The sequence below is a fragment of the Podarcis tiliguerta genome, assembly GCF_965153285.1.
Source record: "Podarcis tiliguerta genome assembly, chromosome: 1".
Classification (NCBI taxonomy): domain Eukaryota; kingdom Metazoa; phylum Chordata; class Lepidosauria; order Squamata; family Lacertidae; genus Podarcis; species Podarcis tiliguerta.
In genome coordinates, this window is record NC_139534.1 from 107792967 (window position 1) to 107865055 (window position 72089).

General features: G+C 43.5%; 1 protein-coding gene and 2 long non-coding RNA genes across 3 annotated transcripts; 1 reads left to right on the forward strand and 2 right to left on the reverse strand.

The window, feature by feature from the left end:
- Positions 1-11440: 11440 nt before the first annotated feature.
- DIO2 (iodothyronine deiodinase 2) lies at positions 11441-34574 on the reverse strand. The gene is made up of 2 exons (XM_083448806.1): positions 33017-34574; positions 11441-18004 (listed from the first exon to the last, which is right to left on the reverse strand). The coding sequence occupies exons 1-2, from the start codon at positions 33236-33238 to the stop codon at positions 17432-17434; spliced, it is 795 nt and encodes a 264-aa protein (XP_083304932.1). The 5' UTR covers positions 33239-34574; the 3' UTR covers positions 11441-17431.
- A 7404-nt stretch (positions 34575-41978) lies between these two features.
- Positions 41979-45387, reverse strand: LOC310681496. Its single transcript, XR_014513356.1, has 3 exons — positions 45316-45387; positions 43228-43347; positions 41979-42332 (listed from the first exon to the last, which is right to left on the reverse strand). It is a non-coding gene; the product is annotated as an uncharacterized lncRNA (long non-coding RNA).
- A 20714-nt stretch (positions 45388-66101) lies between these two features.
- Positions 66102-69001, forward strand: LOC310681520. Its single transcript, XR_014513372.1, has 2 exons — positions 66102-66162; positions 68567-69001. It is a non-coding gene; the product is annotated as an uncharacterized lncRNA (long non-coding RNA).
- The last annotated feature ends 3088 nt before the right edge of the window (positions 69002-72089 follow it).

Consider the following 72089-nt stretch of genomic DNA (forward strand, 5'->3'; position numbering starts at 1 on the left):
ATTCAGTGGCTGCTGGCCATGATGGTATGTTATTCCTTCAGCAGAGGAGGACTCTGAATACCACTTGCTGGGAATCACACATGGAGAGCAGTGCTCTTGCACTCGGCTCATGCACAAAGGCTTCTGATAAGCATCTGGCTGGCCACTGTGAGAACAGCATGCTGGACAAGGTGGGCCAGCAGGGATCATCTTACATTGTTATGATTCAACTTCTGGTTGGCTTGCACCTTAAGGTAAAGGTAAAGGTACCCCTGCCCGTACGGGCCAGTCTTGACAGACTCTAGGGTTGTGCGCCCATCTCACTCAAAGAGGCCTAGGGCCAGCGCTGTCCGAAGACACTTCCGGGTCACGTGGCCAGCGTGACATCACTGCTCTGGCGAGCCAGAGCCGCACACGGAAACGCCGTTTACCTTCCCGCTAGTAAGCGGTCCCTATTTATCTACTTGCACCTGGGAGTGCTTTTGAACTGCTACGTTGGCAGGCGCTGGGACCGAACAGCGGGAGCGCACCCCGCCGCGGGGATTCGAACCGCCGACCTTTCGATCGGCAAGCCCTAGGCACTGAGGCTTTAACCCACAGCGCCACCCGCATCCCCGGCTTGCACCTTATATGGTGGTGAAAAATAAAAACTGGTGGTTTGTTTGTTTTTTGTGAATGGGTGCCCTAATGTTGCTAAAATGACCAAGGATGCAAATAATAATTATTTTGGGGAGTGTGGCCAAGCATCTTCATCTTCTCAGCATGATTCACTCGTACAAATATGTTTGTATTCTGAGAAAACCCATAGAAGACCCTCTCTTTTTGCCTCTTCTAGGCAGTATGAAAATGTGTTTAAAGGTAACAGTGTGTTATTTTTTTCAAGCCTCTAACACTGCTGATATTACTCCCTGCTCTCCACTATTTACTTCATCTCAGTTAAATGTAAAGTTTGAGCACAGCATTTCACTGGAACCACAGCCTGAAAGGGACAGTATATATGCCAACAGACAATAAATAACCAAAACAGGTAGCTGTAAAAATCTACATTATTATAGCATGCTATATTTAAGGTTTGCTGTTTTACGGGGGGGGGGGGGGAATGTTGCCCACAAATCCTTCAACAACATTAATCACAGAGCAAACCTTTCTCTCTTTTTTGTGAAAGTATAAGGTGCCCTAAAAGAGGTATTGGTTCTGATATTGTACGGTGACTCATGAACAACTGGTTACAGGAAATATTAAGGAAAATTGAGTAGGGAAGTCTTGCATGACTTATGACCGAGTCTTCGAAACAGGTGCCCTCAGGAAATCCAGTATATATATGTCATCAGAATATTTAGTTTAAACAGCTCTTAATTGCAACAGTTTCACAGCAGTGAAATACTATCAGCATAATCCATAAATACTTGTACTGGCACATCTGCTTAGGATGCTGTTATGACACCCCAGCAGAAGGGTATAGCATGTTCTCCACTGGCATGATTTTTTCATTCACAGAAGTGTTTGTGAATGGTGAAGCAAATGTTAAACTACAAAGACACCTTGATTTCCCCACAATAAATTGCAATCCACAGCTGTCCTGCTAAGATTAATACCACAATATTTCCAGATAGTATCTCTCTTATCCTCATATTAGACCCAACAAGAATTTAGTATTCTGCTGACGCATCTTTCCTGGAAAATCCATGTGGATTTTCAGTTCCAGTGTAATATTTCCCACATACATTGCTTCTTGGGAATAATTCCAGTCACAATATAGTGGTGGAAACTTTGCATTGGGACAGATATATAACTAACCAGAAGCATTTGTGGTTAATTCAACAAAATCCTGTGGAAATCAGCTTCATTCTATGGATGAGCTTGCAGCTGAATATGATGGTAAGCAGGGGGGGGAATCCTTCACCCCCCTTACTCCAAGTTATGACCATGTCACAAGTACTCAGATGTGCCAAAACGTTCATAAAATGAATGTACAGTGGTTACATACACTTCAGGTTACATACGCTTCAGGTTACAGACTCCGCTAACCCAGAAATAGTGCTTCAGGTTAAGAACTTTGCTTCAGGATGAGAACAGAAGCAGCAGCAGTCAGAGGCCCCATTAGCTAAAGTGGTGCTTCAGGTTAAGAACAGTTTCAGGTTAAGTATGGACCTCCAGAACGAATTAAGTACTTAACCCGAGGTACCACTGTAACACAGTATTGTCTATAGTATATTTACTGGATTTCTCTCCAGGGTTTCAGACAAAAAATACTCCCAGCACTACCTAGAAATGCTGGGGATTTAACCTGACACCTTCAGCATGGAAAGCTCTTCCACTTAGTTGCACGCCTTCCCCAGGAAGCAGGAGGAGTTTTTTGAGAGGACATAAGTCTCCTGGACTCTTATGGGTCTTTGCAGAGGAAACAGCTCCCCATCAGGCTCTCATAGGCAGCTCTAACTTGCCCTAGATCCAGCACAGAGCTCAAGCTCACACCAGCTCCAAGGTACTCTTGCTTCAGTCCTGTTTTACCCTGCTCTGAGGTATGGGCAACGGACAATGGCCATAGGGCAGAGAAGCACCCCTCAAGGAGAGCTTGGCTGCTGCCACTGATCTTAACCCACCAATGGGGAGGTGAACCACCAATGGATGCGTTCGAAGTCACATGCTCAGGTCATGTGGGGCAATGGAGGGGTCCAAAGGGGACATTTCCCAGATGCGCTGGAGTTCCATTGCAGATGCTCAGCAATTCCTTGGAATAAAAGTAAAAAGTAAAAGAGCATTCCCTGAAAGTTTGCAAACTAACAGGACAGGGCAGCCTTAGTAGAAGTCCTACAGCTGTAGGAATTGTGGATTTCACTGGAAAATGTGTTACGTTACCATTGTGACTTGGTAGCTGCCACCAGAAGCTCCTGTTTCCTTCCTGACAGCAGATATGAAGACATAACAGTCTAACTATTCATCAGTTATATTGGGTATACTGCCATTGATATTTCTGCTCTCATACACATCCTTCCTCCTCCACTGCCTCCCATGCCAGCTCCCCCTCCCCAGCTTGGTAGTGTCCCTGGCCATTGATAAGACACGATTCTTTAGAATACATTTAATTAAAGTTCTATTGTGTATTAAATAGATCATGACTGACACCTGATGGTAGCAGAAACAATTAAAAAATTGTTACCTGACTTCCCACGTATCTGTCAAGTGAACTGATTTATCCTCTGCCCATAAGGGAAGATCAGAAGCAATTTAATGGCAGTTTAATAGGAGGAAGCTTGATAAAATACCAGCAGATGGTATTCTGGGTAATGATCCAGCCCATAATGATTTCAGTAATGGCTTGTCTTATCTATTTACCTGGCCTGGAACAAAGCACACCAACAAAGGAGAGCTCAAATAGTTCAGTCGGATTAGGTTGTCCCAGAGATATAAACGTTTAAATCACTGAAGCAGCCCATTCGCTTCTGTTGCAGGAGAAAAATGTGAAATAGATTAAAACAGTTGAAACTCAGAACCTGAGAAAGGCCAGCCCTCAGCTTCTGCAGCCTGGGAAGCAGCAGAGTCTTTCTGATCTTCCATTATGGGCTGCACATGTTTAACCAGGGGCGTAGTATGGGGGGCCAGGGGAGCCATGGCCCCCCCCCCACAAAATTATGAGGGGGTGCAACCAGGCACCCCCATGCAGGTGCCGGCTTCAATGGGGATCCCTGCCCCACCCTGGCAAAGTATCTCTGACCTGTGGTGAGCACGCATGGATGGAGGGAGGTAGGCAAGGGGCAACCCCAGCGCAGCCCGGCCTGGGCATTGGGGGATTCACCCACCAAGGGCCATGTTGGCCAGCTGGACACCCCCCTGTGCAGGCATGCAGGTGGCGCAGTGTTGCCCTGATGGGCTCGGGTGGGTTGCTGGCACTCCAGTGATGTCAGCAGCTTGTTCGGTCTGAGTGCCAGCAACCCACGTTACGCCACTGTGTTCAACTGTCATTGTATGATCTCTATGAAATTGTGAGCAGGACCGATAATATTTTATCGGCAAATTCAGGCTGCCCAGTTAACACTGATCTGGCATTCTTGCGCAGCAAATCCATTCCCCAAGTTGGACTTTTTACAATAAGGAAAATGTTAGGAAAATGCACTGGAAAGTGGCAGGCCCCAAATCAATTTGGGAGTGGGAATAATAGAATCATGGAATAGTAGAGCTGGGTCATCCAGCCCAAGCCCCTGCAATGCAGTAATACTGACCACAGCTGTTCCTCGGTGGGCTTGAACCACCAACCTTCTGGTTAACAGCCAGATGCATTGACGCATTGCAACACGGGGAGCAGCCCTGATTAGAGTTTAAATAGGATGTCTAATTTGGCCACAGTGACACATGCCTTTGTTTTGCATCCTGTTTGGATTATTGTAATGTACTGTACGTGGGTCTGCCTTTGAAAAGGGCTCAGAAATTTCAACTGGCTCAAAGAGTTGCAGCCAGATTACTGACCAGGGCTGGTTATAGGGAGCATACGACTCCCTTACTAGAACAGCTTCACTGGCTTCTGGTCTGTTTCCAGGTGCAAGTCAAAGTGCTAGTTGTCACCTATAAAGCCCTATTCGGCTTAGGTCCAGAAAGAACACATTCTCTCATACAAACCTGCCCAGGTTTTGAGATCTTCGGGGGAAGCCCTTCTCTGAGTCCTGTCAGCCTCGCAGGCATGCTTGGTGGGGATGCAGGAGAGGGCCTTTTTGATGGGTGCTCCCAGACTCTGGAACTCCCTCCCTAGAGTAGCTCGACTGGCTCCCTCCTTGTTCTCCTTCCACTAGCAGGCGAATACCTTCTTGTTCTAACCGGCTTTTGGAAATGAAACTGACTGTTTTTAATGAAAAGTCTGGTGTTATGCTGTTTTTATGATAATTATTTATATGTTCTAAACAGATTTTATATGTGTATACAGTGTTACTTTGGGTTAAGTACTTAATTCGTTCTGGAGGTCTGTACTTAACCTGAAACTGTTCTTAACCTGAAGCACCACTTTAGCTAATGGGGCCTCCTGCTGCCGCCACACTGCCGGAGCACGATTTCTGTTCTCATCCTGAAGCAAAGTTCTTAATTCGAGGTACTATTTCTGGGTTAGTGGAGTCTGTAACCTGAAGCATATGTAACCTGAAGCGTATGTAACCCGAGGTACCACTGTAGTTGTTGTTATTGTTATTATGTCTGAGAAAGGTTCATCTCCCATGGCCTAGCCAATTCTACCACTAGGGCTGGAGTCACTCCCACCAAGTCCCCCAGCCTTTCGCTTGGTGTGGCTAAGACAATTACACAAGAGCAATGCAGGTGGATCTCAAATACACAACGATCAGCCCCCTATTCCCTGGGAGCAAGGAAGAGCTACAAAGATAAAGGGAAGGACATTAAGAACTCTGGGTCGGATTGCATTTCAAAGTGGCTTTCACTATCTCATGTTGGGGCGAGTCCCCTGACCCTGGAATCCTCCTAGTTTTCTAGTCACCCTGAAGGCAGCTAAGAAATACTCCTCTGTTTGCTGCTTTCTGCTCCGTCTCACTCTCTTGATGGGCTTCTTTTGGCTCTCCATGACGGCAGCTATATAAACAGTGCAGGAGCTTGCTGTCAATCATCCCTCATAGGCACATAGGAAGCTGCCCTATGCACACAGTTAGACCAGTGGTTCCCTAGCTCAATTCTCTCCACAATGACTGGCAGCTGCTCTCCAATATCTCAGGCAGGTGTTTCTCTCCAGCCAGCGTCAGACCACTGGTGCATCTGTTGCAGTTCTGCCCACACTGATTGGCAATGGTTCTCCAGGGTTTCAGACAGGAATTGTCTCTCAGACCTACTTGGAAATGCTGGGACTTGAACAGGGGACCTTCTGCTTTATTGCTGAGCCAAAGCCCTTTCTCTACCATGTCTCCTAAGCCTCCCATCATCAGGGAGAGGCCCACATCTGCTATCTTTTCTCCATGCATGGCCTTTCTCTTGCTTTATGGAGAATCTATTTGTGTCCAGCCTTGTTTTCATGCTGTGGACATCCTTCTTGATTCCAGGAAAACACTGGGACAATTAAATCGCCCCAGTCCCCTGAATTCCATTACGCATTCATTTGGCCACTTCATTTCGTGTCCTGAGGCTAAGAAACTTTCCATTTAAACATGTTGGCAACCGATGCAGTCATAAGCTGCATTAACAGAAGCATGGTGTGCTGGTCACGAAAAGTTGTTAGCTCCATTCAGGCACTGTAACCCTTCATCCTGCACTGATGGCTTGTTGGATCCTCACTGCAGACATTTGCCTGTCACTCAGGTTACAAGGATGGAGACAGGATGGTGGAGCAAGGAATCTCCCTCACGTTATTCTACTCACACTGAGTAGTTCCACTCTAGGCATGGATAAAGCCAGTTCTGGGTCTGGGTCTGGATCCCACATTTTAAGAAAGACGAGAACCCCTGAAAACAAGTCCTATGAGGAATGGTTTAAAGGAGCCTGTACCTTCTCAGCAGAAGAATGGAATGAGGCTTTGTTGAATCTAGTAGCAATAAGAACTCCAGGTTGTATTCAACGTAGTGCTAAGATCATTCCATTTCTGCTCCCCTCTTCCCCCCTTGCACACTGTTCTTGGGGTCCTTCTGACCCTCTGGAGCAGATTTCGGGAGGGTTGCAGGGATGGGTGCAGAAGGAGAAGGGGAAAGTCCCATTGCACAAGCAGGAATCATTGTGCTCATTTCCACTAGCACAACTGTTCAGGTCTTGTCCGCACTATATGTTTAAAGCAGTATTGTACTGCTTTGATTGTATCGTGCAGGTGAGGACTTAGTTGAATATGGCTGCTGAGTTGTCTTTGGTTGCTGACATGGTAGGGGAAAGTATGTGGGCAGTTGGTTTCCATTCCTAGACCTTTATAGCAATTAGCTTGTAGCAATGATGCTTCTGCCATGCTGACTCAGCACCCAGGCACTAAACTGGAAGGTGTGTGGAGATCATACTGTAGAAAACAGGAATCAATTCAAGGTGAGACATAAGTACTGTAGAGTTGCTGTTTTGCACTGCATAAGTCATGGTGATCCAGCTGAAACACCTGTCATTGGGCTTCCAGCTATCACAGGGAAGGTCACCCACCCACCATGGCTTGTGTGTGCATAGCACACAGAATCAGTTGCCCAGAAACATTTTGTGAGGAAGTGTCATGGGCAACACAGTGGAAGGGAAGAAGAAGAGAAGAGTTTGGATTTGATATCCCGCCTTTCACTCCCTTTAAGGAGTCTCAAAGCGGCTAACAATCTCCTTTCCCTTCCTCCCCCTACAACAAACACTCTGTGAGGTGAGTGAGGCTGAGAGACTTCAGAGAAGTGCGACTAGCCCAAGGTCACCCAGCAGCTGCATGTGGAGGAGCGGGGACACGAACCCGGTTCACCAGATTACGAGTCCACCTCTCTTAACCACTACACCACACTGGCTCCCAGGGAATAGAAAGAAGCAAACTTTTATTTTGAGTTCCCAAAAATTTTCACGCAATTAATTTATTTTTCTTCTTGAATGCATTAATGAAACATGAATTCACAGAGGGGCGGGGGTTCTTCCCTTTTGAGCTCAAGGATAGTACCATCTGGTTTCCTAAAAAGCCCTGAAGATGTTTCTTAAAGCTCTACTGTGACAGAACAATGAATCACAGAACTTTGGCACATCATAAAGCCATCAACAGAGCAACAATGTCTGCTGCACTTCCTTACACATCCATACACATGGATGGGTTGTTTAGAAAGTGGTTATTACAGAGGCTGGCTAAGACACTTTGGTATTTGCTGTTGGTAGTATTCTTTAGGCAAAAACCTACCACCATGAAACATATTCCACAAAACTGTGATTGGCTTGGATTGATTTCTTGAAAATCTTAGAACTAGCCTTGAAGACAACATCTCCAGCAACTTCTGGCCTAGATGCTTCCAGGGGTGGGCTCCTCTTAGCCAAACTGCAATGAAATATACTTCTGCTTATGAGCAAAAACAAATCCAAACCTGATGCCCTCCAGATTTTGTTAGTCAACAAGTTCCCGCATCCTTACCCATTGACCATGCTGGCTGGGGTGATGGGAACTGTTATCCAAAGCATCTGCAGGGTACAGGGTTTGGGTAGGCTGTTACAGCTTGGCTATACTTGGCTATGTCCCTCACTTTAATATGCCTCTAGGAAAATTCATTAGAGTTCTCCCTCTCTCTGTACAGTCACAGCTCACAGTTCGTAGGTGGCAGGGTCTAGCATCCAAACAGTTGTTCTGGTGGCATGGCCACTCCAATATTCAAAAGTGTTGGGTATCATAGATTTAAGAGAGGAGAAAAAAATAATGTTTCGGCAAATCTGATGCAAGTTGGTTTGGCATATGTGGGGCATAGAAAATAACAGCTTTATATGGACCATTTAGCAATGGAAAGATGCATGTATCAAATGAGGGTTGGCAGAGCTCAAGCCAAACGGAGGCAATTTCTTTACAGTACAGTGCCTATTTCTGGAGGCGGAAGCTAAAAACTGGAGAAACATAGTGCAATTTTGCTGTACTAGTAAATACTATGCAAAATATGTTTATCATTAGCAATGATTTATCTGTTAGATTTTTTTTTAAAAAAAAGTAATTATTTTGTTAAAATACAAAATTCTAAAAGGGGAGAGGGGAACTACCTTAAATTCTTACCAGTTAGATCAAAGAAAAGAATGTTTATACCTCTTCCATGCTTCATCTTGCACAAAGCCTCCTTTCTCATTGCATGCTAGACTCTAGTTTACAAAAAAAAAGTCGCTTGCGAATGGCTCCCCGTTGAAGAAAATATCTAGGTGCTAACAAAACACAGAGGAAGATACAGTTGATAGGAACAATGGTGTTTTGTGATGGCCCCTTTCCCCATTTTAGTTCTGCTTCAGGGTCTAACCCATTGGTCTAGAAACTACATTATGGTCATTAAAGTTATTGCACAAATGCTTACAGTGCGTACGAGTGGGGGTGGGGTGGGAGGGGGAAATCTTCTTTAATTCAAACTAAATGTTATATTACAACCACCCCCAGTTGGCGTTTGAGGACCAAGAGTTTGACACAAACAGTTGGCATTCCCAGAATGTCTCATGCCACATTAGTCTCTTTAAAACATATGTATGCCAGTGGGTTCATTAACGCGACTGGCAATTTAGAGGAAGGCAGGCAGGCGGGCAAAATGTAGTGAGTCAATTAATGCGGTGAACCATAGACAAGATACTGACTTTAGCTAAAATTGATCACTTGTCTGTGATCAAGGTCTTTAGCCAGCAATTAGGGCTTTTGTTGAAAGGTTATACTTGGGGAAAGGTTAATGATGTCTTAAGAATGTTGCTCTTTTTTGTTAACAGAGTGGCTATGCATGTGTGTGTGTTTTCCTGTCATTGCATAAACCTGGGTATTGAAATTTGCTATTTTGCTTCCATTAGAGATGGACATGATTTCTCTCCCACACCTCACCATTCTTTATTTGGTATTTTTGTCATTTATTTATCTGTGGAACACTTTGTTTTATTGATTTTTTTGGTAACCAATTACACAAAACACACAACACAGGACTCCCGCTCCCTCCCTACAAATAATTAAAAAAAATAAGTACACTTGCAATTACATTTAGCTTCTTTCTCCTCCTTATTGCTCACATTTATTTTAGTTCACTCGGCATACAGTGGAAACAGAAAGCAATTCATTCAAACATTTCGTTTTGTACTCATTTGGCTCATTTGAGATACTCCCATTTCCAAATATGTGATTATTGGCCACTGGTCTTTCGTAAAATGATCAGATTTCCACCTCCCATTTTGAGCCCTAATTTATGGTGATAGATAGAGATAGATACCAATCCTTTTCTGTAGGTGATTTGGTAAATTTCCGTTTCTATGCTATCACTAATTGGTCAGCCATTAACGAATGATGAATTTATTTCTTATAGAAGTGTTTTAATGACTGGTGTCATTCATGTCTGGGAAGTAGGAAACTGCCTTATATTGAACCAGGCCATCGTCTGTACTGATTGGCAGTGGAGTCCCAGTGTTGCAGACTTTCTGAGCCCTACCTGGAGATGTGGAGGATTAAACATAGGAGCTTCAGCATTCAAAACACACACTTGTCATTTTGTTGATGTTGTGTGAATCTTAAGAACGTAAGTAAATCCCTGCTGGATCAGGCCAACGCCCCATCTAGTTACCAGACCCTCCAAGTGTCCCCATTTTCCAGCGACAGTCCCAGATTGAGAGAAGTCATCCTAGTTTCTGATTTGATCCCAGCATGTCCCACTTTTCCTAAGGGAAAAGTCCCTACTTTCATTGGAGAACCCTTGGAGGATATGGAGTTATGTGACCCCTGAGCCAAGGAGATAAGTAACTATACAATCTTTAGAAGACACCTGAAGGCAGCCCTGTATAATGTTTATTGTTTTATTATGTTTTTATATATGTTGGAAGCCGCCCAGAGTCAGGTGGGTGGAGTATTATTATTATTTAATAGGCCATCCCTATTTTCATCAGAGAAGTGTTGGGAGGTATCCTGTTTTCTCAGTGGCCAGCCAGATAGATGTCTGTGGGAAACCCGCAAGCAGGACCTGAATGCAACAGCTCTCAAATATTCCACTCTTGTGGAATCAGGTTCAAAAGTCATTTTGTTTGTACAATGTTGCAATAGGCTATATTTATCTATTTTAAGCATTTATAGCCCAGCTTTGTACCTGGTAACTGACTTCCCAGAAAACTGGCTGACAATAAGCAAACATGAATATAAAGTTAAACATAAGATTTCATTTAAAGGCAGTTGTGGTGACTCCCTTAAGGGCTCTGAGGCAGAGATGGGTAACTCCAGATGTTGCTGAACTCCTTCAGCCACAATCAGCATGGCCAACAGTCAGGGGTGATGGGGATTGAAGCCCAACATCTGGAGGGTCGCAGGTTCCCCAATCCTGCTCAAGAGTTTAATAGCGTAAAATGTCAACTCCCCGGGCTTAAGTGCTCTGGCTGCTTTGCACATTCCAGTTCCTGCTCAAAAGACCTATGGTGACCCCAGATTCATGCTATTTCACAACCAGGGCCAGATGTTTTAGTTGCTAGTGGGTGATGCATCTTCTCACCCAAGCATCTGGACAGCCAGACATGATGGCGACAGCAGAAGCTAGAAGTCATTGCCACTTCAGTATAATGGCAAGGACACTCTTCCTCCATTTAATTCATTCCATTTTGTCTTGAAGAAGACCAAAACTCCCAAGTCCCCCCCCCCCCCCGAATCCTGGAGTTTAACTTTGGGTCGACTGTGCCTCATCCAATTATTTTGCTTACTCTTTCATTCACAGATTGAATGTATTACTTTCATAGTTCTCCTAAATCACTGGTGATCAAGCCTTTCCAAAGGCAGTTTAAAATGGCCTTTCACCACTTCAGGGTCCGGAAGTTCTACGAGAACCTGTGTCATGTACCCACGACAGAAAAAAAGGAGTCGTTTTCTTCTTTCACTTTTATTAAAATACAAGGTGGAAAACACAGTTCTATAAAGTACATGGTCCACGCAGCACCAATATTGTAACATGTTTTTGCTGATTCTTCTACAGAGTGTATTTGTGACATCTAAACAAGGATACATGCATACACACAAACAAGTGATTTCCTCACTATGTTGACTCAGGACTCATATTAAATGGATATCAAATACATCCCTACTTCTGAAGGCAGAAACAGAGAGGCAAAGAGAAATGCAAGTGCCAAAGCATCCAAACACCAACTGAGTGAGACACTCTTTTGTCAGTGATCTTCATGGAGACACCAACATCTCTGCTTCACCCTCTTCTCCCATCCTTGCAAACCAAGTCTTAGGTCCAGCCAAAGTTTGGTCAATATGAGTCCTGAACTGACATGGTGTGGAGTTGAATATAACTGGCCAGTATTCCCTGCCTGATACATCTTTTATTGCTTTGGTTATATTATTGAATGCAGGTTGTAAAGATCTAAATCCAACATCCAGCAACACGAAAGGCCACACAAAGAATACCAATTATGATCTCAACCGAATACTCAGCCTTAGTCCCCTCATTTAAGTGAGCTCACCTTAAGCTTTCTCAATCACCCTAGAGTATATATTGCAAAAACAGCACTGGGTTTGATTCACTGACATGTGATTTGCATCTGTAAAAGAGAAGCATGAGACTGCTTTTATTATGTGATGGTCGTGTGAGGCCCTTTTTCTTCACAAGTCCACACATAAACCCAAGATGTGAGGCATAAAGGGATTGGCTTCCCATGCTGCAAGTTAGATCTAACACTATGTACTTCCTTTTGCGAATTTTAGGACTAGTTAACCACACTGGCTTGTTTACGTTGATCCAGCTCAGTGTATTCTGTGGTAGGGTTCCATCTGTTATCTTATTCCTTAATATGTCAACTCACTGCTTCTGCCTAATTCCCCATCTGGAACATGGCTGTGCAAACTACTATCAGAGACAAACATGATTTATAATACATACTCAGGAATTACATCCTACTGGTGGTACAGAGTGGCACATAGACCTTTTGGTGGGTTCTTATAACTTGGGAGCATCATGAATTGAAAAGTGACAAATCCATCTATATACCAGTATCCTGCTTCCAACAAAAGCCAGTATTGTATTGTATTTGGGCAATTAATATCAGAACATATACTTTTAGAAACATTTTCATTATTATACCTGAAGCCTAATAGTCTAATTTTATGTTTTTAAGTCCTGCTGATTGAAGAGTCGGTGCTGGTATTTTCAGTGGGTGGCCTAACATCTACAATATTTTGAATGGTGAGAGGCTGCTCACAAAATCTAAAACCTTAAATCTATTTTTTTTTTTTCCTTTTAAGAACAATAGCAAAATCATATCCCTAACAAGACTGAAGTCACAAAAGTCTTCTCCTTGTTTTTTGGGGGAAAAATGTATTTTCCTCTGGGCTTTTGGTCTGCTGTTTTCTGGTGGAGTTTTTTTTTAAGAAGGTAACACTGTCATGATTATTGTGTTGAGCTGATGGGCATAATTAAGTTTATGAACAGAGTCAGAAATCTGTGTTGTTTGGAAAGAAAGAAAGCTGGTGGATTTTCCTTTGACATATGTCCGTTTCCTAATCCTCACACTGTGTGAGGAACAGACATCTATGAATAACAAGCATTTCACACATAAGAAGAAATCTCAGAATAATGGAAAACCAAAAGGAAGAAAATAGCCATGCAAAATAGAAGTGACTTTAGATATGTAAATGTATTATAGTTTAGTCACTCACAATCCCTATTCTGAGTTTAAGGTATGTTCCAACTGTCAAGAAAACACTTTGGTTGGTCTTTCTATCCAAGGCATATAAATGAAAAGGAATTAGAATTTTTGACAATTTTTTTTAAATCTTAAAAAAAAAGCCTGAAGAATGAATATAAAGAGCATAAACATGCAAACTAACTTCTGTCACCATCCAGAATAGTGACTTGTGTGTTATGTTCACCAACATGAAAATAGAGCATTTGCCAAAAAAACAAAATAGGATAAAAATGATCAAAAACATAGAGGGACTTAAAAAATAAAATAAAGCAACAAGGTTGTGGTTGTGTAAGGAAACAATAATGGAACCAAATGCCTCATTTTCCTTAATACTGTGAGAGAAAGGAACATTCTGTGAAATGACAGGACAGCAAATTTGAATGTGATCAAATAAATTATTTGGAATTGTATAGCCCACTAAATTAACTTCTTGAATTCATAAGTCATTGATTATATCCAGAGGTGCAGCTGCAAGCCTATGCGCATTGACTTGTGAGGCCCATTGAACACATTTGATCTTACTTTGGCATTACCATGTGTAGGCTTGGGCGATTCAGGCCCTTCGAACCTATTGGTTTTCACTTCCAGGCAAACCTGTTTAGCACAGCACCTCTTTAACTCAGTGCTTAAAGTGCTTAACTGTGTCTCCATTGTGGTTTTAAAAGATAAGCGTTAACAGTCACTGCTAAATTGTTCTGGAAAAAGCCATAAATTGGATTTTTGAATTTGCCTCTATAATAAAACCTGACAACTATTTGAAACAGGATACTGAATAAAATGAATTAGGTGGCAATCCCACATGCAGTCACTGGACAGTAAGTCAATTGAAATCAGTAGGACTTACTTCTGATTAAATATAGTTGAGAACACACAGTTAATCTGATAATTGCTTCCATTCTTCACAAGGGTAAAATCAGGCTTTGTACTAATATTTAGTTCTTTGTTGTTGTTTTTAAAAAGAATCAGCTAAGAAATGGGGGAGCATCCATACTTCCTCTTGTACCGCTGCTTTCCCCTGGGGAAAACTGCTCTTTAGTGCTCAATCAGAGCAAATGGCAAATTGGGTTTTCTCTGGATTGATGTTTGCATCGATTTAGCACTAAAGACAGATTTTCCCCTGGAAAAAGGAATGCGTTGAGCAGAACACCACTCGGACATGTCATTTTGGGCATGAGACATGCAGAAGTGTGGACAAACCCACTGTCTCATGTACCTGCCAATAGGCTGGGGAAGACCTGCATTCCTTCCATATTGACCATTGTTCCTGTGTCTATCTCCCTCCCCCTTCTTTGCAGTAGTATCTTCTTCACCCCGAGATAAAGAAGCCCACCTTCCCTAACACTATCCCTCTTTACTTCCCTCCTCAAGCCCTTACACCTGTGCAATACCCTCGACCCCAAGAGCACACCCCTTCCCTACGTCTTCCAACTGCCAGCTTTCCACACTTCGTTCATCCTGTCAGTTTCTCCAAAACCCTCTCTTGGTATTTGTGTGGCCAAGTGCTGTGCGTCTGTATAAGGGAGGATAGGAATGAAAGAGGACATGGGGAGGGGAGGGGGAAATAGCATTCATACCACACTGCCAAGTTTGCATACCTGCAGTGGAGAGAAGCACGTTCTAAAAATGCCATGTGCATGAGCTGGACTGGCCAACATCAAAACATAAAGATAGGCTGAATCTACAAATAAGGAGGCAACATAAATGAAGAGGTGGGGAAAGAACACTTCTGGGTATTGGTGAATGGTTTCCACCACTGATGTAAATTGCTTTACTTCCCCTGGTTTTTGTGTGTGTGTGTTTTTTAAGGTAGCTTGTGCTCAGTGTCACTTTCAAAACCACTCCTGCAAAGCTCATACCAACTATTGTATTTCTATTCTTCATCATGCTTGAAATGGTGGCGGAGGGGAAGGGGAAGGAAAGTAGTACCTAGGAGGCTGACATGAATTTTCCAAGGAAGCTCCTTAGAAAATGAAGCTGGGCAAAGGCAGCTGGCCCTCTGCAGCTCTGCAATTCATCAGCCCTGAGGGTGAAACCTCTTTCATGCTGAACTAACTTCACCGAACTAATCTGATTAAAAACTAATTGCAAACTTCTAGAACAGAAGGGAGGGCAATATCGACGCAACCACATTTAACTAATGGACAAAGTTTCAATACCAATGAGGTAAAGTGGTGTGTATCTCCCTCCCTATCCCCTTTCCTTTTCACCCGCACACAAAAATACACCATCTGCATCATGGCTTCTAAATGCAATAAATTATTTTGTAAAAGAGCACCTACTAAACACACAGTAACTTCTAATCCTAACTGTACTGTTGTTGTTGCAGCTGCACCCATGGCTGCTGTTTCTTTTCAGAAAAGCAAGCAAGTACACTGATTAATAAATTGTTTCAGTTCCATGCACCCAAAGCTAGTGTTAAACCAAGGTTGCTTCTAGGATGTGGCCTTACGAGGTTGTGAACACACGTACACCCAGTCCAAGAAAGCCCAGGTGAAGGAATTCACAAATGGTCCCAATGTCTGAAATGTTGTAATGGCTCTCCCACAACGAAGTTCCTGGCCTGTGTTTTCTTTCTTTCCTTACTCCTGCCTTACTTTTCTTCCCTCACTCTCTTTCTAAAGATTACGACACACACAATATTTTTCCTACATGGAGGTAATCTGACAGCACAGAGCACATGAGCTTCTCCCTGTTCAGAGATTATCTGAGTGCAGGCATAATGTTAAGCACATAGCAATCCTAAGGGCACATTTATGTGGCTCTTTATGATGAGATCAGACACACAGTATCAGCACATGCTGTCCCTGATAGTGTTCTTTTGCCTGTGCTGGTCCACAAAGCTGAATCGTCTGGTGCAGACTCAGCAGAGGCTGCAGAATTTTCATCGGTGGGATCCCAGAGGGCAACATTTTCTGATCTCCCAACTGGGTGTGGTCAAGTGGAACTGCATATTAAAAAATGCTGCTATGTGACTGTTCCCTAAATTCTTCATCTGATGAGAATACAAGATCTATGCTGACATGGTAAGAACACTTTGTCTTTGATGATCTGAGACCCAAGTGAGTTATCTTAGCAGATTTTTCTCACACAAGATGACATGAGTCAGCTATCTTGGATGCATTCAAGCTCAGGCATGGTAGGACTATCACCTTATCTTACACAATGTACATTTTCATTATGTAAGTTGGCTTTGGCAAGGCAAAATAACCCAGGGGTGAATCCAAACTAACATGTCGTCCCCCCACCCCGTTGCTGCCTCTAAGTGGTGGGAATCCAGTGGAACTGGGTTGTCTGAAGTGATCCGGAGCAAAGTGGACTGCTCTGCCACAACATTATCACGAAGTTAGATTTTGAGATATAGCCTATGATCTTAAAATAGACATATGTGTTTTTCATGCTGGGTGGTGCTGTGAAATCTTTAAGTCTCCTTAAGATTTGAAGACCACAGTGCAGGGCTTATGCATGAATGTATAAGCTGAATCTCTTTGTTTCAAAAGCATGGAAACCAGCTAGCATCAAATCATCTGTTTAGATTAAAAGCTTTCTGAATTGCAGCTGTACAATACTGCACAGAGAGATTTCTAGTTGTGAACACCAATACTTTCAGCAAAAAAAAGAAAAAAGAGGTCAACTGACTAGCCAGTTTGTTGGAGATGCTGGAACTCGCAGTATCTATAAAGCCGTACCCTCTCTATCAAAAAGGAATAGTTCTATTTCATGGTACTTGCAAGCTTCAAATTTCTAATTTTGCTACATTTGAATTCAGCAGGACAAACACGGGAGGGCAAAGAGATACCCCTTCAAATGATGGTATAGCCTTTTCAACGAACTGTTCTAGAAGCGATGCTTTTGGTTCCTTCTGCACCAAACACCTCAACACAAAGGTCACCTGCTCACAGCACAGGAATCTCATCTCACCAGTCTTTCTGTCCCAAATAGAACGCTTCTCTCGGCTCCCTTTTGGGAAGATGACGGGGAATTCGGGTTTCGTTTTGCTTTTATGGTCTGTTGTGTTCATCTGGCCATATGACTTGGCCTGCTGTTCAGTAACAGGCCAAAAAAAAAAAAAAAAAAGCCTATCCAAAACAGGGTGCAATTTCTTTCCCTTTTGCATTGCTTTAAAGGGGCACTATGTGCAACGTATTTTCCTCTAGTAAGTCTGGACACTTCATCTTTTCCTGAAGTTCTGCTCCAACCAAAGTCGAACTTCTTGGAGGTTGTAGAAAAAGGGGCCCTTGCCCCCTAGGTAGGCAATTTTTTGTCTTTGTACAATACACACACGCTCAAAGGAGACCCCGTAGGCCACGTTTGCATTGTTGTCCATGCAGTCTGCCACTATCTGACACTGAGGCGGCAAGGAGAAACGCTTCAAAAGCTTTTGAGCAGCTGCACACCTGTCTTCTTGGTTCCTATGTTTCTTGACGTCGAATGAGGAGGAGATACCAGGAGCAGCCCAGCCGTCTGATGGGTGAGCCTCATCAATGTAGACCAACAGGAAGTCAGCCACACTGGAGAACTCTTCCACCAGCTTGCCAAAGGCTGACAGCTGGTTTGTGAAGGGGGGTCAGGTGGCCGAGCCGAAGTTGACCACCAGCGGGCGCTCCGATTTGGCAAAGTCTAATAGGTGGCACTCAGTGCCGTACTTCCCACCAGAGCTTTTCCATCTGCTGCTGCTGCTGTCACTGGTACCATTGGGTATGTGAATCACGTTGGAGTTAGGTGCTTCTCCACCCAGTTTCACCTAGTATTGAAAACAAAGAAAGAGGTAGTGAGTTACTATTGTTTGCTGCCATTTGCTTTTTGTGTTCACTGTTGCTCAACCAATAGCAGCCAACTGCTCAAATAAGATAATGTTTGTCACAAAACGCTACTGGAAACCCTGTTTGCTTTCACCAAATGATTGATGGTGATGAATTTTATCTCCCGCCCTCCCCAAGGAATCCAGAGCAACTAACAACAAGCAATAATTTTCGTAGACATCTGAAGGCAGCCCTGCTTCTGGAAGCTTTTAATGTTTGATGCTGTATTTTTGTTGGAAGCTGCCCAGAGTGGCTGGGGGAACCCAGTCAGATGGGTGGTTTATAAGAAATAAAGAAGAAGAAGAAGAAGAAGAAGAAGAAGAAGAAGAAGAAGAAGAAGAAGAAGAAGAAGAAGAAACAACAGATACAGCCCTTGACTAATATTTGATGAGAGGCAATTCCAAAGGTTCAGCTCCACAACACTAAAGGCCCAATTCCTATATTGCGTGGAATGGTCCTCCTGATATAATAACTCTCCTGTTATTCCCCCCCCCTTTTGATTTTGAATTATTGTATATATACTTGCTCTATTGCTGTAGTGATAATTTAACAGTTCTGTGGCAGAAAAACTACCAGGCAATAACACGCCTACAATATTACATTGTGTAGATAGATAGATGATAGATGATAGATAGATAGATAGATGATAGATAGATAGATGATGATAATAATAATAATAATAATAATAATAATAATAATAATAATTTATTATTTGTACCCCGCCCATCTGGCTGGGAATCTTTTAATTTGTTACATGAGATTTATTTCAAGACCCAGACATAGCTGTTATGACTAAAGCGGCAATTCTAAGGGAGCAAGCTCCACTGAATTTAGTACGAGTTACTTCTGAGTAGGTATAAGAACATAAGTTTGGGTTTGCTGGATGAAAGGCCCATCTAATTTTAACCTCATATTTTTACAGTGGCCAACCAGAAGCCCCTGGGAAGCTTGGCTAGGATTGTGCTGTAAGGCAATAAATGTTTGCATACAAAGCCTGAAATAAAATCCCCCTTTGATGGCATGATCACTGTACACGTTCCTCAAGATTCATGAAGCAAAGCCTTGCAATTTAGTCAACCAATTGTGACAAAGTAAAATATGGAATTTCAAAGAGAATTTCTGAAGTGTGAAGACATACATCCCATCAAATCACTGGAATAAACATATATAGATATAAAAGAGAATGGATGGATGGCTGGATTCAATGAATGGCTAGAACAGAATATTTGCCTAACAGCCCAATCTTATGCATGTTTGTTCAGAAGCAAGTCCCACTAACATCAAGCAATTGCAGCCCATAATACGTGTACATTTGCTGCCCCATACATGATGCACTTTTTGTCGGTTGCTCCAATGCAGGAAAAAAACCAAGCTTCTCCTGCAGCTGTAATGTGAACAGGGGCTGGGGGGGGGTGATGTTTGCTTTATCCAAAGAGTAAAAAGGAAAGCAATAGTGTCTTAATTTTGAATCCTCCACTCTTCATGCTATTCTTAAAATGAATAGATCCTTGAAACCTGGGAAGGGGAGGGCGGGGAGGGGGAGGTAGAAGGACCTAGTTCTGTAGGGCGTTGTTATCATTTGGTCTTTCAAGCACCAAAACCGCTTTGCTGCCAAGGGCATTGGTTTAATTATGTCCCAACAAAGGAAGGGTGCTCTCTGTGCCTCCCTCCCAGCCGCAGTAACTTACAAACGAAAGGGATGAAGGTTGACTTTGGAAGCAAAATAATAGCTGGTTTCACGTCATCACATATCTGGAAAGTACCCAAGCAACCCTCTGGTGTGGCTAGCATCACTGCATTTCCCACAGCAACAAAGGAACTCTCTCGGCCACAGGTTACCTATCGTGTTAATGTTTTCCCCCCTACCAGGAGTCCTTGCGTCTGTTTGGAGATTTTGGTCCTTAATGAGAAAGTCTTGCCAAGCAGACATTCACAAGGCCTCCTCTGCTCTAGCGGAGGAGTAATTAGGTCGGTGCCTTGTTCCGTGCTAGCGTTAAGCCACTCCGAACCCCCCCTCCCCAACCCTGCCCAGTAGTTAATGCTCAGACACAACCAGCAGCATGTCCTGCTAATTGGTCCTGATGAAGCTCTTACATTCCCAAAGGGCCTCTTTATTCCAGCAGGCTCAGGAATGGGATTGACATCCTCACTGATCACCCGCTTCGTGGGGCTCCTTTGTTTCTTTGTTGTTGTTATTCGTTATTGAGAGGGGGGTGCGCGGAATTAGCTCTTGGAAAGATACCCACACCACACCACAATGAAATGTCATCCAAAATAAAATAAAAACGGGGGGGAAATAAAAATTATTGCTCTGCCAAACCTCTTTTGAAATTACAGACAAAGGCAGGCAAGGGAGCCGTTCTGAGGAACCGACCCAGAGAATTTTACTCACACGCAATAGCTCAGGCTCCAGAGTTCCTATAATCATGGACTTCTGTCAGCTACACCAGCCAGCTACTCTGTGTGCCTCACTGGTGGATGATGCGGAAACTGGGCTATGGTTCTCTGCTTCATCTACTTCTCCTCCACAGGGAAGCTTGGAAGTTGATCTATCTCAAGGCATTTAATCTTCTGACCTCAAAAGTAGCAAGTGAAATGATTCTCCCCTCCCTCCCTCTCTCTCTCTCTCACAGGATTGTCCAACAAAATTGACGGACTGTTGGCTCAAGTTGCATAAAAGGGCATGTAATACACTGTTATGCAATTCATTGCTGCAACGTGAGACAATGCTTCAAATGGCTTCTAGAAAGATTAGACATATTTTAATAATACCTTTATTGTCAATATACAACCTGTGTACAATGAAAATAACCGAGCCTCCCCTCCCAACACTCAATCGCACAACACACCAACCCCGAAAGTCAGTTGCACTATATTATATTCATTCCATATAGTTAAAGCTATGGTTTTCCCAGTAGTGATGTATGGAAGTGAGAGCTGGACCATCAAGAAGGCTGATCGCCAAAGAATTGATGCTTTTGAATTATGGTGCTGGAGGAGATTCTTGAGAGTCCCATGGACTGCAAGAAGATCAAACCTATCCATTCTGAAGGAAATCAGCCCTGAGTGCTCACTGAAAGGACAGATCTTGAAGATGAGGCTACAATACTTTGGCCACCTCATGAGAAGAGAAGACTTCCTGGAAAAGACCCTGATGTTGGGAAAGATGGAGGGCACAAGGAGAAGGGGACGACAGATGGTTGGACAGTGTTCTCGAAGCTACCAGCATGAGTTTGACCAAACTGCGGGAGGCAGTGGAAGACAGGAGTGCCTGCCGTGCTCTGGTCCATGGGGTCACGAAGAGTCAGACACGACTAAACAACAACAACAAATTCATTCATGTCACAGAATTGCTGTGTTGGAAGGGACCCTGAGAATCGTCTAGTCCAACCCCCTGCAATGCTGGAATAGGCAGCTGTCCCATACTGGGATCAAACCTGCAACCTCGGCATTATCAGTACCATGCTTTAACCAACTGAGCTATCCAGGCCCATTGCATTATGTCAATAGCTGTAGGGGTTGTATAAGCTAAAATGAAGCCTCCACATTTAGCAGCACTATAGGAACACTGAAAACTGCCTTCTATGAAGTCAGGCCATTGGCCCATCTAACTCAACACTCTCAACATGGACTGGCAGTGTAGGGTTTAGCATTTTTCCCCAGCCCTCCCTGGAGTTGCTGGGAATTCAATCTCAGGCCTTCTACATACAAAGCATTGTATTGAGCCATGGCCTTTCCCACAAAGTATTTTATGGGTTGTCAGACAATACGAGCACAACCTTGCCTATATGACCACGATGTCCTGCTTCTGAGCACCCGCAGACCAGAAGTAGCAGGCTGGCTACTTCTGCAGAAAGAAAATACTGGACAAGATGAACGTCTGTTTGTGCATAAGGTTCAATCTGCATTTTTAGCTAACTGCCCAGACTCAAGGGATCTCACTTTAAAGCTGCACCGAGTAGCAAGGGCATGATTAATGTTGCTCTTGCATGCAGATTGAAAAATGAGGTGGAAGAGGTAGGGGAAAAAGAGGCCCTTTCATAAGCCGCTAACCAGAAATAGAACTTACCACTGTAGTAACATTGTTCATTTAACGCCCCATGGACAAAGCATCAGAACATTTAGACACTTTTTCGCACTTATTTTCAGGGGATAATATAATAAGGCTTTTCAGAATCTGTACACTAATGTTTTTAAAGCACAGCATTAAAGACTTCTGAGTTCTGAGCTAAGTTAAGTCCTTACAGAAGATAGACATTGTTGGATAATTAGCAGGCTGTGGTGCTGGCTGTTCAAACATAGACATGATGTATTAGGGCTATGGAGAGAATCCCCTTGAGCTCTCAAATACTTTTGAAGACCTTCTCTTTGATTTTGTTCCATTCACAGGCATCCAAGCCCTTAGGAACCTGTCATTTTATAGTGTGATTCATCCAAACTGTCATCAGCCACTGGAAAGAGGACAGTTCCAAAGCTACTATTGTTTTTTCCTCTACAGAATCCAAAGTTATGGTAAGTTGCTCAGAGGCCATGCAAGATGCATATGTGTAAAATCATACCCATTAAAAAATAGCAACCGTAAGTAGCCAGGGAAAATCTTCCCCCACTCACCCAAGTGCAGACCCTCCAAGTATCCCTATTTTCCAGGGACATCCCTGATTTAGAGAAGCCGTCTCGGTTTCTGATTTGATCCCAGAATGTCCCGCTTTGCCTTCGGACGTCCCTATTTTCATTGGAGAAATATTGGAGGGTATGGCAGGATGTCCCTATTTTTACTGGAGAAATGTTGGAAGTTATGGAATTATGCAACCCCTGAGCCATCTGAAGGCAATCCTTTATAGGGAAGTTTTTAAAAAAAAATGCTTAATGCTTTATTATGTTTTTATATATGTTGGAAGCCACGCTAAGTGGCTGTGACAACCCAGTAATATGTATGGGGTATAAATAGTAGTATTATCATTATGGAATGGGATGTCTCTATTTCTATCGGATAAATGTTGGAGGGTATACAAGTGCCACCTGCTTACTAGTTGCCAACTATCATCTTTCCTCATCACCCCACTATCAGAGTCCTGAATCATCTATTTTCCTAATATTTTCCTGTTTCACCTGAATGAGCAAAATACCGTATTTTTCGCTCTATAAGACGCACCAGACCACAAGACGCACCTAGTTTTTGGAGGAGGAAAACAAGAAAAAAAATATTCTGAATCTCAGAAGCCAGAACAGCAAGAGGGATCGCTGCGCAGCGAAAGCAGCGATCCCTCTTGCTGTTCTGGCTTCTGGGATACCTGTGCAGCCTGAATTCGCTCCATAAGATGCACACACATTCCCCCTTACTTTTTAGGAGGGGAAAAGTGAGTCTTATAGAGCAAAAAATACGGTATTTCTTAAAGGAGAACAATGGGCCTGGATATATCTGCTGGCTTCTTAGCAGAGTTTTTTTAAAAAAACAACAGCAACACATACACACAAAGAAACCACCTGATTGTAACAAAACCTCTAAGAGGTTTACAAGAAATGTTAAAAATATGAATAAAAACTAGTTAAAACAAGAATTAAAACATTTTAAAAACAATTGAACAACGCAGAAAACTAAAAGGAGATTAAAACATGTCAACATGTATGTCTCTGGAAACCTGTCTAAACAAAAAGGTTTTAAGCAGGCGTTGAAAAGAATAGTGAAGGAGCCTGCCTGATGTCAATAGGCAGAGTTCTGAAAGTGTAGGTGCTGCAATATGAAAAGAAAAAATTCTTACAAGTGTGGACCAAGTAATGCGTGGCACCTGTGATAGGGCCAGTTCTGCAGACTTAAGCGGTTGAGTGGACACCTATGAGGTAAGGCAAGAAAACTGGCTCCAAGCCATTAAGGGCATTATATACCAATAGTAAAAAATTGGCAACCACTGCAAATCTCTGATCAAAGGCGTCTCTGATCAAAGGGTCTCACAACCATGTTGCAGCATTCTGCAGTAGCTGCACTTTCTCGATCGAGTGCAAGAGAAGCCCTACCTAGAGTGCATTGCAGTAATCCAATCTTGGAAGTCACCAGTGGTCAAGCTCTCCTGGTCCAGGAATTGCCTTAGCTGTCTCACTAATCACAGCTGGTTAAAGATGCTTCTAGCCACTGAGGCTATCTGAGCCTCCGGTAACAGAGCTGTGTCCAGAAGCACCTCACTTTGTATACTTGTCCCTTTGAGAGAGTGTGCAATCCCATCCAGGCAACTGAGCAATTCCTCTGACACTAACCCACAGTGCCTCCATCTTGCCAGGATTCAAGTTCAGCTTATTTGCCCTCATCTCACCACTACATCCAGCCACCAGTCCAGGTCCTGCACATCCTCTCCTGATTCAGACTTTATGGTGAAATGATGCTGAGCGCCATCACTGCACTTACGGCACCTTGCCCTCAAACTAATGACTGAAGCTTCATGTAGATATTAAATAGAACTGGGAATAAAATAGTATCCTGAAGCAGTCCACAGTGGAACTGCCAGGTGCCCAAAGCACTCTCCCATTGCTGCTTTCTGGACTCGGTCCCATATGTGCTGGGATCACTGTAGCATAGTGCCCCCCATTCCCATTTCACAAAGCTGGTCCAGGAGGACACCATGGTCAATGGTATTGAAATCTGCAGAGACGTCAAGTAGCAGGAGTAAGATTGCACTCCCCTTGCCCCACTCTCAGTGAAGGTTGTCTGCCAAGGTGACCAAAGCCAACTAGGTCCCGTGGCCAGGTCTGAACTCAGCTTGGAACTAATCCAAATAATCTGAGTCGTTCAAGAATGCTTACAGTAGCACCATCACAACTCACTTCACCACTTTCCCCAAGAAGCAGACATTTGCAACTGGGAAATACTTATTCCAATCCATTCCATTTTGTCTTTCAAGGGAGTATCCTCTAACATGGGGAAGGATTACCTCCTGAACCCAAACAGTCAAACCCACTCTGCTGCATGTGGTCAAAATGTGAGGCCAGTTGGTCACAGCAGGTCTTCAAATGCTCCATAGGTCCCTCCACCACAGTGGGAGTAAGTTACCTTTGGCCCATCCAAAATAACACTGCCAGCCAGCTACTAGAAGATACAATGCTAACTGAAAAGCAAACCTTCCTCACAGCCTGCATTGCCACACGGGCACGAAATCCGTGTTGGATCAGCTTTGGAGCAAGGCTTGCACCACTTGCACTCTAGTCTTTGTCCCAACTTGCTCCATAGCCCAAAGCTCCCCAGAATACCAAGGAAACACTTGGGTTCCACTAACCCAGAGAGGATGCTTGGGAGCACTTGTGTCAACTGCTCGTTTCATCTTGCAGCTGAAGTAGGCCTTGATGCGTAGACTTCAATGAGGAAAGAATCAGAGCAGGCACTGCCAAGGACTTCCCTAACAATCTTGGGGAACAATGCTACATTTGTCAGGAACAATATCAAAGAAGCTCAAGATATTGTGAAAGACCTTGGGTCATGTACATATATCCTCAACAGGAAAAGAACTCGTTCCCTCAAGTGCATGATGTTATCCTTTCCTTTCTACTTCTGTGGATTTGGGGGCAGTCACAGGAATGAACACATTCCCAGGCCTAAACCTAGAGTTAGGAAGTTCATCCTTCCCTAAGTACATAGGAAACAATTTGTGGTCTTGCTTTTTAAAAAATAGTTTGTAAATGTTTGCGCCTGAATAATCTACTGAGATCAATTATCTGCCTTCTAGGCTGCTATAAGCAGAGCACTCTTAATGTCAGCTTGGGAGAAAACTACTCACTATTTCTTAATAAACATCCAGTAAGACTATTTTAGACCTAGAACTATTGGACAATGTTTTTTTAATAGAGAGCTTCTTTCATAAGATACTCTCACTGCTATGAAATACAAAGAAAAGCACTTCCTTGAACTCCAGGCCAAAGTAAACAAAGATGATGAAAGCAGATGGGCTTAGGCTAAGAGGCCTTGTTCCACTGCCCTAAAAGCCTGCCAAAATAGTTTACTCTCCCACTGGTGTGTCAAATAGACAAAAGTCAGAAAGAAGCCTATCCGTTATTCCACACACTGATTTGTCTGCCTTTGTAAATATATTGTCTCTGCCGTGATGCTACACAACACTGTTGCTCATATTAATAGAAGTCATATTGGGATTACATTCTGGGAAGGTTTGTAGCTGCTTCATTCTAGGAACAATAGTGCAACCAAGGAGTTGTTCTTATGCACAAACTGGGGTCCTGATATTAATTCTCCCAGATCAAAGGCAAAGAACAGAACAGAACCTTGAGACAGACAGATAGCTGGACAGATAGATATCAGTTGAAAGACTAAAGGAAATGCTTGGATAGATTAGGATGGAAGAAAATGGCTGGCTTGACTCCTGGTAGACCTTAACCAAAACCTTTCGATCAGGGATGGCTAACCTGTTGTTATTGGACTACTGCTCCCATCATTGCTGACTATTGGTCACACTGGCTGGGGCTGATGGGAGTTGGTGTTCAGCAGCATCCAGAAGTCCACAAGTTCCCCATCACTGCTTTGCACAAGAAAATTAGCCCATGACAACACTGTCCATAGCCAGGTCTTGTTGAATGCTAATGTCAAAGTCCATTCTGCTTTGAGGGCGCAAACACATGGGAAAAGTGCAGCAGCTGCCACTTAACCTGGATACACGTGGGCTAAATAAACAAGTTGCAGTGACACAGAGCTCGTCCCCACCTTGTTTGCCCTGCCATTTCCCCACAGGAAAACCCATGGTTTATTGCTGAGTTGGATTGCAGATCGAGAGGTAGTTGTACATAAACCCTTGAGTTTTCTGTAGCATAGCAATCCAAGTAAGCAACATGGCTGGGTTGGTTAGGACTGTGGCCTAGGGAGACTCCTGAGGGCCAGAAAGAGAGGCCTCAAGGCCTTCATTTGGCCCCCAGGCCTGAAATTCCCCATTCCTGCTTTAGACAATACTGAGCTAGATGAACCAGTGGTCCAACTTGGGATGAGGCAGCATCCTAAATTCCTATGAATCTGAATTACCAACTGTAGAGGAACAGCAGCAGGAGAGACCTGATATTCTCATGTCTTGCTTGTGGGCTTAACAGAGGTGGCTGGCTGGCCACTGTGGGAAACAGGATGCTGGCCTTTGATCTTGTTTTCTTATGGTTCCACCCTAACTTCAGTCTTGGAGACTCTTATCAACATTTCCAAAAAACATAGCAAGCTGGAACAAAGAGAGCTGTCTGTAGGACTTCATGCAGCCCATTCCCCTGCATTGGTCTGGAGATGGCAATGAAACTAAAGCCCACTGTGTCCTCCATGTGTCTCTGGGCTCCTTGCACAGTAACAGAGATTAAAAACAGAGTAAACACCCTGGAGAGACTGGGTTTCTGGGTTTCCACTGGAGTCTAATATATCTGGGACACGGGTGGCGCTGTGGGGATGCGGGTGGCACTGTGGTCTAAAACACAGAGCCTAGGGCTTGCCAATCAGAAGGTCACTGGTTCGAATCCCCGCAACAGGGTGAGCTCCTGTTGTTCAGTCCCTGCTTCTGCCAACCTAGCAGTTCGAAAGCACTTCAAAGTGCAAGTAGATAAATAGGAACCGCTCTGGCGGGAAGGTAAATGGCATTTCCTTGTGCTGCTCTGGTTCCCCAGAAGCGGCTTAGTCATGCTGGCCACATGACCTGGAAGCTGTACACCGGCTCCCTCGGCCAGTAAAGTGAGATGAGCGCTGCAACCCCAGAGTCATCCGCAACTGGACCTAATGGTCAGAGGTCCCTTTGCATTTACCTATCTATCTATCTAGTGCCACAAACTTCAGATGCTTATATTTGAGCTGCTTCTTGAGCTGTGATGTAATGTAATGTGGAGGTTGGTACTGTTCCACCAATTTCAGGCTGCCCTTAGCCAACCTGGACTTCTCACTTGCAATCAGTTCAGGGGGTGTCATTGCCTGTCAGTTTCCACCTCTGCACAGAACTCAGCAAGGAGAAGAACCTCTACAACAGCTCGGTTGGTTAGAGCGTGGAGCTGATCATGGCAAGGTTACGGGTTTGATCCCTGTATGGGTGCATATTCCTGCATTGCAAGGGGCTGAGCCAGAAGATCCACGGTGACCCTTCCAACTCTTTGATTCTAGGATTCTGAAACTTGACTTAGTTGGCTTTGTCCCTCTCCGGGTCTCTCTGCCTACCACCCTACCAGTCTCAATGGGCACCAGCCTCCACAGCTTAGGCCGCTTGAAAATTATTTTGCTGTTGGTTATTTCCTTCTTCCTTTTTTCTGGGTTTCATAAAAACAGGTTCCACACAGTGCTGAAGCATGACCTGTTCTACAGGGAAAGATTTTGTTTCCCCCCTGTGACTGGTGGGTTGCCTGCGTTACTTATAAACATATGCGTTATTGTGTATAGATCAAACATGGTGGCATCGCCTGCCACAAAGTCTATATTGGCACTCATCCGGATGACCTATATAGCGTAGGAATATTGTGCATATCCTGCACGTATACAATCAGGGGTTTTCATCATCCTGTTTTCCCAGCAGTCACATCACTCTCTAAATATGTGATGGAATACAGATGCCTTTTTCATCCTAGCAGCATCCAGCAACATTACAGAACCCTTTTTGAGTTGAAAGCACAAGGTATTCTCAAAAACAAGCCCTGTCTTTGAACTCTTCCTCTAAAATGTAAAGATACCCAGCCTTAAACACTGGCTCCATTAACCCTCATTATGATAATTAACCTTGTTATAAAGAACCTCTCTGTGCAATGCAGGGTGTGCTTGCCTCCTGGGGGCTGCAATTCAAACGATAAGGAGGGAACAGTACGGCAAAAAGAAGGGGGGAAATCCATGCTGAATCTGGCAGGTGTTCAAATCGGAAAGCAAAGTTCACCAAGTATGTAGAAACCTACTAAAAGCTGGGTAAAAAATATACAAAAGAGGGGGGAAATGAGCAAACATTAGAGAATCATCAAAATCTCTCTCTCTAATGAAACAGAATCTGCCCATGCCAGCTTTAGCAACAAATTACCCATATATCGAATAAGCCCATTAAATAATGCTTTTCAACATCCAGCTTTACATTTAGCATTGTTGCTAATGGTTATTGCCCTAAAAGCCAGCTTCCTAACAACACAGTTGTACTGAGGTGTCTGTTTCTGCCGCCAGCAGTGGTACATTACAAAAGGGGGGGAAGACAAATGCGCAAATTACATCTCACATCTGGAAGTTGTACTAGTTAATGTGATGTTAATTGAAAGCAAGCTTAGCAAAAGGAGGGGAGGGCTTTTTTTTCTCCCGCAACACCCTATTGTCTGGCCTTCCACACAGTTTCTTTTCCTCATGCCACCCTGTGACCCTACATCACATTCTGGCCTTCCGCAAACTCCTCTGCAAAATGTGTTGTTGCTGTTGTTGTTGTTGCATTCTACATTACAGTATATGGTGGGGCAGTGTGGTGGTGCTCAGACATCTTAGCAGTGCAGTGTGTGGAACCTGGAAACACTATTCATGGAAATGAGATCCAAGCCTCTTTTCTACGTATTGCTCAAGGCTACAGGGAAGAGATAGCAGCTGACTTAATCAACTGTTCTGGAATATGCTCTTTTTATACTCTCTCTTTCTGTGGGAGTTATAACCTTGCACACTTCCTCTCTCATTCTTTGTGGTGGAGACCTTAGCATTCTGCTCTCCCCTAAAGAATCTTACAGAATCTTGCATGACCTTCAACATTCAAAGGACCATTCACAACCACTGCCTCTGAACTCTTATGAGAGTTATATTCTCCAGGTCTGCTTTAGATACGCTCTTGCTGTGAAAGGATACAAAGCAGGGGAAAGGAGCAGTGGCCTAACTTTTTATTGATCCGGGAGTATTTACATTTTCAAGATGGAATGCACAGAGCATCTGCATGCTGTCCCTGCATATCAAAGTCAGTTATGTGTGAGAAGTATGTTTCTGGAGTGTTTTACAGGGAGGGTTTTACAGTTCTTGGCCACTGCAGGTGAGCAGATCCTCTTCACAAGAGGTGCTGGCTGAGACTGACAGGAGTCGCAGTCCAAAATATCTGGAAGGCATCAGGTTGGGGAAGGCTGCACTAACTTACAGGTGCTTAACAGTGTATAACAGCAAGAACACCTGGTGGACAGAGAGGACTCTGAGGAACACCTGCTCTCTCACTGCCATCATTATCTCTGAAGGATTGCCGTGGCAGCTGGGCACCTGCTCATTTGAGGAAGCCCTGCTCCACAGGGGGACTGAAAATTTAGGGAAGCTAATGAGGAGGACCATAGCTCTGTGCCACAGCATCTGCTTTGCAGCAGGCAGTCCACAGTTCAATCCTTTGCATCTCCAGGTAGGGTGAGAAAGGTCCCGTCTGAAACCCTGGAAACCTGCTACTAATATTGGCCTGACTCAGTATAAGACAGCTCCCTATGCTCTTCCTAGCCAGTCAGGGAGTAGACTCTGGGTTGGAGTCTGTTTCCTCTGTGACCACTGCTGTGAACATGGCGAGGCATTAACCCCAGCGATAAGGCTGGATAGGACTATGTATGTTCATCACTGTTCCAGTGCCCTCCCCCTGGAGCTACTGAGACCCTTTTCCCACAGTGTCAGCAAGAACACTTGGCGGACTGGGGAAAGGACACCGGAGAATGTATGCCCCCTTTCTGCCACTGCCTTAAGGTAAACTCAGCCAAGAGCCATACCATACCATCTGTTGATATAATAAGCGTCACCAGAGATTTCCTCCAGATGTTGTTGGACTCCACCAGCCCAAGCCAGCATGGGCAACGGTCAGAAATAATGGGAGCTGCAGGTTTCCCACCCCTGTGTTAAAGCCATTGTGTTACTTTGGTCCGCTTTCAAATCTTTACACCTGTTTTCACCTTTGCAGGGCTGCAACCTGGCAGACAAAGTGCTGCTCCAGCACACACCAGAGTAGATAGTCACAATTTAAACTACGCCAAAGAGGTTTTGTGGGATGCAGTTTAATAAATAATAATTTCAAAAATTTTAGTCTGTGGTGCTCAGACTTCAAGGTATCACTTAAATTCTAAGCAGGAGTGTATTTTGAAAGCATTGGGTCAACTATAAGCATATTCTCTAGATGCAATTAGAAGTGTTTCCGGAGGACGCTGGGATATCTGCAGAGTGTCCCGTGAACTCTTCTATTCAAGAATCATGAGGGATATATTGAATGTGAATATTATTGTCCCTGGGTGCCTAACCCGCCACATTACTCCTGATTTAACCATGGGAGCTCTCCATGGTGCAAAGCATCACTCAGAAATATGCACACGCCATAAGAATGGCTAGATTGCAATATTACCCTGAATAACCAATTAGGAACATAGGAAGCAGGCTTATACTGAGTTAGATCATTGGTCCGCATAGCTCCATATTGTCTACACTGACTAGCAGCAACTCTCCAGCCTTCTGGGCAATGATTCTTTCCCAGCCCCTATCTAGAAATGTCAGGAGCTGAACTTAGGACCTTTTCCATGCAAAGCAGATGCTCTAATACTGAGCTACAACCCTTCAATTTCCTGGTAGCTGTCACAAGATAGTGCCCTTTCCTAGGGAAGATGCCGTCACTGTCCTTGACATGAATGGAAATCAAGCATATTCTTACATACTGTAATGAAAAGGGACGGACTTCCAAGATTTATAGTGTAAGCTCCTTTGTTATACAATGCAGTAGATAATTCAGTTTAGCTTATGAAAGATGGGCATATTTGCATGTTATTTGTTTATTAATGTCCAGAATGTAAAGAGAGGGACTTCTGTTTTCATTAGTTTTCATTCTGTTTTCATTGAGAGCTTAGCTTAATGCTTCTCTTTTGCTACTTGCACCAATAAAAGCACAACATTTCCCAGTACCATAACTAGTGGTAATCCTATAAATGATAACTGGGGAATTACCAGGCTGTTAAATGAAAACCTGGTGAGTAAGTAAAGCAGCACGATTTTCATTTCTATTATGTTGCTCAGTCTATTGACCTAGTTGTCACATGCCCCAACAAGAGGTTGCTGAAGTCAACACAGGGAGTTCCTGCTGAGGAAGCTCTTTGTGGATCACCCAGTAAGTTTACTACCCATGTATTACTGAAGGCCTCCTACTCACTAACTGTTCTGCAAATCTGTGCCATATCCCTTTGCTGAATGTAGGGTCCTTATCACGTGGGAGTTTGCATGGCAGCTCTGTGGCTGACATTATTACCCTTGCCCACCTCACTTTTCCCATCTGCAAAATGGCAAACATAGAAACCTGTCTTGTTTTGGCATGCAGAATGATATGTTTAGTTTCAATTCTGCCTAGACACTGGAAATCAACAGGACATGCCAAGCATAAGGTTGGTGGCCTGGCTAATTTTGATAGCTGTGAAAGTGGGATATAGTGATTATATGCTTGCTTATTCAGTCTACAGTCCTGCACATATTTACACCCACACAGATTCTATTATTACACTCAAAGAAGAGACATGTAGGAATTCACCATTTATTGCATGTATATATTTAACGTGATGAAGAGTCTTTCTGTGCTTCGGTGAAAAATGAACCAACAACACGTTATCATTAGCAGTTAAAACTCTTAAAAGAGTTAATACAATGCTGGTCCAGAAGTGGGCATCGCAGATGCACTTCCTATTATACAAGTTCATACACTGTAATGAAACCCATATAGTTTGAATGGAGTGGATCTCCCTGCCTAAAACTTACCCCTGTCCTTTGCTCCCACCCGAAAAAGTCTTCATGGAACCACGCATTTGAATAAGTTAAGCTGCAAACCAGGAGGCAGGATTCGAATCAGAGTTCAAATCCTGACTCTGTTACTTTCTGTGATAAATGGCTCAGACCATGTGCCTCAAATCTTCCTTGCGCTCTTGCGGTAAACTTTATCCCAAGCTGCCTTTCTATCCGCAGTGGAGGCAAATGTCCCCACCAGAAAATTTTGCCTTCCACTCAGTGTCCGCCAACTCACCTGTTTGTAGGCATCTAGCAGGAAGCTGTTCCAGACGCAGCGCAGCCCCTCCGACGTGAGCATCCTTCGCCACTCGCAACGTGCAGCCTTGGAGCGGCTCAGAAGAAGCACCATGTGCTTTAGGAGGACCACCGAGTCATAGAGTGCAAGGAAGAGGCAGTTGGAGAAAAATACCGGCAGGATTTGAAGGGTGATCAACAGGTCCACACTTAAGAGACCCATCTTGCTTGCTGCTGCTCTTCAGAGGCTTCCCTTGAGTTCCCTCGTCATGCCCTGTGCTCTCATTAACAATAATAATTAAAACAAAAAAACAAAGTGCTCCTTAAAAACTCATGGTGCCCTGTCTCTTCTCGTAGAGTTGCCTCAGTGCAGCAGAGCACGGACTTAATGAAAGGAAAGAAGGAAGAAAAACATTAACTCAGAACGCCAGTATGAAAATCTTTTCCACCCTGAGCTGCTTTTAATTTTTCAGAAACTCCTAAGTCAAACTTTGTGTTGTTGTTTCTCCTTAGCCAGTAGCCCCTTTTCAGTCCGCTACAGGGAGAGAGACAGCTGCGCTGCCAATTGCTTGCAGTTCTAAAACTGAAGCTGAGCAAACTGCTAACTTTCCTCTAACTCTGAGGTATTGAAAAGCGCTGAGCAGCTCTAGCACTCTCGCTCCCTCATTCCTTTTATCACCAAAGCTCTCAGGTGAAACAATACTTTTTTTCGTTTGGTGGAAGAGGGGTGGGTGGGAAGAAATCTTTGTACACAAACTTTCTGCTCTCTCTCTCTCTCTCTCTCTGTGCTGCCTCCGTCTCTCTCTCTCTCTCTCTCTCTCTCTCTCTCTCTCTCTCTCCTGCCACACTCTTCTTTCTCTCTCCCTCTCACTATCTGCCTGTGGTACAAAGTGCTTTCCCTCTGGAGTTCTAGCCGGCTTCCCTCAAGCCTTTTATACATTCCCTGGCTAATTGCTGCAATAGAGAAATGAAACCCTAATCTTAGTAAAGATCTTGACGTCAATGTAAAAAGAGGGCTTTACTTTGGCCAGAACTGCAGTGAATAGAAAAGTGAAATTTTCTAAACTCTTTTTTCCCTCTCTCTCTTTTAAGGAAAGAGAAGGGAGTAGGGAGGGAAGAACTTTGCTTTGTTGGGTTTTTGTTTTTTTATATATAAAGGAGAGGGGGAAATCTCTAGATACTTGTGGTGCTTTTTTCTTTTACAAATGCTTTCAAACTTTGGAAAAATATTTTCATATGACGTGGAAAGTGACACCATAACAAGGTCTTCTATTGTTTAGAAGGGTGCCCCCCTTTCTTAGTGGTTTTTTTTATAAAAAAAAATAAATATTATTATACCCTTTTGTATTTTCCAGGAAGGTGTAAAAGCTGATGCATCTTAGAAAAGGGCATGTTTTGGTATGTTTCCCTCCCACAACCATCAAGGACAAAAGCCTGTGCAATTTTAAATATCTTTTGTCTTCTTCTTGGTATTTAAGGAAACACAAGGAACACCCAGGTCTGACTTCATCTGCTGATGTGGAAGAGAATTAAAAGAGGTGGGGAGGTGGGGGGGGGGAGAATAAGGCTTTATGTAAAACTGAAGTTCATCAATGAAAATTTGGAGTGAATTTGGAGCTGATTTAAAGTAGAGTGCCTCATACATTCCAATTATAAAGTTACATGGGATTGCATTTGTTCATAGGGATCTATTTCACACATTAAAAAGAATGCAGTGCTTTTCTTCAAAGGGAGAACCATTTCCTCTGAAAGATTGAGATAGCCTCCTATTTTCATATAAGAAAGGTGTAGGCACAGAAAATGTATCTGACTCTAATGAATGGCACTGATAGTTACAGCTGTGCCAGCAATCTAGGCTGATGGCAAACTGCCCCAGGAAGACAGATCACTGTTCCCCAGAACCAAGGAATCTGAGACATGAAGAACTGGAGTGCATGCCCTATCAGATCAAACTGGGCCCCTACCTGCATGCTAAATGTTTTCTGGTGTTGAGTTCTTTTCTTCTGTTTGGGATAGTTAGCAAAATTATTAATGCTTTTGGTATGAGGTTTCTTTCTTCCATCAACATGAATCTCAACATGTTCAAGGAAGGCAATCATAGCCAACGTGGTGCCCTCTAACCAGCACAGTCAATGGCTAGGGATGCTGAAAGTACTTAATCTTCAGTACTTACAGTTTTCCTTGTGCAACAATGTTCTGCCAGTGCAACAAGTATACCAATAGGTAACTTAGCACTACATTGGGTAGAAACGATGGAATCACAGAGTTGGGAATCTACTGTTTCCCCTTGCTCAGTGCAAAACGTAACTACCACCTCCTTGAGCCTATGTTGAAATACCTCCAGCAATACCTCCTCGTTGTTCCCTCTGGAGCAACCTAGAATTGGCACATGCAAGAAACAACTAACAAGAGTGCATGCAGCAATACCGGGGAGAGGGCACAACTGAAGTGTAAGTGTAAGTGTCAGATACAGGGTTTGACTTCAGTTTAATGATGCCTCTAACTGAAGCCCAAATCTTCCCGACTACCCCATCTTTACTTGAAATAATGGGTTTCCCACTTCCCCTGAAGTCTTGGCAATTGCAGCCCTTTGACTTTGTCCTACATGGGAGGGTGGGGGTTAGCAGTGAGAAGCAAGCATCTTCTGTTCTGCAGTGCCCCACCCCAAATTCATATGGCAGTATATGACATATAAAGACCGAGCTGGGACAATGGCATCATTGTAATAGGCTGAATGTGTGTGTGGAGAGACCCATGCATTTCAGGGACCCACAGAAGTGAATGCCAGCCATTTGCTTACATAGGACTACAAAAGGGTGCACTATGGGGGAGACTGCTAGGGGAGGGAATAAACTTGATCACCTCCTTTCCATTATGCCCCAGTTTGCCAGCCATTTATAGTGACCCACAACGTTTAGCTCGCCATCAATGGCACAGCTTCACCCCTTCCTTTGCTTTTGCAAAGGGTTGTGGGGTTTTCCCCACCCCCAGAGAGGAATGCAACTAAGAGCTGGAATTCGGGAACTGTCTGAAACATATTATTTGTATAGTCTTTCCTTACAACATTCCTATCAAATGTATCACTATAGTTCCTATTTTTAAGACAAGAGACCAGAAGACACTGACATGGCAGACTTAGTTGCCAACCATGCGTTGTGGTTTCCAAGTGTGGGCACGCCCACCAATTTATCTGCACACAGACCGTCATGTGTGATGACTGTACATAACTACAGCAAGTTATGCGCATGCATGGTGTAAATGACGGGGCCTCGCCCTGCAAAAGTCCCCCCAGCCAGAGAAGGACCAGCACTGCATCTGTTGCTTTGAGATGGTGCCACTCATTGTCGTCTACCACACAAACACCTCTCAGAGGTGGATGAGAAGTGGTACTTTTGAACTGGAACTTTGATCATGTGCACCGTCTAGATTAAGCTAACCAAAATTCCGGGCCCTGGCCCATACAGCTATGTAATCAGTAAATGTCACAGATTGATGGGCTGGGGCACTACCTTTTGAGTGACCTAAAATGGTGGGCAGCCATGTGGATGAGAGCTGCTGAAGAGCATCTTGGGACCCAGCAGTAAATGCAGTGAATGGTGAGGAGCCCTCCAAAACCTCTGGGGCCCTTGACTAGTGTCTGCCCAGGCTGAGTGCTGATGCTAGGTCTATGCAGGGCCATCACACATGATAATCTACACGTGTACAACACATAAAAGCCTTTTGTGAAGGGGAAAAGGCCCTCAGCAAGTCCAAAACCTGTGAGATATCTGAGATACTTGAGAGATCAAGATCTCTGAAATAGTGTCTAGTCCATTTAGAGAGACACAATGACTCTCCCCCCCCCCCACCTCTGGGAGAGGCAGCAAACCAACTGAGGAAGAGATATGTTGTACAAGCTGTTCCTTCAGCCAGGTACACCATGTTCTCTTAAGTGTTGTTCTGCAAAGTTTTAATACAGAATTGAGAAATACAGAGTACCCATGTTCAGTTCTGGGAAAAGTGTAGGGTGCAGTTTGCTGAAGGAAAGAATGATTCCTGCCATTGTGGCATATGCCTTAAGCTCGTCAAGTGAGGGGGGTCCCTGCATTGTATGTCAGTGCTGTTAAGAGGTTTGGCAGGTGCCAGTCAGTGGGGTTGTTGAGAGTTTGGGGCAAAAGTCCAGCAACCCACCCAGCAAGAGGGTCCCAAAGAGAGCAAGGCTGTCTTACCACATTTTGGAGCATTTCCATCTAAAGATGAGTTCCCCATAAGACTATTAAGTCCAGAGTCTAAAACGATCTAACTGCTCCACTGGCAGTGATGAGATACTGAGCATTTTTCCTAGGTGTATCCTTCCTCTAAGAGCTTTTCCTGTGGAAGCCCATCTGACTTTGTTGATCATGTCCTTTAGAAGGCAACTTTATTATTATTATTATTATTTAAATAACCTTTCTGGAAGGAGCTTGGATCAATGGGGAGTTCTAACCAATTCTTTCTCCTGGACTATTTGTTTTATATTAGAATTGTATCATTTGCAAAACAACAACAGCAACAACAACAACAACCACACTGCTTTGAGAGCTCATGGGGCTTATTATATGGCATATATATATATATATATATATATCCTGGTGGGGTTTTCTTTTTTAAAGGAAACTTTTCTCTTAGGAACAGAGTTGATCCCAACAGAAATCACATTAATCTTACACCTCCCAACCAATTTCTACAAAATATTTCTTAAGGACATTCTCTCTGCCTCCCTTGTGGTGGGCCTCAGTTGCCTGCTTGTCATATAGTGCTTACGTATTCCTCCTACTGGCCTCTGCAACATTTGGGTGACTTTGCATCAGAACTCTGTTCAGAAGGGCAGCCGCAGATGGGACAACTGGCAAGCACCATCAGCACCCTGGAAGCTCCAAGGCCAACAATGACATGCTCCCTCCAGTAGAGGTCAGACGTGACACTGAAAGCGGGTGTGAATAGGAGGCCAGCAGAGAGGATTATTCATGTGCCTTTGGGAAAGGGACTTGCTCACCCTGTGATAATCTCAGGAAGGAACAACCAAGAGGCTTTGGGGCCCTTCTTATTATTACATCGCTCCTATCTTCTTCTTGCTGAACAAGACCTTGCAGTTGTGCTCCGAGGCCTTTGCAAAACCAGTTCATTCAACATGAAGATTGTCTGGCTTATCTTATTGGCCCCAGGGAGCCCCTGCAACAATGTCACCAGTTTCACTTGTATGCCATATCTTGGTTGAACTTGCATATGCCTGTGAACAGCCTGACAGATATGCACAACACTCTTAGAATCAGACACTTAGGTGAACTGAATTGTTCTGAGTCCATGGATAAACTGACTACATGGAGAGGGTATAAGCTTGCCATTTTTTGTGTGCATGTCAGCCCAGCTCCTGTGCATTTAACAACAGTATGGCACAGTGATAAAATAAATAAAATAAAATTAGCAATTGAAGGTTCCCTACCAAATTTCTAGGTGACAGGCTGATGTTAAAAGCGGAGCAGCAGGGATAGCTATTAAAAAGAAAGCAACTAGCGACAATAGCAGAGCAGGGTGGACTTCATCATCTAGTTATTTCAGATAAATGAGAGAAACGCTAATGCAGGGTGGGGGGGTGCAGTCATGGCAATCCTAACCTGGCTGAGTGGATCACGAAGAGCACATTACATCATGTTACTTGGGTTTAATTAGGATATAGCTTTTATGTATAAAACCCTAAATGATTGGACACTAGTGTTGCCATTTCCCTCCACCTCCACTGCCTTTTACCTCTATTTGGGACATGCAAAAATGCAGTGCCAGTTTTTCCCCAGCAAGGAGATACAGTAATGGGGAGCAATGGTTGAATTTCTGCCTATTTGGAGGAAATGTTTCAGGAGATGAAAAATCCACCTTGAGTTTGACAAACCTTGAAGCCAACCTTCTCCTCCCTTACATCCATCCTCAAATCTTTAAACTCAGCCAAGGTCTTATTGGCCAATGTGTCAAACAAATTGTGAAAGTATCAAGAGGTGTCCTCAGCAGTTGGCTGTCCTACAGTTGAAGAACTCTGTTTCCCAGAAGACATTTTCTGGAAGCATGGTCATGTTTGGACGATCTTTTAATAGCAAGGGTTAAGTAGATATGCAACCATTTCAAATCAATTTAGTGCTTCAGTCTCTCTCGTGGGAATTTTATTCACTGGTTTTGGAGCAATGTTGTTTGAGCGTTGCTACCCAACCAGAGACTTCAGGATGGTGCAGGTTAAAAACTCAAATAAACAAGTGAACACACAGGAGTCTAAGATACTGCTGGAGTTCAAATATACAGGTGCCTATGGTATTGTCAAAGATCATGTAATGGAATTTGTTCATCTGTGTTTCCTTGATACCTTTGGCGAGGAACAGAGAATTGCAAATAGGCTGCCTAATGCCAATCATTAGCATACCGCTGATGTTTCTTGGGATCGACCCAGACAATTACTCACCTCAAGCATTTGGCATAATTTTCCCTTAAGGAAACATCGATCAACTCTGCTGCAATTCACATACATGTGCCGAAACAACACTCAGCTGGAGCAACTCTCAACACATGCTGGAGACTGTTGATGTCTTCTTAGCGCTTAGGCAAAAGCCTGCCAGTATCCATTAAGAACACACACCTATAGCGTGGACTGCAAAGCCGCACTCCTGCACCAGCTCTGTAGGGTAAAAGGTAAAGGTAAAGGGACTCCTGACCGTTAGGTCCAGTCGCGGACGACTCTGGGGTTGCGGCGCTCATCTCGCTTTACTGGCCGAGGGAGCTGGCGTATAGCTTCCAGGTCATGTGGCCAGCATGACTGAGCCACTTCTGGCAAACCAGAGCAGTGCACGGAAACAGCATTTACCTTCCCGCTGGAGTGGTACCTATTTATCTACTTGCACTTTGACGTGCTTTCGAACTGCTAGTTGGCAGGAGCAGGGACTCAGCAATGGGAGCTCACCCCATTGTGGGGATTCAAACTGCCAACCTTCTGATCGGCAAGCCCTAGGCTCTGTGGTTTAGGCCACAGCGCTACCCGCATCCCTGTAGGGTACCTCACCATCAATGGATGAACCATCCCACTTCTCTCTTCTTGCCACCACCCGATTATAGGAGCAGGAGGATTGCTAGCTGAAATCATACCTAGTCATTTCAGCCCATCAGTCTTCCTAATCTCCCAGGCACTTTGGAGCAATAGCATAGTTCACAAGGTCTAAGTAAGGTGGGGGGGGGATAATCAGCCCCAAACTACAATTAAACAGCCTATTTAAGTGAAGTGCTAAAGAAAGAAAAAAAGAAAGTGAGAGAGAACAGTGAGTAGGCACTATCAAAAAGGGAAGAAAAAAAACACTAGGCCAGAATGTTGACCTCTGTAACCGTATACAAGGCAATCTAAAGTTACTCTTATGGTTATCTCTAACATTGGCTGCCTCGGAGTTGGTTGTAGGATAAGGGACAAAGGAATACAGGGAACATTTCAATATCCATGATCTTTTGTGTGAAGATCACTTTGAGGGACAGGCCTCTGGGTCAGCCAGTTGCAAAGAGAAAAAGCTTCAGGGAAGTGAGCTTAATACTTTGGGAGAACGGAAACTGTCAAAATGTTAACTACTGTCAAAGTTATCCCGCTTCCTAGCTAGAAGGCAAGCTTTCCTCAGTTTGTTTATTTGAGGGGAGATGTGACCTCTCCACTTGGACATGATGGAGAAGTAGAGAAATCAGCTATCTTGAAGGGAAATGCAGATTTTCATTACAATTTTCACATCGGATCCGTGTGGACTCTTGGCCTGTTTGAGGGAGATATTTTGGCAGGTCACCTTATCCAGTCACTGAGACATTAGTTACACAATTTAAGTTGCACTCTCCAATTCCCATGAGCCCCGACCAGCCTGGCTGAGGGTCAAGTATGATGGGAATTGTAGTCCAGGAACAACTAACCTGGAGGACACCAGGTTAGCCACCCCTGTCCTAAATAATCTGCTTCTGTTGTTCTGTAACTTTTTACATGTACTGAGATTCTGCCAAGGAAGCATTGCTTCTATGGGCCTCTTCTATGGACATAAGCAACATCATCTGGTGAAAGACCTTCCCCATGTGTTTCATACACACAGTAAGTATGAATCTTTAGTTCTATAACAGGAAGATGTGAGCAGCAGGAGCCTTGCAGGCAACTGAATCATGGGAACATGTTCATGTCGTCTCTGTTTAGAAGGACTGTAGTTCAATGACACATGTGCTGCATGCAGAAGGTCCCAGGCTCAGTCCCTGGCATCTGCAACTAAAAGGGATGAGTTAATGGGTGATGGTGAATACCAGTCCAAGATCCTGGAGAGCCAGAGGAAGCCAGTGATCAGGAACTTGTGGTCCTCCAGAGGTTTTTGAACTACAACTTTCATCACCCCAAACTACCAATAGTCTGGGACAATGGGAGCTGTACTTCAGCAACAGCCGGAGGCCCATAGGTTTCTCATCCCTGGAGTAGATAATTCTGGCCTGAGGATTTGCAGATAGACTGGCCAGATATAAGGCATCTTCCTAGAATCCCAGTCCCAACCATCTCATATTTAGAGTTGGGAAAACAACTGTCAGGGGCTGCCTGCCTGACGAAAGCAAGCTGGTAGCCAAGATAGGAGCAATTGCTGCAGAAAGGCAATCTGAAGGCTACTCAGGACATGAACAATACTTAGAATGAGGAACCAGGCTACAGCCAGAGACTTTATAGCATCAAGTGGAACCAATGGGCTCTTTCTCTCGCACAGCTCCAGCAAAGCAGGCAGCCGCAATACCACCCTTTGACCACCTACAGTAGTGGAACTGAAGCACAGAAGAGAAAGACCAGCAGATCCTCCTCTCTTTCTGTCAGACCACCTGTGCAAAGAGTAAGGCACCTACATCCCTCTGCCAGGGGACTCAGCTATATAGCTGCAAATAAAACATTCTGAATGTGTTGTAAAGTGCAATATACAATTGTGAGCTATAGCAAATTCAATGCATTTTTCAAAATGATTTTTTTTAAAGCATTTTGAACAACATTTTTTTAACATGTGTGTAGATTCCACCAGAGTCTCTGGTTTGAGATTTGCAGCATCTTGCCAAATATGTGTTTGGCACAGGGCTAGAAAAAGCAGCCTCTAGCACTAGTGCTCATTCAGCCAAAAGAACAACCCTAGAAAAACAGAAGAAGAGGAGTCCTGCTGGATCAGACCAAAGGCCCATCTTTTTCCCACAGTGACCAACCAGTTGCCTTGGGGGAACCCACGGGGAAGATAGGAGCACAGCAGCCCTCTCCTGCTGTTGTTCCACAGCAACTGATGAAAGCTCTGTACAGAAGGAACAAGGGGAAAGGGGCGGGGCTGAGATGCTTTTTCAGGTGACATCTTATTCTGGAGAATCTTAGCTGCAAAACTGTACGCTGTCACTTTTTCAGATAAACCACATTATTCTACAAGAAAGGGTGGAGCATATGAAGAACGATTGTACTTCAGTGCTGTCCTAGCCTCATTGAATCATAGATTTGGAAAGGACACTGAGGACCATATAGTCCAACCCCCTGCAATGCAGGAATATGCAGCTGTCCCATATGGGGATCGCACCTGCAACCTTAGAATATTTATTTATTTATTTATTTATTTATTTATTTATTTATTCATTCATTCATTCATTCATTCCCCACCCATCTGGCTTGGTTTCCCCAGCCACTCTGGGCAGCTCCCAACAAAATATTAAAAATACAATAAAACTTCAAACATTAAAAACTTCCCCAAACAGGGCTGCCTTCAGATGTCTTCTAAAAGTCAGATCGTTGTTAATTTCCTTGACATCTGATGGGAAGGTGTTCCACAGGGCGGGTGCCACTACTGAGAAGGCCCTCTGTCTGGTTCCCTGTAACGTCACTTCTTGCAGTGAGGGAACCGCCAGAAGGACCTCAGAGCTGGACCTCAGTGTCCGGGCTGAACGATGGGGGTGGAGACGCTTCTTCGGGTATACTGGGTTGAGGCTGTGTAGGGCTTTAAAGGTCAGCACCAACACTTTGAATTGTGCTTGGAAACGTACTGGGAGCCAATGTAGATCTTTCAGGACCGGTGTTATATGGTATATTATCAGCACCATGCTCATAACTGTTGCTGTCCATCTTCAGTGGGTTTTATGAATCTGTTGTGCTAGCTCTTTCCACGATTGCTACGTTCTCCCATCGAGAAAGCAAAATAAACTAACCTGCAAGTGTTAGTGGCAGATGAGAGGCTGCAAAGCTCCCTGCATCGCTCTCAGTGATGATCCTCAGCGATACGTGCAAAAGAACCACGTTTCTCCCGGGAAGTAATCAAGTGAACAAACCTGGCAATGAAACACACCTGGATGAGTCAGACCTGATTTTGGAACAAAAACTAACCACCTTGCCTGCCCAACCCAATATAAAAAAGCAGTTTCTCTGAAGAGAAAGAAGAAGAAACAGGAAGGTTGGTTCATAATTATTGATGGGAAACATTCCTGAGATAAAATCAAGAATGCAACAAAATCCAAGGCATATGTTGAAAGAAGTGGTTAAAAATTCATCAGGCAACCCCTATTGGCTGGATATGCTCTAAATGCTGAAGGGAAAAGGGCTGAAAATATTTTCTCTCATGTGTCCTGTTGGCCTCTTGCAGCCTTCATTTAAGACAATCGCATTCCGTAGAAGCTGAAGAGCTCCGAGTGTTAATATTTGTGACGCTGAATTGTATCCAAATAAGACATGTTCAAGAGTAGAGCCATTGAAATTAAAAGACTTAATTTAGCCACGACCATTATATTTAATAGGTCTACTGTGAGTAGTAATAGCATTGGCTACATCTTAGAACAGGTTGAGTATGGTAGCTCAGAGACGATAGGTAGCCGAGCTCACAACATCTATCACAATGGAAGGCAACACTCTTGTCAATATTACCTACTTCCCAATTCAATTACCAAAGCCCTCAGGCATTCAGATGAGGCAAAGTATGTTAACTGTTGAAATATATATGGTTATGTTTTCTATATAGTATAGATGGGCAATCTGTGGCTGTGGGGCCGCTTGCAGAATGAGAAGCCCACAATTCTTCCATTCCCTTCGCTGGAGCCCGTTTGTTCCTGTTTCTTTCCTTCTTTCTCTTTCCACCATCCCCACTCCACCTTTCTATATAATCTCAAAAGAACTAGAATGAGAAATATGTTGCTTAAAAAACACTCCTTTTTTGTTTTTAAACATTTTTCCTAGTTGTATGGTTTGGATAAAAGAAGCCTCCACCCGCCCAGATGTCTTAGAACAACACATATAATCCTGCCTTGTGTATGTATGCGTGCATACATGTTAAAATCTGAAAGGAATCACTTCACCTGCTTTTAAGAAGAGTAGCCATATTAGCCTGTTGTAATAAAAAAGAAATTCTGGGTTCAGTCCCTGGCATCTTCAGGATATGCCTGAAACCTTGGAGAGACGCTGCCAATCCGTGTCGACAGTACTGAGCTAGATGGAGGTCAGACTTGGCATATGCCAGCTTCCTGCACACCTCACTTTACATCTAGTTAGGCCCTAAATGTGAGCAAGCATGACCTGGAAGAAACATTCTTACTTCACTGGGTATCTTTTCTTTTCCTCGAACATGTTTAAATGTTTAGAGTTGAACAAGTCTCTTGCCAGTACACACACACACACACACACACACAAACACAATGGATGAATAAATGAGCTGCCCTTCAGGCAAAGTAAAATAATTGTATAGACAATATGAGCAGCTTGTTGAGAGCTTCTGCTTGACAGTTCCTATCAATAATCAAAATGAGCAAACCCTCAAGAACGTTTGTTTTCCTTTTCTGCTAGTGAGGTCCGACCAACATGTTTGCTTTACATCTCCTTACCCAGCTAGTATTACACATTCCCTCAAAAAAAAGCCTCTACCCTTTAGTGGAATAATTATTATTATTATTTGATTCTGGTAAAGGAAGTTGCTGGCTACTTTTTATTTTTATTTTTAAATGGAATGAGGAAGGCTATTCTGTGGTGCACTCAGAAGCAGGCCAAGAGTTGAGGCTCTCAAGTCCCTTGGCTTCATCTGCACAGAAGGAGGTGCTAGAAGGCCAAGGAAGTAGAACAGATTCCATTCCTTCAGACATCCCCCTACATTAAAAAAACACAAACCCTGTTCCCCTGCAGATAGAAAGCCAGCACACTCTTGCTCTCTCCCAGGCTTGGTTTTTACTTGCAGAGGGTTTTCTTACTGGGGAACTTTAAAAATGGTAGCTTCCACCTTCAAGACTAAAAAATTGTAGTTTATTCTACCAGTTTACCTGATTCCTCTTCCATTCTGCTACAAGTTGACACCCAGCCTTGGTTTCTTTGGATAGCCTTCCCAACCTTGGTGCTCTCCATATTTTTGGACTACAACTCCCATCAGCCTCAGCAATGTGCTGGCTGAGGCTGATGGGAGTTGTAGCGCCTTAGGATATAGTTTCTTATTTTAGCTATTAGTTACTTCCCAGTAAAATCACTATTACATTTACATCCAATATAGTGGTACCTCAGGTTAAGTACTTAATTCGTTCCGGAGGTCCGTTCTTAACCTGAAACTGTTCTTAACCTGAAGCACCACTTTAGCTAATGGGGCCTCCTGCTGCTGGAGCACAATTTCTGTTCTCATCCTGAAGCAAAGTTCTTAACCTGAGGTAATATTTCTGGGTTAGCAGAGTCTGTAACCTGAAGCGTATGTAACCTGAAGCGTATGTAACCCGAGGTACCACTGTAAATTGGTCTGTCAATTGCTTCAGACCTTCCAAGTGTTCCTATTTTCCAGGGACAACCCTGATTTAGAGAAGCCGTCCCAGTTTCTGATTTGCTCCTGGAATGTCCCGCTTTTCCTTAGGATGTCTCTATTTTCATTGAATAAACGTTGGAGGGTATGGAGTTATCTGACTCCAAAGGTGTCTGAAGGCAATCCTCCATAGGGAAGTTTTTTAAAATGTTTAATGTTGTTGTTTTTAATATGTTGGAAGCTGTCCAGAGTGACTGGGGCAACCCAGTAAGATGTGTGGAGTATAAATAGTAAAATTATCATTATGGACTGGGACATCCCTATTTTCATTGGAGAAATGTTGGAGGGTATGCTGCTTCTGTCTGGCCACAAATGCAGGCTTGAGACCAACAGCACAGAATCCTTGAGAGAGCCCTAGACTAAAAAACAAAACACCTTTCTTGAGGCAGAGAGCATAAAATATTCCTGGCCATTACTACTTGGGACTCCAGGTAGTGAATGTTCTCCCATCTATTAAAATCAAACCAGCAGACCTCCCTGCACATACCTTGAAAACTTGGAAAGTCAGAAAGAAGTCAAGTGCACATCTATAGCCTTCTTCCTGATACCCTACTTTGCTATGAGTAGGGATTTCCCCCCACCCTTTATTGCTGGGAATTTGACTGTGCATTTTCTCCTCTTACAGCTTGAAGTGGTACATGTCAAGGCACGTTTTGTCATGTGGAGAACTGTTTGCGTACATTCCTTTGGTTTTCAATTGTTGTGCCCTGGTGGAACGGCATGCCTGGCCAATTGTCTTACCATCATTTTCTCTTTCTGCACACTTTTTATGAGAAAACACGAGGAAAGAAGAAGAAATTGCATAGAGAAGGGGGGACGATTACACAATAATAATAAAAATTAAAAGCCGTAATATGAAGCACTATTATCTTCCCATCTGTGCGTGTACCACGGCAGCATAAAAAGAAATCTTCACCTCTGGTATGGATGGTAGGTGGGATGGGTGACTGTATAGACAACCACTTGCAATAGGAATTGCACCAGCAGTTGGTCCTTCTAGGAGGCTGACCATCATTCCATATATATATATATATATATATATTTGCTTTCGTAGATTTTCACGGGTACAGGAATGCAGGTTTTGGTGTCCTCGGGTGTCTTCCCGTGTAAAAGTTGGGGTGTCTAGGCGACGTTTCGACGAGGTCTCACTCGTCATCTTCAGGCTGGTGCTTTCGGCTTCTTGTTACTGGAACAGAGCAGGATCTCAGTGTTTGAGTTCCTATAAATACTGTTGAGGAGGTGTGGTGTATAGCCTCCAATGTTCTGGGCAGAGAGGAGGTTCCCAGGCTGGTGTGCCTTTTCTTCTTTTGTTCCTTAATTACTTGAGGGATATCTTGAGTGATTTCTTGAGTGATTTCCTGAATCCCACTTAGGTGGGTCATTAGGTGTGGATTAGTTGCTAAAGCCTTCGTGTCTTGAACTCTTGAACTTTGTGAAGAGTTTTTCTGAGAAGATGGCTGTACTGCACTTGGTTGTGCTCTGGCTTGGCTTCGTGTATAGGGGCGAGCTGTGGTTTTGTGGCCTGTGCCAGCCAGATCTGTGTAGGGATTGCAGGGGGGTGCAGCATCCGGAGGTGCCACCCTGGTTTGGCTACTAGATGGTGTCTGTAATTTATCTGTGGAGAGGGTCTGGGTTTGGGTCTGGTGTGGTTGATTGGTGATGGCGTTCTGTGTGCCTCTGGATCTGGTGTCAGATTTTGTGGGGAGGGCTAATTTCCAGATGTCTGGCAAGCGGGATGTGTCGTCACGCTTGTTCATGTTGTGAGGGTGTTTCTCTATCTCGATGGCTTCCATGATTATTCTCTTGTGGTGATGTTCCATGTTAAAGAGCAATTTGGAATCTGCAAAATTAATTTCGTGTCCTGTTTCTTTCATGTGTTGGAAAAGAGAGGAAGTTTTTTCTTCTTTTTTGACGGCATTCTTGTGTTCTGCGATCCGTGCATTTATTCGTCTGTTTGTTTGTCCAATGTACGTGGCTGGGCAGACTTTGCAGGGTATTTCGTAGACCCCTTGGTTTTCCAACTGAATTTTATCCTTGGGGTTTCTGAGGATATTGGCTATTTTTTGGTTAGTGCAAAAGGCTGTTTTGATATTGTGTTTATGGAGGATTTTGCTAATTTTATCTGTAGTGCCCTTGATATAAGGAAGGAGGGCTATGCCATTGTTTTCTTCTGTGTCTTGGTTTTTGGGGGGTGTTTCTTTTTGGATTAGCTTCGTAACCCTGTTTTGCTGGTATCTATTGGCAATTAACACATTTGAGAGATTCTGTAACTCAGTTGTCAAGTGGTCTTCGTCAGCCAGGCGTTTGGTTCTGGAGATGAGAGTCTTGGCTACGGAGTTTATTTGTGCAGGGTGGTGGTGTGATTGTGCATGTAAGTAGCGGTTGGTGTGTGTTTTTTTCCGGTAGATAGTGTGTCCTAGGGAGCCATCAGGTTTTTTGTAGATTAGGACGTCAAGGAAGGGAAGTTGGTTGTTGGTTTCTATTTCCATAGTGAATTGTATTTTGGGGTGTAGGCTGTTGAGATGTGTGAGGAAGCTATCCAGTTTTTCCTTCCCGTGTGGCCAAATTACAAAGGTGTCGTCAACATATCTGACAGTATTTATAGGAACTCAAAACACTGAGATCCTGCTCTGTTCCAGTAACAAGAAGCCGAAAGCACCAGCCTGAAGATGACGAGTGAGACCTCGTCGAAACGTCGCCTAGACACCCCAACTTTTACACGGGAAGACACCCGAGGACACCAAAACCTGCATATATATATATATATATATATGCTTTCGTAGATTTTCACGGGTACAGGAATGCAGGTTTTGGTGTCCTCGGGTGTCTTCCCGTGTAAAAGTTGGGGTGTCTAGGCGACGTTTCGACGAGGTCTCACTCGTCATCTTCAGGCTGGTGCTTTCGGCTTCTTGTTACTGGAACAGAGCAGGATCTCAGTGTTTGAGTTCCTATAAATACTGTTGAGGAGGTGTGGTGTATAACCTCCAATGTTCTGGGCAGAGAGGAGGTTCCCAGGCTAGTGTGCCTTTTCTTCTTTTGTTCCTTAATTACTTGAGGGATATCTTGAGTGATTTCTTGAGTGATTTCCTGAATCCCACTTAGGTGGGTCATTAGGTGTGGATTAGTTGCTAAAGCCTTCGTGTCTTGAACTCTTGAACTTTGTGAAGAGTTTTTCTGAGAAGATGGCTGTACTGCACTTGGTTGTGCTCTGGCTTGGCTTCGTGTATAGGGGCGAGCTGTGGTTTTGTGGCCTGTGCCAGCCAGATCTGTGTAGGGATTGCAGGGGGGTGCAGCATCCGGAGGTGCCACCCTGGTTTGGCTACTGGATGGTGTCTGTAATTTATCTGTGGAGAGGGTCTGGGTTTGGGTCTGGTGTGGTTGATTGGTGATGGCGTTCTGTGTGCCTCTGGATCTGGTGTCAGATTTTGTGGGGAGGGCTAATTTCCAGATGTCTGGCAAGCGGGATGTGTCGTCACGCTTGTTCATGTTGTGAGGGTGTTTCTCTATCTCGATGTGTTTCTCTATCTACATCGAGATAGAGAAACACCCTCACAACATGAACAAGCGTGACGACACATCCCGCTTGCCAGACATCTGGAAATTAGCCCTCCCCACAAAATCTGACACCAGATCCAGAGGCACACAGAACGCCATCACCAATCAACCACACCAGACCCAAACCCAGACCCTCTCCACAGATAAATTACAGACACCATCCAGTAGCCAAACCAGGGTGGCACCTCCGGATGCTGCACCCCCCTGCAATCCCTACACAGATCTGGCTGGCACAGGCCACAAAACCACAGCTCGCCCCTATACACGAAGCCAAGCCAGAGCACAACCAAGTGCAGTACAGCCATCTTCTCAGAAAAACTCTTCACAAAGTTCAAGAGTTCAAGACACGAAGGCTTTAGCAACTAATCCACACCTAATGACCCACCTAAGTGGGATTCAGGAAATCACTCAAGAAATCACTCAAGATATCCCTCAAGTAATTAAGGAACAAAAGAAGAAAAGGCACACTAGCCTGGGAACCTCCTCTCTGCCCAGAACATTGGAGGTTATACACCACACCTCCTCAACAGTATTTATAGGAACTCAAACACTGAGATCCTGCTCTGTTCCAGTAACAAGAAGCCGAAAGCACCAGCCTGAAGATGACGAGTGAGACCTCGTCGAAACGTCGCCTAGACACCCCAACTTTTACACGGGAAGACACCCGAGGACACCAAAACCTGCATATATATATATATATATATATGGAATAAGGAGCTTAAGTCAAAATTAAACCTTCCAAGTCTATGATTTTATGCTTGCTGTAATTGTCGCACCTTCATCTTAAATCTTCATTTGAGGCTCTTTCAAGAAGAAATACTCCAAGGAGTACACTAGACCTCTTCCACTTAGGCATCCGAACCAATGCTAACTGCTGGAGAATCAGAGCACTACAGGCTAATTTCTCCCACCTCTTTTGGGACTATGTTGCTATTGCATATTTCTGGAAAGAAGTAACAAGAAGAATTAATATGATCTTAAACAAATCCTATCATATTCCATTTCTCCGTGCTGCTATAAAACACATAATTTTAAAATGGGACATGTCTACCCAGTAGAGAGCCTGGGTTCACAGAGCACCCTCCTAGTCAAACACAGATTTCTCCAATCAGGTGTCCTCCAGATGCTGTTGGATTTCCATGGCCATTGGCAATGCTGAATGAGGCTGATGGGAGTTGGAGTCCAAACATCAAGAAGGCATCATGTTGGGGGAGACTGAGCAAATGTATCATACTGCAACTGCAAAAACAGAAAAGCCTCTAGATTCCTCATGACGACCAATGGGTGAAAAACCTCTTAGGCCTCACAGCTTATGAACAAATAAGTAAAGGTAAAGGGACCCCTGACCATTAGGTCCAATCATGACTGACTCTGGGGTTGTGGCACTCATTTCACTTTATTGGCTGAGGGAGCTGCCGTACAGCTTCCGGGTCATGTGGGCAGCATGACTAAGCCGCTTCTGGCGAACCAGAGCAGTGCACAGAAACGCCGTTTACCTTCCCGCCGGAGCGGTACTTATTTATGTACTTGCACTTTGACGTGCTTTCGAACTGCTAGGTTGGCAGGAGCAGGGACCGAGCAATGGGAGCTCACCCCGTCACGGGGATTCAAACCGCCGACCTTCTGATCGGCAAGTCCAAGGCTCTGTGGTTTAACCCACAGCGCCACCCGCATGCCTCTTATGAACAAATACTTTACATGAAAAGAGGGGTGAGAAAAATTGCATCACATTTGGCAGAATTTCTGAGAAATCTGGGTGGACTAAAAAGATAGGTATCTCCCTCTGGTACCTCCCATCATGAACTATACCATGTTTTGCTTTGCTTTTTCTTTATTTTTTTCTTCCCACTTTGTTCCTTTATAACCATTCTTCTTTTTTCTATACGGTATATATTACCAAATCTCCCATGTCACCAAAAATATAAATGAGAAAGGCAGGAGGTCTTTTATTGTAAAAATCTCAAAAATCTATAAACAATTTTTAAAAGGCTTCCACTAGGGATATCACAAAACCCATAGATTTTGTACGCGTAAAGAAGTCTGTGTTACGGATAAATATCCTAAACAGGCAGCAAATATTATTGTCATATTTTTTTTCAGTGGAAAGTGTTCATTTAATCATAGAAGCTTCCTGCTCCATTAACAAGTAAAGTCAAAAACAGCCCTCAGAATGTCAAGCATCATTAACCTGTGGTAGCAAATATTCTTAAATGAAATTATTATGATGTGGGTTTCACTAATTAATATCACTCCACTTACATAGTTTAATGATAGGAATGCATTACTGTTAAGTTGTCTAGGCACCAAGCCATTATTTCCCAGTGCCCAGACTCTGTACATCTTGCTAAAGTTCTCTAAAATCAGCTAAATGCAATCTCAGGATGGTGGAAAAAACCACAGCATTTGAAAGAATGAATGCTGTATTCACTTACGAAACAAACAAAAAGCTTTGGAATCTGGATTATTGGTTCTTTAATCAGGTTGGGGAGAATCCATCTGTAATACAGCTAGTGGTAGCCCAATTCTGGTGTCACCTGTAACCCTGAGATGTCTGCAAACATTACATGACGGCTGGCAACATGACCCTTGCCATGTGGAAGTCCCTTGCAGACGACCGTAGTGCCTGGCAACAGGAAGTCAAGTTGTGTATCCGTAGCAGTGACCAGAGGAGGAATGACCGCTGGGAGGAGTGCAGAGAAAAGAAATGCCATGGTTCATCTGCAGCAGCACAACCAGATGCCTTCATCTGCCCCATCTGCAATGAAACATGTCTCTCCCACATCAGTCTCTATAGCCACAGCAGGTGCTGCAACCAGCCAATAGTTTGACCCCACCCCCAAAGGCACACCCAAGACAGATGGATGCCAACTCAACATATAATTTGAGTTCAAAGCTGATGTTTTCCTACCTGGTCAGAGATCCCATTGTTCTCTGTTTATCTTCTTCCTAAAGTTTGCCTTAAAATGTCTAACATTTCAATACATTTTGGGGCTCAAAGGTGTGTAAGTCAAGATGAGACTCAATGGTTTAGCACCTGGTTATGATTCAGGAGTTAAGTACACTAACTCACGCAAAATAAAACCTTAGAGTTATACTTTTTTTAAAAAAAAAAACCAACAACTATAAGGGGCTCTATTTTTATACCAAAAAAGAGAGAGTTAAAATTGGTGCAGATACTCCACAAAATTGGATCTGTTTAGTAATGTCAACACAAATAGCCCCAATTCAGCAAGCAAGCATCTTTACCACATGTCTAAATTTAAGTCTGGGAATCATCTCAGTGGCGGCGGCAGAGTTTGCTTAGCAGTGAACTCACTTGCGGCGCCCAAAGAGAAATAAAATATCACCAGCATCACCATTACTCCTTTGCAGTGGTTTATTTTATTTATTTTATTTTATTTTTTAAAAAAAGATTTTAAAAAGGCAGAATGATATTTTTGCATTGTTTGGGCACCGAAGGGCTAAATGTTCGGCCTCATTAAACTTTATGAGAGAAATAGAGAAAGTAGCAACGGACTTAATAATAATAATTATGTTGCACTGTTCCACTCTGAAGTGGCATACCAATATGAAATCATCTGTGCCAAAGAAAGAGGCCTTGAAGCTTTAAAAGGCCCATTGAATTTAGTGGAAATGCTGCCCCTGTTGCTTTCTGAGCTGTTTGCAAAGAGCCGCCATTAGAATTGCTTAAAGGCTAACCCTGATGCACACAAAGAGATAAGCTGTATAATTATAAAGGAAAACGTATGAGCTGGAAACCTGAAAATGCTCCTTTAGAATCAATCTTACCCAATATAATAGGGCTCATGCAAGATGGTCTGAAGGATGTAGCCTTAATTCCCGTGCAGCGTCAGTTAGCATTAAGGGGAATTTAGTCCTTGAAACTGACTATGACATATATTCTGTTCTCATTGATTGCATGTATTTGTTAAGAAACAAAAACAGTATATTGAAGAAAATAAGGAAAATGTTTTAATTAAATGAAAAACCTGGACACCTATTGAAGTATTTATTATGATTGTGTTTATAGTTATTTATTTATAATATTTATATACCTGTTGGCATTTATAGGATGTTGTTAAGCCACACCATCATGGCTGGTGCGCATTAAGCTGCCTCAACTCATTTATCTGCTAATAAGTGTAAGATATACCTCTGATCTATTATACATTTTTATATTGATTAACTTGAGTGGCCTGAATTGGCAGGTGGATTATTTTCTCATGAAAAATAATGGCTGATGGCTCATGTTGTAGAAGGTGCTTGCTTCAACTGTGAACTGAAATCACCCTTCCTAGAAAAGATCTGATTTCAAAAGGTTTTTTTTCTTGAGAAAATGGACTCTTAACAGTGGCCAAGCACAACAGGAAGCTGACCTTAAACTGAGTCAGACCATCTGTTCCTTTAGCTCTGAATTGTCTAAAATGGCTGAAAGCAAATCTCTAGGGTTGGTCTCTCCCCCAGTTACAAACCTGCCCTGTAAAAGGTAAAGGTAAAGGACCCCTGGATGGTTAAGTCTAGTCAAAGGCAGCTATAGGGTGCGGTGCTCATCTTGCTTTTCAGGCCGAGGGAGCCGTCATTTGTCCACAGGCAGCTTTCCGGGTCACGTGGCCAGCATGACTAAACAGCTTCTGGCACAACGGAACACCATGACGGAAACCAGAGCACACAGAAACACTGTTTACCTTTCCACCACTGTGGTGCCTATTTATCTACTTGCACTGGACTTGAAAATGGAAAGCGTAATGCTGGTGGTCAACAAAAGAGGTTTACAGATTGTCTCAAGGCAAATATTTAAAAATGTAGTTTTTTCCAACTGACAACTGGGAGACACTGGCCTATGAGTGCTCCAGTTGGAGAATAGCCTTTACGAAACGTGTCATGGGCTTTGAAGACACTCAAACTCAGGATGCAAAGGAGAAACGTGCTAAGAGGAAGGCACACTTGGCAAATCCACACCGTGATCAACTCCCGTCCGGAAACCAATGTCCCCACTGTGGAAGAACGTGTGGATCCAGAATTGGCCTCCACAGTCACTTACGGACTCACTGTTAAAACCATGTTTATGGAAGACAATGTTACTCGGCGACAAGTGATCGCCGAAGAAGAAGAAGAGAAGAAGAAGAAGAAGAAGAAGAAGAAGAAGAAGAACTTGCACTGGCATGCTTTTGAACAGCTAGTTGGCAGGAGCTGGAATAGAGCAACGGGAGCTCACCCCATTGCGGGGATTCAAACAGTCGACCTTCTGATCGGCAAGCCCAAGAGGTTCAGTGGTTTAAACCACAGCGCCACCCACATCCCTGTATTCAATGTGTGTAATGAGGACCTGCATTTTTATATAGAATAGCAGCCTGAGGAGGGTGCTCTTTTGAATGTAGCAGTAGGAAGGCAGTGAAGCTTAACCCTTTCTGTACCAAGCACTGTTCTGCTCAAAATCCCCCACCACCACTCTCAGCAATGAGCAGGGAGATCAGCTTTTCATTTTTCTTTCAAACAATAAAATAAGATACGAAGACTTTGTTTCACAGCTTTGCACATAATGGTTAGTTTGTCCCCCATTCTCTGTCCTTTGGCAGGTCACCATCTGCCAGCTTCAGTTCCCCATCTATAAAATGGGACCAACAGTAACTCATCTCATGGAATTGCTTTGGGATTGAATACAATAAAGGCTGTGAACCACTTAGCAAAGACCGAACATGCTGTAAAAATGGTACAGAGTATACATGAGCTGTATGAATTACCAGCTGGGGATAGTTAATTCCTGAGAGACATTCATTATAGGATATGTTACTGTGACCAGACCGTTTAACAAAAACATTTTCCATTTACATTAACACTTTAAAAAATTGACAGCAGCTGCTCTAATGGCACTGGCTTGCATTCCCTGCTGGTCTATGAAACAAAGCCAACGTACACTCTGCCTCCCCCCAGACAGGCAGCCCCCACAAGTGCTTTAAAATAGACAAACAAATGCCAGCCATTGTGCCTCTCACCTTTACTACGCTGTGTAATTCAGTAAAGGATGGCACACGTGTTGAACATGTGGACCTCAAGTTGCAGTCCTAAAAGACTTACCAGAGAATAGGTTTCATTGAAGACAGTGGGGATTGTAGGGATGGGAGAGACAATCAATTCAGTTAGCATTTAAAGGTGAACCTACATCATTTGTACTTCCCCAAGCAAAGGGTGAAACACACCCATCCCTTGAATTTTCCGTGTGTTCACAAGTATGTTCCAGTGGCGTAGCGTGGGGGGTGCAGGGGGGGCGGGTCGCACCGGGCGCAACATCTGGGGGTTAGGGTTAGGGGGCGCAAATCCACGGGTTAGGGGGCGCAAATCCACGGGTTAGGGGGTGCAAATTACTTGCCTTGCCCCGAGTGCTGACAACCCACGCTACGCCACTGGTGTGTTCTCCAGCCAAGCAGTGTATATAAAAATATGCAGAATAAAGTGTACATAAAAATGCTTTTATCTATTAGAATAACACACAAAAGTGTGTGGTATTAGGGGGAAATTGGTTTGCAAAAATGTGTCTATTACGTTAGGCAAAAATTTGCACTAAAATGCTCAATATTTTTTCCTGAGGACTTTAAATGAATCAGAAACGGACGTGGAAATTCTGAAGAACTGAACTTAAGGTTGGGAAAATGAGAAACTAATGAGATTGGGGTAAAGGGAGATGCAAATAAATGGAAGAAACTAACAATGACCTTTTGAGAATCACCAAGCACACATTATCATTTATCAGCATTCATTATCATTTATCTAATTAGGCAGATAATATATATTTCAAGTGCTTTTAACAAGGGGTAAAACTTAAGTGCATGTCTAATAGAAGAAAGCTCTGCTGGGTTCCATACCACCTATTGCTATGAAAAGAGAGGCTAGTACCGCAACCTTAAACACTTTTAAGTCCTCCTGATGGAAGAGTTAAAATGGGACCTGTCTTTTTTGCTTGTGTATCAATGCTGCTATTAGTAGTAGATGAAGAAGTAGTATTAACAACAATAATTTTAAAAATGATAATTGAATTGAAATGAAGTCAATGAATGGCTCCAAGCTTAATCATCAATCCAACGCAAGATCTCCCTCCACCCTGCTCTGCTGCCTGTACCCATGAAGTGACGGCATAGGGTTGGCATATTTCCAGAAATTCTGGATGAATGGCAACCTTAGATGACACCATCACTCTGCTGGCGTGGAGCTCCAAATGAGCAGGTGGAAATTCCCAAAGTTGGGTCTTCAGAAAGCCCCCAAATGTTCTGGGGTGTTCTGAGGATGGAGCTGAGGATTAGACTGTGACTTCTCTGCCCCACCACACATCACTTGCCCAGACAAGGTTTGGATGGTCCTGTAAGTCGTGCTTGGAGTAGACCCACTGAAATAAAAAGGGACTGAAGCTCCCTTGATTTCAATGGGTCTACTCTAAGGATGGCTAAGTTTGGATCTAACACTGTTAGTTTAGCTAATAACCCTGAACATATAAAAAATAAGTGTGAGTTCATTTTTATATTATTATTATTATTATTTATTTATTTAATATATAAAACAGTTAAAACAAGTGCATCTATGAAAACAATGTTTAAAAACCTATAGAGAGATGATAGATAGATGATAGATAGATGATAGATAGATAGATAGATAGATAGATGATAGATAGATAGATAGATAGATAGATGATAGATAGATAGATGATAGAGGATAGATGATATAGATAGATAGATAGATAGATAGATAGATAGATAGATGATTAGATAGATAGATAGATAGATAGGCTTAAAAGAACAACATGTACATAAGATCAATCAGAGGCTGGATCTAGACACATCAAAAATTCAGTTAAACACACTGTAAACTTCATAAAGGGAAATCCTGTTGGCAAAAGACAAGACTACACAGAGCATTGTATCACAGTGTTATAACTCATATAAAATGTTTTTTTCTTCACTAATGTAGCTGATTCCCCAATCTGAAACAGATACCAACAGGGATACTGTAAATATTATTTAAGGATTGTAGCTTTATTCTGTATTTCAAGTGTGATTTATTTATTTATTTTGCAGAAACAAATGCTCTAAATTGGAGTAAAACTAGGCAGTCTCCAAGCAAGAAAACACACTCTCTCTCTTTTTTAATTCTGTGGGATGGTAACTCTGAAGTGTTTAAATATCCTATCTCCACAAGACAGAAAACAGAGTCTCTTTCTTGCTCTGCAAGATTATCCATCTCATTTGGGAGCATAGTTCAGGATATCTAGGTTTTAAACTCCAGGTCCTGCACTTTGTGAATATGGGCAAATCATATAATCCCTTGGTGTCTCCATCTGTAAGATGAAGATAATAAATTTCTGCACAACACAGGTTTGATTTCAGCCAGGCATCTGGAGCCTATGAATTGACTGTATGTGCTGTAGAACAGTCAGTGGTGTCAGCAAGCTCCATTCCTGGCTTGTGAATGAGGACTGGCTAAGTCTTGGCTGCTTGCAAAGAAACACCCATCCACTTTGTTACTCTTGTATTTAACAGATGCATACATAAGCGAGTTTCTCTGGCTTGTCCAGGACAGAAGAGAAAGATGGAACCCCATGCTATCCACATCCATGACTGAATGAGACAGCCATGAAAGCAGTGTGCTCATTGGCCAGATATTGCATACAAAAATGTGCATAGTAGGAGGAATTTGCATTAACATGCTGATAATTTTGTATTTTAAAAAATCACAGTGGAAATGTAGAAAAACAAGAAAACAAAATCAGTACAGTATATCCCTACTACCCAATGAGCAAATTTGTTTAGGAGATATTATGGACACATCCTGTTGTAATACTTTTTGTCACTATCTCTCTTTTTATGGAAGGAAAGGCATTATTACTAGACAACAGAAGGGGACTAGATAGCAGAATGAAATGGACCTGTGTGATTGCATCAGTCTTTGTAGTGTTTTGTCAGTGACAGGCCCAAAGGAGCAGCTCTGAAACGACGGCCTTTGCTTGGCAAAAGATAACGCTGACAAATCCAGGGAGAAAGTAAAATAAACCCATGAGAACTATTCTGAGCTTGCAATACAAACAGAATTGACCTTCCTAGTGTAATGCGCCCTGATGTCTTGCATGTTCATTTGGCACTGTTGTAGCTTAGCTTAAACCTCTCACAATGAACAGCCATAACCAGTTCAAGGCTTGATCAATGTCTGCGAAGTTCCTGCTAGTACTGCCACCGCATTATCTTTGGCTGCTGCGAAGCTCCTAATAACAACAAGATTCTCTTCTCTTCTAGTTGGGCTCGCCTCATTTCATAGGTTCCTGCAGAGGAGCCATTGAAGGAAAGCTGTTCTTTATTATTGTACCTGTTCAATGCAATCCCTTTCAAGCAGGACAGCCAAGGCTTGACCGGAAAGGCGCAGCTATGTAGAGCAAGGATACACTTTTCCTAGACTTCTGCCAGCGTGTCCCGGATCTCCCTGGTCAGGGCAGGATGTCTGCAGTCATTTTGGGTCTTCTAACAAGAAGATCATGTCATGGTTGCCAAACTCCAGAATAAAAAAGCCACCGGAGCAATTTTGGCTGGTTTGAACATAGACGGCTTTTTTAAAGCGCCACTTAGAACATTTTCCTTATTTCCAAGCCAGCAGCTAACATAGCAGGACAAATTTGCTTTTACCTGATATGGTTATGAATGGTTTTATAATAATGTTCCACCATAGATCTGCAAATCTGTTGGTTCGTCCACCTCCTTCTGAGCATTTTTGCTGGTTTGGGTGGAAAGAGGTGCCATCACAAAGCTGAGGGAAAATAAGAGGTTGTAGTTGGAGAGAGAGTCTTGGGGACAACCCAGGAACTGCATAGGGAAATGGCATGGTGATCCCGTGCTTTGGAGCTACATTGGTGCCCTTATGCAGTGCTTTTTTTTCTGGGGGGATGCAGGGGGACGCATACCCCTAAACATTTTGTGAATCTGGGTTTGGCCTCATTGAGAGGCAGAATTTCAATATGCATAGGAAAATGAGAGTACCCCTAAACATTTGTTTTAGAAGAAAAAAAAAGCATTGCCCTTATGTACACATAGGACGCGGGTGGCACTGTGGGTTAAACCACAGAGCCTAGGACTTGCCGATCAGAAGGTCGGCGGTTCGAATCCCCACAACGGGGTGAGCTTCCGTTGCTCAGTCCCTGCTCCTGCCAACCTAGCAGTTCGGAAGCACATCAAAGTGCAAGGAGATAAATACCTTCCGGCGGGAAGGTAAACGGCATTTCCGTGTGCTGCTCTGGTTCGCCAGAAGCGGTTTAGTCATGCTGGTCACATGACCTGGAAGCTGTATGCCGGCTCCCTTGGCCAGTAAAGCGAGATGAGCGCCGCAACCCCAGAGTCGGTCACGGCTGGACCTAATGGTCAGGGGTCCCCTTATGTACACATTACTCTAACCCCCAGTTTAATCTCAGACCCTGTGCTTTTTTCTGGGGGGGGGGGACACGGGGGTACTCATACACAGTCCAATCTGGGCATCTGGCATAGATGATTTAAAAATAATCTTAACGGTAAAGAAATATCATCCTTTAAAAAAACCCCACCCCTTTTACTACAGCTGTGTCTAACACCATATTTTTTTAAAACAAAAACTTTGTGTTCAATAAATTCTTTTGAAACCCATTTTGAATGAAAGATGTTATAGAATCCAGCATTCTGCAGTGAAGCATAATAATACACTTCCTGAATGCCTAAAACATCTTTGATATAAATGACTGAACAATAAGGAAGTCATGAGAACCAAAGATGTGTGGGCACTCAGAAATTTGAGGAATGAAATAATGCTCCACTTTCTCTGCTTAGTCTGATGGATGACTGTACGTCCTGAACATTTCTGCACAGAACGATGGAGAATATGGAAAATTCATTTCAAAAAACGCATCATTTACTCCAAATATTCACTTAGCATGCAAAGAGTGTGCCCAGATGGGACATAATGTTTCTTTTATTTATGGCAGAATATAACTACGTACACTTCAGTAAAAAGGGCACCAGTTATAAGCAGTCCCATTCAGAAATTCCTTACAAATGATGGATCACGAGTTCAGTCTTTTTTTTCAGGTTTTTTTTTCAGTCTTTTTTTTTTTCCTTTTGTCGGTCAAGGGAAGCACATTGTGTCAGAACTTATGTTTGCAGCTTCCAGTAATATTTGCATACAGATTTTAAGTAACAATAATACTGTATGCATTACAAATTCTGAGCATTGGTTTGGTATCTCAAGAAGTTAGAATTGCTGCATAAAATTGGTATGTTTCTATGGCTTGGATAGCTGAAGCTGGACCATAGAGACTAATCTTACTCAGAGGTGTTCCAATGGTGAAACAGGTTTCATAGTTGAACAGATAATATTATAGCAATGCATTATATTAAATCAGAGACAGGGTTGCCAAAGTTTTTGCACAGATGAGCACATTTGGAATTTTGGAAAAGGGCTGCTGGTGCCAGTCACAAGGCGGACAATGTGGTGTCTTTACTGACCACTGGGCAGAAAACAGATATGTGTCCTCCATCAGCCGCCTCATCAATATGGGGAAAGGCACCTTATGTCTTATGCCTTGCATGTGGGCGTCCCAAAGACATCTAGTTGGCTACTTTGAGAACTGGATTCCGGACAAGATGGGCCATTGGTCTGATGAAGCTCTTACGTTCCTATGTCCAGCAACCAAGATGGATGTATTCCCCTTATTCTCAGTGTAGGTCATCCTTCAATGCAATCAAAACTGTCTCAGCCCCAGAAACAGCCCCAGAAAGGACCTAAATGAGCCACATCATGCAGGAAAACTTTGAGTTAGGATATCACCCCTTGCTATCTTTGCGTACAATAAGATAATTCAGTAATTTGTTTGGGTGTTTTGTTTTGTTTTTGCTCTTTTCTGGCATAGAACAGCTGCCTTATATCCTCTAGTCATGGTAGCCTTATTTCATACAAATTAAAATGTGTCTCAAACATGAAAGGCAGGATTTCTGCAGCTAAGTGTGGTTTCCTTCCCCCTCCCCCAGAAAAGCACAATGAAATATGCACTTCATCACTCTGTTGAACGAGGTCTTACAGAAGGTTGTTGAGGGGTTTTTTCTTGCTGACACCCAATAACCCATCAAAATGTGAGGCATAAATTCATCAGCATATAAATGAAAGGATCTAAGACTTACTTGGGCGCAATAGCTGAATCCTTTTTAAAGATTTCCATTATTTCTAGTATTATTGTTTATCAAAAATAAAGCTATTTTCCACTATGATTTACTGAGCATTTATTCTCAGATTTATTTGGAATAGGCTGGATTTCCATTTTTATACCTTTCTCTAAGATCAGGGTAACAAATAAATGCACTATCCTGTAAGAAAATTTGAGGACTCATTAACTGAGGCTTGTTGTCCCTTGCAGTATTTTTCTTTTTTAATTCAATGGGGGGTTTAAACTCTCCCTTGATTTGGTTTAGTTTCCTTACCAGAAGCTTCTTCTCACCTGGATCTGAAGTGGTGCCCAGGGTCTGCAGTATACACTGCTAGAAAAAGCTCCAGATTTAAGCTACTAGAGAGGCCATGAGTAACTGGTTATCAGGATGTAAATTTCAGAATAAATAAAAAGCAACCAACACAGCTTCTTCTAATTCTACCTGTCCCCAACCTGGTGCCTTTGAGGTGTTGTTGGACTACAACTCCCTTCATCCTTGTCCACTGTCATGCTGATGGGGATTGTAGTCCCAAAATATGGAGGACACTAAGATGGCGAAGGCTGGCCTAGAGTCAAACACTAAAGGGGTCATTCCAGAGTACTTCTCTGTATGATAAGAATAACAAATAGAAGCTTCTGTGATTTTCCTCATTCTCATACTTAAACTGCCTTTCAGTGTTTAGAAAGGTCACTGAGATGCAAAGACTGCATTCCGGTTTATTGTGTTAGCTTTATTAGTTTTAATGCTTGCACTTCTGTCCCAATTTTCAATGTTCCTTTTACATTGTAGTACCACTATGTCACACTAAATTTCAAATAGAAGGAAAGACCTGTGTGCTGGGATACCACATTTGTCACATGTGTGGCAGTGATCATGAAAACTGTGGGAAACTTTACAGTGCAAAGCTATATATGGGCAATTGTAAATCTACTTCTTACTTTTTGGAGCAATAATTTTGCATACGATGGAAGCCAATCTCAATTACTGAGTTTGTTTTAGCTCCTTTGAATATTAACTGATTTTATGTTAGCCTTGTAGTTTGTTACACACGTGTGTGTGTGTGTGTGTGTGTGTGTGACATATCTCCAAGCTTTCAAATGAATGAACTTTTCCTTAAGAGTATTTTACACAAGTTATTCCATAAGTGCTTCCATGATATATGATTATAATAAGGGTTTAAAAAGAAATATTTCTAGTGATATTGTTGTGCTGTGTGCTTTCTTCCAAAATTCCATGCATAAACCCCCCTCCCCACCCACCCCAAAATACTTGACATGCAATTAGACAAGGAGATCTTTGACCTTTCTCAGACTTCCAACTTTGGAGAAACAACTTTCTTTCTTTTGTGACATTCCTGTAAGTCAAACTGATTAAATGTCGCTCAAAAGCCCATTCTCAGATTGCTCAGCAGGGCAAAGCCAGAAGACCAGAGCCCAGTGAGAGGTCTTGATCTTGTGGACAGTGTGTTCTTTCAATACCTTCCCATCTTTTCGCTCTTTTTGATCCCAAAGGCTCAGGTTATTTCATAGAGATCATGAACCTGACATGGAAAATCTGACCTTTGTGAAAATAAATGTTTGATCTGTCCTGAGCTATAGATGTTGGTTCCCCCCCCCCCATTTTTCTTCCCTAGAGTCTGAAATGCTTTGCAAATGTTCAACACTAGTAGGAACATAAGCAAAGGCAGTTCTGCCATGGGGGTGGCCTTTACAGCATTCTAGCTGGACATGACTAAACGACTAAACAACAACAACAAGCTAAGGGTTTGCCAATTCAGGAGCCCATTAGAATAATAGAATCATAGAGTTGGAAGGGACCCCAAGAATGATCTAGTCCAACCTACTGCAATGCAGGAATCTCAACTAAAGTATCCAGGACAGAAGGCCATGCAACCTCTGCTTAAAAACCTCCAAGGGAGGAGAGTCTGATGCAGAGCACTGAGGCACCTCCTCCTGGTCAGTCTAACACCTCCCCTTTTGCCCATACTGCACCTCTTCTCATTTTAAGATCAACTGCTACTTTAGACAGTTTTATATAATGCTAGGGTATATTGATCCTGCATTGGGTGATCTACTCTAAAGGTAAGGTAAAAGTAAAGGTAAAGGACCCCTGGATGGTTAAGTCCAGTCAAAGGCGACTCTGGGGTTGCGCCGCTCATCTCACTTTCAGGCCAAGGGAGCCAGTGTTTATCCACAGACAGTTTTCCGGGTCATGTGGCCAGCATAACTAAACCGCTACTGGTGCATGGAGAACCATGACCAGCGCCAGAGCGCACGGAAATGCCGTTTACCTTCCCGCCGCAGCAGTACCTATTTATCTACTTGCACTGGCATGCTTTGCACTGGCAAGCTCACCCCACTGCAGGGATTTGAACCGCTGATATTCTGATCAGCAAGCCCAAGAGGCTCAGTGATCTACACAAATAATATACTGAGACCTTAAGCTTGCAGATCAGATTGCCTGATGCATGCTCAATATCGGGGTTGAGGCTTAGTTTGGGCACAGAAACTGCTTTCGTCACCCTGTATGATGACCTCTGTCAGGAGAGAGACAGGGGAAAGTTGCCCCTGTTAATTCTCCTCAACCTTCAATGCCATCGATCATGCCATGCTTCTGGAGTGGCTGTCCAAGTTAGGGGTGGGTGGCATTGCATTGTGGTGGATAAAGCCCTACTTGGATGGTCACTTCCAGAGGGTGATGCTTGGGGAGTGCTCTTTGGCCCCATGCAACCTCCAATGTGTGGTTCTTTAGGGTTCGATTTTATCCTCCATGCTGTTTAGCATCTACATGAAACTGCTGAGTGGGGTCATCCAGAGTTTTGGAATATAGGCAATGACCATTTTGCATAGTGTTTCCTTTCCTGGCCCCTGCACACATTGGCTAAGCATGTCACACCCAGTTCCATCCTGCCTTACCCCCATTCCACCCCACTGGAAGCAGACCAGAACAGGGGGTGCAATTTGCATGGGCCTACAATCTTGAGGGGGTCTACTCTGAGTCCCCCTGGTAGAGGCAAAGAAGAACATTTCCCATCTGGCCTGGACATATTACCAGCTTTTCAAAGCCCTGGCTGGAAACCAGGACCACACTGCCAACATTTCCTGCTTGCTTTAGATAAGTGCGCTTTAGATAGGCTTGCTACTTGTTGCATTTTTGCATGTCCTACTGCTAGCCCTGGGGTCAATTCACATATTTATGAACTGAGTTTCTGCTGAATAGCTGCAAGACTGAGTGAACATGAAATCTGTTTGTCCCTTGAATGATCCAGCTCAAACGAAGATTCCAAACTAATTCACAATAAAGCAAGTTCATTTTCATGGACTGAGGATCATCATGCACTCTTTTGTGCATGCTCAATCTGTTTGCTTAAACATTCCACCTGGATTGGCAAAAGTGGCTATAAAGGTAAAGGTACCTTTATAGCCACTTTTGCCAATCCAGGTGGGCCAGTCTTGACAGACTCTAGGGTTGTGTGCCCATCTCACTCTATAGGCCGTGGGCCAGCGCTGTCCGAAGACACTTCCGGGTCACGTGGCCAGCGTGACATCGCTGCTCTGGCGAGCCAGAGCCGCACACAGAAACGCCGTTTACCTTCCCGCTAGTAAGCAGTCCCTATTTATCTACTTGCCCCCGGAGGTGCTTTCGAACTGCTAGGTTGGCAGGCTATACAGATTGAAAATAAGTGCAGTTTTGCGACCGTGTGATTTGGTTCGGGGTCTTACTCCAGTGGTTTTCTCAGGCCAAGCATTATCCACCAGACAAAATACTAGTTCTTCTTTCCCCTAGATCAGAGGTTGGCTTAACCGGCCCATGAGCCACCACCGAACCATGCCGCCTGCTCGGCAAGTCCCCATGCACTGCGCTAAACCGGTGCAGTGCAGCATAGGGACTCTCTTCCATGGCTCCGGAAATCGCTTCTGCGCAGGCGCAATTTTTGGCATCTGGGCATGCGCAGAAGCGATTTCCAGCATCGCACTGCATTGGTCCGACCCACAGAAGATCTCTGTAGGAGTGATCCGGCCCATGCCCGGTAAGCCTTGCCGACCCCTGCCCTAGATGTTCAAATTAAAACTACTAGGAATATGTTGACCTTGCTTATGCCTGAACATTCTGATTCAGATTCTGCCGAAAGGACTGATTTTACAATTGCCTATTAACTTCTGCAACCAGAAACATAAAGTTATATCGCTTCCTTTTAGCATTATAGCTCTATGGGTGCCCCCAAAGCGTTACAGAATCCAAAGACCTGATGAAAATAGGGCTCCAATGTCCCGTTAGCAATTTTAGATAAGCCATAGTTACAAAAAAGCAAAGCCTTATGGAATAGTCAGCCTCCAGAGGCTCTTTCTGTGCGGCCATGTGTTCATCATGCTAATATGTTACGGAAGCAGAACCTTTGGTCAAAGGGAGAGGGAATACTATGTTGTTTTCTAATCCTTTGTTTGCAGCATCACAACGGTATCCACAGCAACAAAGTATGATGTGATACTGAAAGGAATGTGACTGTTGCGCCAGCTGCTGATGAACCCATAAGGAGCACACAAAAATCCTCTTTTGTTACACAAACACCCAAGGTAATGACGTACAAATAAACAAAGAGCTGGAATGCAACGACATATACAAAAAATTAGGATTTTATTTCTTTTAACCAAAGAAATAGTACACCCAGCTTGCAGAGTGGCTTGCATATACAGTGTTACCTCGGGTTACAGACGCTTCAGGTTACAGACGTTTCAGGTTAGAGACTCTGCTAATCCAGAAATAGTACCTCGGGTTAAGAACTTTGCTTCAGGATGAGAACATAAATCACGTGGCGGCAGCAGGAGGCCCCATTAGCTAAAGTAGTACCTCAGGTTAAGAACAGTTTCAGGTTAAGAATGGACCTCCAGAACGAATTAATTTCTTAACCCGGGGTACCACTGTAGTGGTCTCCCATTTACCAGACCTTCTTAGCTTCTTCTGCAGCAAAACTGCATCACGTGCCTTCACTCTGGAGGCTGATGTTACCCAGAGGTGTCAGCATGCGCTCCAGCTGGGAATGTGAAATACACCGGGGAAGTGAATGCGCCAAACCCACAATGGCTATATTGAGTCTCCTGGGTGTGCCCATGGAAGCCTTATACAACTTGGTCTTTGTTTGGCTAAAGCTAGTTTGCAGGGATGGATGGATATGATGTTTTAGTTTATTTCTGTCATGCATGTATTTTGGCAGCGCGGGAGATGTAAAGCTTTAAGTGACGCTCTGAGCTTAAACTTACAGTAAATAAGCAGGTAATTATTGCACAATGGTGTCTAAGAACAAGTCTCAGAAGTTCTATTGTTCGTTCTTCGCTGACTTACGGTCTCATTTGAAACTGATCAACCCTACCAAGCACAGTCTATGTGCCTCTATTTTTCCAGCTGGAAAAATAATTGCATTTTTTTAAAAAAAAAAATGATTATTTTTGCTTCGGTTTCGTGAGCCGTGCTATTTATAATCTGCACAGACTCATGCTCACAACCACACTGCTCTTATTTAGGGGATCAGATGTACCATTTCGGCACCACAGGCGCCTGAAAGATACAGGTTCCCTACATATTCACAAGGTTAACATAGGCCATACAGGAACACAGTAAACACACAAGGATTCATGTTCCACCCTGAACATAGAGCCTTCACACACATATACCCAGAAGTGGGGACGCTGCTTCCATGTGATGTGGAAGACCTGGGAAGTATGCATGAATATTGTAGCATTATTGTAGCAATGCGTCTTAAATCATGAGTCTTCCCCACCCTCCAAGCCAGATGACAACCAGTTGGATGGACCAAGTATACAAAGCATACAAAGCATCACTGCAACCTTAGTTTTATCAAATGCTTCTTGGGGTTCTTTATTTTTCCATAATCTCCTGGGTGCTCATTAAGTTCCAGATTTGGATCAGTCATACAGACTCCTCCCAATAGGTAACTTCCCTATTCACTTCATCTTCTCAGAGCACTGAATTTATTTCCAATGAATATACTGCATCTTATTGTGCTGAGGTTATTTCTACCAGTCAGGACTTGGGTACTGACAATAACTTATAGCTAATGAATGAAACTTTTATTTTTCCCCTCCCTTACTCAGGAGCTCTTGCTTGATTCACAGATCATTGCCGGCATTGTTCTGTCAAACCTAACTCTAGTTTATTAGTTAAATCACTTCAATTCATTGAAGCCTGAAGATGCTTCGGTTTCCATTTACATGGAGACATTGTCAGCGGCAGCAATCAGGTGATGTTTTTGCTCTGAAAATTGTTGGGGCATTTCATGGATAGCATCAGATGAGTTTCAGCTTTCTACTGATGAACTCCATTGCCCAATACGCATCAACTTATTTCTCCTAAAATATAAAAGACCTTTGAGTTAACCATTCTTCCCTTCCTTGGGGGGAAAACACATTTCCATTTTTCAGTGGGTACTGAGAATAGGTATTCCAACAAGCCTGGATCTCAGTTATAGACATTACTTTAATTGCTAAAGCCAGCATTTTATAATGGCATATTTCCTGTAAAGGAAAAATGTGGCTGGAACATTAAGCAGTACCCATGAACCCCAGAAAACATTGAAAACTTTGTCCTCTTTTTCAAGGATTTCTCAAGTAGCCATATACTGAGTAGTGGGTTCATCTGGACCACTCCTGCTATCTTAGACTAGCAGGCATTCTCCAAGGTATCAGGCAAAGACCCTTTTTGGAGGGGCCAACCTGAGACCATCTACCTACCTCATCACTGACCTATGCAGTCTTCAGAAACTACTGCTTTTAAAATAAAATAAAATGTCAGTGAAAGGTTGCATGCAGTAGCATGGCATTGTTTGGTCTGCCTCTTAAAATAATAATCTCCACATTTCTGTACCTTATTATGTGTAACCTTGAAAACCTTTGCCATATCTCTTCAAACCCATAAGTTATTTTTATGTCTGAAAAACATTTAAACTCTGTGTCTCCCATATAGCCAGTATTTCAAGGGAAAGCAGAGGAGAAGGCAGATCTATGAAATGCACAAGCTGTTTCTATGCCCTTCAAGACAGGCTGATGCATTTTGTGATATCATCCAAGAATCTGTATATGAGCAGAACTGACTTATGTAACTACCATTGCCATTTTAACGGAGTTATCAAGGGATGCCTGGACAGATGTTGTAAATAAGCAGATTACATCACCAAGGAGTGTATTCTTGAAGCTTAACTGTTTACACAGCGGCCACGACTTCCAGGAACACGGTTAATGAAATGCAGTGAGATGTGGCAAGTTACGTGTGTGTGACAGCAATGGAACGGGGCACAGGACTCGACATGCAACACCAGTCCTTTATTGCAAACAACTCTACCTCATTGTACTGTACAGGAAGCTCTACTGAGCAGAAAATAAAGGAAGCATTTTGTATTCACAGTGCCTTGCTCATAAGAGCACAACTTGGGAAGGCAGTTTAGTGTCCTCTTAGATGAAAGTCACTGGGATATTAGAACCCAGATAGGTGCCGCTAAAGCCAACTTTTGCCAACCCAAAATGCCCTCTTTTAAGTCATTCACATGCTATTATCACTGGGGTATGGTTTTCAAATGACATTTCAAGGAACTCTGGGTTTCCTTCAAAGCTTTTCAATGGTTTCTTACACAGAAGATCAGTAACAGCTGACAAGCTGCCCAAAATCTCTTACTGACAGAAACTTCCCCACTGAGATGTGGAGATGCACAGAGACTTACGCTGGGGTTTGTCTGACGGTAAATTTTCAATTCACGCCAGACAGTGGTGAAAACTTGAGATGTGTGCATATAAACTTATCATCTGTTAAAACCACACAACAGCAGCAGGGAGAGGGGGGATTTTTTGTTGTGCAAGCAGACATCCTTGCACGAACTCAATAGGTTGCTTGGCACTGCACTGGATAAACCACTGGCCTTCCAGCAGCAGTATCACTCTTGCGTACTGGGATGGCGAGGGGGCTGGGTGGCAGTGACAAGTTTGAGCCACTCCTGCTGGGGATCCCCTGCCAGGTAGAGCAGTCAGCGCCAGGCTACATGCCCTTAGAGAGTGGTCCATTCAATGGCATGTTGCCAAGAACCCCCCTGCCTTAGCCCGAAGGCAGAATAATTGACCGCTGCATGGGGCAGAGGGGTTAGTGAATTCAGAACCAGCTGCTGCCTGCTCATGACTCTCAAGTGATACCAGAAAGTGAAAGGATGAAAGCAGTTGTGTGGAAGAAGAGAGGGAACTAAGAGAAGTGGTTAGGAAGGTACCAACCCAGAAAGCAGGTCCTCAAGCAAGTGCTCTTTTATGAGCCAATGTTTTCGTTAATGCAATTAAACAGTGTTTCTATCGTAATAGAGGTCCAAAATACATGTTCTGTGAGAGATCCATCATTGGATTTCCCATCGTTTTCTTTTTGCAAAGTGCCGTGCAGCAGCTGAGGTGACTTGGGGCTAACCATTTGACCAGAGTAGTTGTAGAGAGGGAAAGAAAACCTTGCATTTCATTTCCATAATCAACGCCCCCTGCTCCCCATGTTTTGGTTTGCCCTTCTCCAGTTTGTCAAAAAGCACCTTGTGTGTTGGAGGATTTTGATAGGGAAAATGACCATGGAGGAAAGGGTTAAACACTCCCCCCCCCCCCGAATGACAGTTCTGATCTAGTTGGCAGCCCACTGTGACTGCATTTCATTAATGAAAATAAAGCATAGTGAGATCAAACCACCCAACTGCAGTGTCATTTGGCCCATAAAAAGCAGCCTACAGCTCAGATTTCAAACCCGCTTCCAATCCAACCAAGAATTCCCATACATTTCTCAACAGAAATATTATTTCCTTGCACTTCCTACCACCACCGGCCAACTTCCCCTCTCGAGTTCACAGGAGCAGTGGTTATGTGGGGAATATATTTCCGTCAGCAACCAATTGTTTCTCTAGGAAAAGAGTCAGAAAGGAAGGTTAAGGAAGCAAACTGTATTTGTGGTTTGGTGACCATTTACTGTATGTACCACATCACAAAGGTCCAATACATATGCAACGAGAGCAGCTCTAGACACACTAAACCACCATCTGACCTCATGGTGCTCCAGGAACATCTGCAAGAAAGAACCACATTATCTGCTAAATGGTGTGGTCCTTTCTTGCCGATGGTATCAAAGCAGCATAGGATCAGACCAAGGGAAATAACTCTCACTCAGAAAGTATTATGGAGTTGGGAAAGGTTCGGAAAAGGGCAAACAAAATGATCAAGGGTTGCAATGTTTGGGGACTTTTTAGTTTAGAGAAAGGGTGAATAAGAGGTGGCAGAAGTTTATATAATTATGCATGACATGGAGACAGCGGATAGAGAAAGGTTTTTCTCCCTGTGACATAATAACACTAGAATTCATGGCCATCCAATGAGGTTGAATGTTGGAAGATTCAGAACTTATAAAAGAAAGCAGTTCTCCCTTTGCCTTCGCTGGCATGGCCTCTCAGCCGGGGAGCGTGAAGGCTTTAACCCCCGGCTGAGCAAACCTCCCATCCTACTGGCACGTGCATATACCCAAGGGATGGGGGCTTATTTGTGCACCTCAGCCAGGGAGCATATAAAAACCTCCATAAAAAAACTCCGTAAAATTGCTTGACTGAGGTGAGGGCAGCTGTGTGCTTCTCAGCCAAGCAGTTTAGAGAAACAGAGGGAGGAACAAGCTGTATACAACTTGAGAGCCAGTGTGGTGTAGTGGTTAAGAGCGGTAGTCTTGTAATCTGGGGAACCTGGTTCGCGTCTCCGCTCCTCCACATGCAGCTGCTGGGTGACCTTGGGCCAGTCACACTTCTTTGAAGTCTCTCAGCCCCACTCACCTCACAGAGTGTTTGTTGTGGGGGAGGAAGGGAAAGGAGATTGTTAGCCGCTTTGAAACTCCTTAAAGGGAGTGAAAGGCGGGATATCAAATCCAAACTCTTCTTCTTCATCTCTTCTCCCTCTGCGCTGGGATGAGGGGCAGACCAGGATGGTGGTTTCACTCCACCATCACTGGTATATCGCTGGTGAGACTGCCATGGCTCCTGAATCCCTCTGCCTCCAGCGACTGGCTGAAGCTTGTTTCTCCCTCGGCGTGCTGGGTGCTGGAGGGACTCACCAGCGGTGGTGGTTTTGCTAGCGATATACCGCTGAGTGAAATCACCATCACGGTCTGCCCATCATACTGGTCCTGGGCAATATATTGATATATCACCCAGGCCTAGTAGACAGTAGCGCAAGACATAAGGCAGCTTCCTATGTTCCCTACTGCAGCTGTCTGGATTTATTGGAGATTTCTTTGGGATCCTGAAGTAATACATTGTTTTAAACACCACACCAATGTGTGCTTTGTTTCTTTGGGTTGATTTCCCACATTTTGAGTTTTAGGTGATGTTAATTATTCAGTGGTTGGGAAAAGAAAATACACCCACCTTGCTTTCTGCTCACCTTTTCCCCGATCTCCTCCATCTCAACTCCATCTCCCTTTCCCAGCTGCAGTCTCTTTC